The sequence below is a fragment of the Sorex araneus genome, chromosome X, assembly GCF_027595985.1.
Source record: "Sorex araneus isolate mSorAra2 chromosome X, mSorAra2.pri, whole genome shotgun sequence".
NCBI classification, from domain to species: domain Eukaryota; kingdom Metazoa; phylum Chordata; class Mammalia; order Eulipotyphla; family Soricidae; genus Sorex; species Sorex araneus.
In genome coordinates, this window is record NC_073313.1 from 328,204,643 (window position 1) to 328,276,731 (window position 72,089).

The 72,089-nt window shown below is 41.1% G+C and overlaps 1 pseudogene; it reads right to left on the reverse strand.

Moving 5' to 3' along the window:
• Positions 1-21,415: 21,415 nt before the first annotated feature.
• LOC129399636 (uncharacterized) lies at positions 21,416-52,223 on the reverse strand (annotated as a pseudogene).
• Between the last annotated feature and the right edge of the window lie 19,866 nt (positions 52,224-72,089).

A 72,089-nucleotide genomic window follows, 5' to 3' on the forward strand; every position in this document is an offset into this window, starting at 1 on the left:
GTCTACATAGCTAGTTCACGTGGCCACCCTGCCAGCCTCTATATGACTTGACTTTGGTTTGCTGGAGCAGCCTGGGTATCCTTTTGGCTTAGGGTGGGGATCAGATGCATTTAGTCAGCTACCACCCCCTGGGTCCATATGCTTTTCTGCCCACAGGTAGGTCCCTTGCCCTATTGTATTTCAGACCATTACCTGCCCTGTGGGTCTAGGCAAATGGAAGTGACAGAGGCTGAAGACCATTTGCACCCTGGAGCTGGGGTGGTATTTGGTTCCCCCTATATTATGAGTGAAAGAGCAATGTCTTGGAATCCTGGCTTGGTTAGTCAGGGGAATACAGTGGATTCTATGGAGGCATCCTCTAACCATTTGGACGTTCAGACTTTTAATTTTTTTTAATTTTCAGTTTCAAACCCCACAAAAATGGAGGGACAAGGTAGAAGGGACGAGGAAGAGGTGGTCTATTCCCCCCAGCTTCCTCCTGAGACTGTGCTGAGTTGTGTATTTCTAACCTTCCCTAAGCCTATCTCTCAGAGAATCCAGAAATAATCCACTTATTGCTACTACTTTTTCATTAAAAAAAAAATTCCTGTTTGCCCTCAGTTTACCAGATGCGATTTGACTGCTTTCCCCCTGACCCATGCTGGGATTTCTGAGGGAACCCAGTCTGTTCCAGCCTGCTTCCCTGTCAGTGTCCAGGGAAACCAGAAATATGGCTGAGAATATAAATAGAAGCTGGGGCAGCAGAATCACTGATAATGGAAATGTCAGAGATGTGATTTAGTGTGAGAGTCACCTGAGGCTGCAAACAGGACCCCAGAGTTAGATGCAGCCAACCAGGAACAAATGACTGTGGATAGGGTGAGACTCCTGGCCCAGGGGGCAGCAGAGACCGTGGGTTCACGCTCATTAGACACCAGAGGAGCCTGTCTGGGGAGTGGCAAGGTAAGTAGACCTCGGTTCCTCTTCCCATGTTTACCCACTAGGTAAGTCACTCTCCTCTGGTGGAGTGAATTAATGTGCAGGGTGAGACCAGGAGAGTTTACCAATAATTCCTCCTCAAAGAAACATGCAGTAGAGGAGAGGAATTCTTTTCTTAGGGATGTTACGCTTCCTAATTATTCTTAAAATATCCCATCTGCCCACCTACCAACCTCATCCATCTACCCGCTCCCCCCTTCCACTGTCTGTCTATCTATCTATCTATCTATCTATCTATCTATCTATCTATCTATCTATCTATCTATCTATCTATCTATCTATCTATCTATCTATCCATTTCTATTTATACACACATACATTTATTTCACAATAAAAGATTAATACTGGGGCTGGAGCAATAACACAGCGGGTAGGACGTTTGCCTTGCACGTGGCTGACCCCAGTTTGATTCCCAGCATCCCATATGGTTCCCAGAGCACCGCCAGGAGTAATTTCTTAGTGCATGAGCCAGGAGCAACCCTTGTACATTGCCGGGTGTAACCCAAAAAGCAAAAATAAATAAATAAATAAAGTAAAAATTTCTGGTTCTATTAAATTCATATAGAAAAGATCTTTAAATAAATATTATTATTAAAAAAAGGTTAATACTGTATTTCCTATTTCATAAACACTCCATAAATATATTGTCACCATGTTTATATGACATTCCATGATCTGGTTTATTAAAATTGTGTCAAATAATTTCTCTCTTTTATTTAACTATTTTCTAATTTTCAACATTAAAAATGCTCTCCTCTCCCCTCCTCTTCCTCCTCTTCCTCCTCTTCCCTCTTCTCCCTTCTTCTCCCCTCCTCTCTCCTCTCTCCCCTCCTCTTCCCTCCCCTGTCACTTTCCCCTTCTTTCCCCTTTTCTCCCCTCCCTTGTCCAACTTCCCCATCTCTCCCCATTCCTCCTCTCTCCTCCCCTCCCCTCCCATCCTCTTCTGTTCTTTTGTTTTTGGAACACACCCTGCTCCAAATGTGCAGAACACATTAGAGATCACTCCTTGCAGGGAGAGGGGTGTGAAGGGTGGAGGAGATGGGGGGCGGTTTGGGGAACCATATGGGGGTGCAGTGGATCAAACAGGTTGGCTGCATGCAAGACAAGTTCCCCGGCTGCTGTACTATCTCTGGCTTCTAGATGCTGTTCTTCGAACATAATCACAGAATCAAGAGATTAGTTTTAGAGTGGTAATTGAGTCAAAAGTGATGAATGTGCATTTTAAGATTTTTAATAAATTTCCAAAATTTCTTTGCAGTCATTGTGTTGATTTTTATTTTTTTATTTTTATTTTTTAATTAAATTTTATTGAATCGCCATGTGGAGGGTTACATAGTTCTCAGGATTATGTCAATTATACAATACTCACACACCCTTCCCTTCACCAGTGCTCCTATTCCATCACCAACCACCCCAGTATACCTCCCGCCCCCCGCCCTTGTAATTGATAAGTTTCACTTAGTTTACGCTTTATCTTGGTTACATTCTATGTTTCGACACATAACTCACTATTGTTGCTGGGGTTTCAAGCAAGTCCCATTGTTTGTTACATAACTTTTCTATTTTTTTTCCCCCCTCGACCCGCGCCACCAAGTTCACGCCTGTTTAGTATTCACCCCGCTGCCTGACAAAGGAAAAAAAAAACGGAAAAGATGGTTATTTCCTGTCATCAGCTGGCGTGGGGCTCTGGCTTAGTTGATAGTCAGGTGAAAGTCTGCAGTTTCTGGAACCAAAAGTAGTGTGCTGGTATCGGCCCTGGCTCGAGATTCCACCAGCATCTCGCTGTTCCATGTACATAATACTTTATTCCCTTGTATCCCATTCCCATGCCACCAGGTCCATGTCAACTTAATGGATATCATACTATGGTTAACGCCACGCCGCGTTTCTTCCCAAGAAAGAAGGATATTTCTTCTCAGCCGGCGTGGGGATATGGCTTAGTTCAATCTAAAGAGATGGCTACCATTTTGGTTGCCTTCAATATTTCAACAAAAAACTTACTATTCTTGTTAGGGTTTCCCACCAAAGTCCAACCCGTTAAAAGGGAACCATTTCATATTGCTGATGATTAGATGACATTAGGTCGCGGCCGCGCGGTTTTGGGTTTCTGTATAAAGTCCAGGGAAAATTCTGCCTGAAATTCTATCACTACAATCTTTTACCCTTTTATGGTGCTCATAAGATGGGAAAACCTAGAGAAATACCGGGCCCCGCACGGGCGGAAGTGGGAAAGCTCCCTTGTCCTCCTCAGTCATACTGGAGCTGCGGGCGCGGCGAAGTGGGAAAGCCCACGTGGCTGCACTCTCTTTAAGTGTCCAGTGTCCGAGGTGGGCGGAGACCGGTACTTCCCCGCCCTCGACCTCCCGCCAGCCGCGCCGCGCATTTGGGTGCGTGTCTCCATTTTGTGCTCAGAGAAGTGGGGTGGAGGCTGTGCTGTGCCCAGGAGAGGTTGAGGGAGAGAGAGAGAGATTAAAAAAAAAAAAGAGAAACGCTGGGCCCCCGCATGGGGGGCCTGGCGGAAACGCTCAAATCACATACTGCAGGTTGCTGGTGGGCTGCTGGTGTCCAAAGCAGCTCCCTTGTCCTCCTCAGTCATACTGGAGCTGCGGGCGCGGCGAAGTGGGCATTGTGTTGATTTTTAAAAGGCAGTTTTCATTTTATTCAAAAATTCATGAGAGATTTTATATATTTATTATAATAAATTTATGAATGAAAGATTCAAAAAACATCTTAAAACTTTTTTTTTTTTGGCTTTTTGGATCACACCTGGCAATGCTCAGGGATTACTCCTGCCTCTGCACTCAGGAATTTCTCCTGCCAGTGCTCGGGGGACCACATAGGATGCCAAGGATTGAACACAGGTTGGTCGCATGCAAGGCAAACACCCTACCCACTATTGTACTATTGCTCCAGCCCTGTTTTAAAACTTCAAAAAACTTTTTAGTTTTACTAAACTTTTAAAATTATTTTTCTTTTCTGATACAGTTTATATCAGATACTGGGGACTGCATACTTTGAGGGCAGTGCTCACATGACCTGTTTCAGGATTCTAGAACATTTTTGCCAGTGGAGTTCCCATAAGCAGTTATGTTGATTACACCGGGGCTCTCACTTCTTCAGGACTGGTGGCTTTTGTTACTGAGATACCCAGCGGGGCCAGAACCCCATGACTCTTGGTTTTATCTTTTATGGTTCTTATCTTTGATAGTGTGTGCAGAATATTTGCCTTTATAAAAGAGTATATCAGATCTTTAGGAAGTTCTGAGTATTGGGCCATATGTTTTTCCTAAATATTTTGTACTGATGCCAAATAATTTTTCTTCCGGGACTTGCTCAAACATTTTTATTTCTCTTTGGCAATGAAAAGGAATCCTTAAAATCCATAAATTAGCACCAACTACATCCACACTGTTTGCCCAATTCTCTTCATTTTCTAAATTCCTGTGTTACAGTTGATCAGTTGAGGCAGTAATAAGAAGCTTAAATGTTCTCAAATGAGGCTTTAACTGAGGCATCCTACAACTAAGGCAGTTGATAATTCAATTGTTCAACTACATAAGGAATAGATTCCATGATCCTTGCTCAAGGGAGAAATACATGGCCAGATCCCAAACTGGAAATTGCCAGGAGGAGAGTTCTCCTTTCCCTAGCAATTGCTGACACTAATCACAGAGAGATCAATGGGAACCCGGTGGTGGGAAGGGCCAGTGGGCGCTAGGCTGAGGCTAATCGCCCAGAGCCCTCACGATTAACTCCAGTGATCCTGTAAATTAGTTATTACATTATCACTGAGGCTTTCAAAGAGGGCCTTTGGAAATATTCTTGAGATTTCCATTGCCTTGGTGTAGCTTTATGTCTATAGACTTCAGAGATGGCTACCTTATCCAGAATATTCTGTATGGATATTTCTGCCCTCATCAAGTATTTTGTACTCTTGGTGTCTCCTACAAGCAGAGGGTACAGTTCTGACCAGAAATGTCCCCTGACCTTTTTCTAATTCCATTTTTTCAGAGACTTTTCAAAAAAAAAAGCTTAGAAAACTCCTAGGGGTGTTCTACTTTTTTTTTTTTTTTTTTTTGGGTTTTGTGCCACACCCACCGTTGCTCAGGGGTTACTTCTTGTTATTCACTCAGGAATTATTCTGGTAGTGTTCAGGGGACCATATGGAATGTGGGAGATCAAACCAGGGTCAGTCGCATGCAAGACAAATTCCCCACCCACTGTGCTATATCTCTTGGCCCCCTCAGTATACTTTTTTCTTTTTTTGGGTCACACTCAGTGATGTTCAGGGGTTACTCCTGGCTCTGCACTCAGGAATTACTCCTGGAGTTTCTCAGGGGACCATATGGGATGCCAAAGATTGGCTATGTGCAAGGCAAATGCCCTACCTGCTGTGCTATCGCTCTGATCCCTCAATCTACTTTTATATAAACTTTCCCTGCATATTTTCTTGGAGGAAGTTAATATTTATTTTTTGTGTATTTATTTTTATTTGTTTACTTTTTTCTTCCCATGCTTTTTAATGAAAGCACTGTAATTTACAAAGGTACCCATAATTGGATTTTAGACATGTAGTTTTGTAGCACTGATCCCACAACCAGTGTCAACTTCCCTTCATCAATATTCCAAGCTTCTATCCCTTGATAGGCACCTTTCTAAGTTTGGTTGTTAAAGTTTGGGTCTCTTGATTTCAGTGTTGTTGACTCTGTGGTTTGGATATTTCTTGTTTTAAAAAATTTTTAAAAAATTGAATCACCGTGAGATACAGTTACAAAGCTGTTCATAATTGGGTTTCAGTCATACAATGTTCCAACATCCATCCATCCACTAGTGTACATTTCCCATCACCAATATCTTCAGTTTACCTCCACCCCTTACCTCCCCTTCCCCCTAGCCTGCCTACAATAGAACATTTATTTACTGACTTCAGTATTCTTTTTTTTCTTTGCTTTTTGGGTCACACCTGGCGATGCACAAGGGTTACTTCTGGCTCTGCACTCAGGAATACACCCCTGGTGGTGCTCAGGGGACCATATGGGATGCTGGGAATTGAACCCGGATCAGCCGTGTGCAAGGCAAATGCCCTACCCACTGTGCTATTGCTCCAGCCTCATCAGTATTCTTATTTAAGTTTTGTTTTTAAATTTAATTACTGAATATCTTTCAGATAGTATTTTCAGACTTACATAACTAAGCAGTTGCCTCTTCTTTTTGATATTTATTTTTTCGGTTTATTTTCTGTGGGACACTGAGTATAAATGAAACGCCCTACCTGTTGTATTATTTCTCTGGCCCCTTTCCTTTTAAAACTTTTCTTCCCTTTTGAATATTGCTTCCTGGATGCTGTGAACTTATAAATCTTGTTTTTTTGTTTTTGTTTATTTGTTTTGGGGCCATACCAGGTGGTGTTGAAGGCTTACTTCTGGCTCTGCACTCAGGGATCACTCCTGGCAGGCTCACAAGATCATCTGGGGTGCCAAGGATCAAACCTGGGTCTGCCGCATGCAAGGCAGATGTCCTACCCACTATACTATTGCTCTGGTTCCCAACTTCCAAAGTTTTAAGTTGCTTCTTTTTGCGTTTACCACCATATTTGTAGATAACATGCTTCTTAAGTTTATTTTTAATTAAGTTTTTTTGTTTATTTTCTTTCTTTCTTTTTTTTAAATTTTATTGATTCACCATGAAATATAGTTACAAGCTTTCATGTCTGAGTTACAATCACACAATGTTCAAACACCCATCCCTCCACCAGTGCACATTCCCCACCACCAACCCTCACCTTTCCAACCCTCCCACTGCCTCCAGGGCAGACAATATTCTCCATAGTCTCTCTCTGCTTTTGGGAATTATGGTTTTCAATGCAGATACTGAGAGGTTATCATGTTTGGTCCTTTATCTACTTTTGGCACACATCTCCCATCCCGACCAATTCCTCCAACCATCATTTTCTTAGTGATCCCTTCTCTATTTCTGCTGTCCTCTCCCCGCCCGCTCATGAGGCAGACTTTCAATTATGGAGCAATCTTCTTGACCCTTCTATCTACTGTCCTTAATCTTTCACCAAGGAGCAAGAATAGTGAAGTGGAACAAGGAAAACCTCTTCAACAATTGGTGCTGGGAAAACTGGATAGTTACCTGCAAAAAAATGAACTCTGACTTCTGTCTAGTGCCAGGCACAAAAGTCAGATCAAAGTGGGTTAAAGACCTCAATATCAGACATGAATCCATAAGCTACATAGAGGAAAATGTAGGCAGAACGCTCCATTCCCTCATCCAGTTATTCTAAATACCACATATGAGTGATATCATCTTGTACTTATCCTTTTCTTCTGGCTAACTTTATTTAACATGATATCTTCCAGCTCTATCCATGTTGCTTAGAATTGTATGATTTCATCATTCCTAACAGCTGTGTAATATTCCATTTATGGCATTTTCATGGTCCACTTATTGCCATTGGACATCTAGTTTGATTCTAAATCTTAGCTATGGTACTGAGTGCTGCATGAATAATGGTGTTATTTTAAAGGATCTATGCTATTTCTTAGTCTTAGTATAGTGTGCTTTACTTCTGCATAAAGATCCCTCTTGTGATCCTCTCCTCCGAAGTTTAGGGAAGTATGACCTTTAGATTGTTTGATAAAAAATTTGTCTCTGCTGATGGGTGAATCAGAGTCAGATTGCTGAGGATTCCACTCAAAATGGGATCCAAGAACTTGTGTTTCTACCACATTTCTAGGTTGTGATTTTGCTGTTCCTGGACTGGGCTCTTTATTTTTTTCCTTTTGGGTCACACCCGTAGATGCTCAGGGGTTACTCCTGGCGGTGCTCGGGGAACCATATGGGATGCTGGGAATCAAACCTGAACCCGGGTTGGCTGCGTGTAAGGCAAACACCCTGCCCGATGTACTATCACTCCACCCCCCGGGCTCACTCTTAAGTGAAGTTGTTTCATAGTAAGTTACCTGAGGACTTTTAAAAGCTATGCATGCTCATATCTTATTCATAAAGTGGCCCGGTTTCATTGTTCTGTGCTCTCTAGGTGACTGCAGACTTTAAGATCATTATTTCAAAATCTGGTAAAGTATGACCACATATTTTTTAAAAAATATTTTTCCTTTAACAGAGTAAAATTGAATTTTAAAATATTTGGTACAGTGAGTTTGGACAAGTGCAGGTTCACATAACCACCATGTTCACTATTTTCCTTTTAGGTTTTAGGCCACATCTGATGGTGCTCGGTGATCACTCCTGGTGGTAGTCAGGGGATTATATGTGGTGCTAGGGATTCAACCCCTGTCAGCTGCATGCAAGATAAATGCCTTAACCTTGGTACTCTCTTTCTAGCCCTAGTTTTTTCTTTTTTTTCTTTTTTTTTTTTTGATGATGTTTCAGGCACTCCTGGTAGGGTTCAGGGGCCTGGTCACTCCTTGTGGAGACCAGAGCTATTCCCAGTGGTGCTTGTGGGGGAAGGGGTTATATAATTCCAGGACTCTAACCCAGGACTCACGCATAGCACATGCAAGACCCATGCTTGAGCATTGAAGCACATCTCTGGCATGGCTTATTGTGTTCTTATCTGTTTTTCTCCTTTAACTTTAATTTTTTTTACCTTCTAAACTTAATGTTTTACTTGTTATATGTACTGAAGAAAGAGGAAGAATAGACTGCTTCTTCCTATCATGTATGCTGTACAGTCTGTTATATTTACCAAAAGATTTGCCATTTCTGCTGTATTACCCCTACCTCTATTTGTGTTTTTTTTCAGATTCCTCTGCTGTCACTTTTTGCTAACTTTTCAGTTTCTGGTAACTTTTCCCCTTTCATTCCTTAAGGATGGTGTCCATTGTTTATTTGCCCTCTGCTTTTCTGAGAAGAAATCTGTAAATTTTTTTTTAAAAAATGTAATCTGTTGATTTTCCTTTGAAACTCTTGATTTTTATTTTTCAACTATTTGAATATGTGACCCAGTTATTTTTTTCTGAGTTTATCAGTTTATTTTGATGTGGTTTAAGTGGGTTTTGTCTGAGATCCTTGAATTTATTATTTTTTTATGAACTTGGAATTTCTGAATCATTATTTATTCTTTTTCCTCCTGCATTAATATTTTTCTCCTTTTTTTCTGGGAGTTCATTGTGTTGAATGTTAGCTTTTTGATATTATCCCATGGTTCCTGAGACTTTGTTTATTAAAATTTCTCAGTCTGTTTTCTTTCTGTTCTTCTTACTGGATAATTTCTCTTGATGTATCTAAAAGTTCATTAACTCTTTTTTGTCATTTACACTCTGCTTTTAAGTCTATCCAGAATTAGTTTTTACTTCATATATTTTATTTTTCAGATCTAAAGTTTCTACTTGGTTAATTTTATCTTTTTTTGCACTGTCTGCACTGTCGTCCCTGTTGCTCATTGATTTGCTCGAGCAGCACCAGTAACGTCTCCATTGTGAGACTTGTTACTGTTTTTAGCATATCGAATATGCCATGGGTAGCTTGCCAGGCTCTGCTGTGCAGGCAGGATAATCTCGGTAGCTTGCCGGACTCTCCAAGAGGGATGAAGGAATCAAACCCAGGTCAGCTGCCTGCTAGGCAAATGCCTTACCCGCTGTGTTATTGCTCCAGTCCTTTATTTTTTATTTTTTTAACTTAATTTTTTTAAGTCAAGGAACTATAATTTACAAAGTTATTGCTAGTTGAGTTTTAGGCATATAAAACTTCAACATCTTAATAAAACTTTTGGTTTCTTATGAAGGACGTGTCTATATTATTTTAATAATATTTTGGAACATGATTATGGTAGTTTTTTTCTTTTTGTTTTTGGGTGACCCCGTGTGGTGTTCAGGGCTACTCCTACCTACCATGGTGTTCAGCAGCACTCTTGGCAGTGCTGGGGGCCCATGTAATGCTGGAGATTGAAACTCAGCTTCTTTTATGCAAAGTATGCATACCAGCTCTTTGAGCAATCTCTTCAGCCCTATAGTAATTATTTTAAAGTCATTATCTGTTAATTCCAGATCTTGTGTCATCTTGGGACTGGCATCTGACTATTGCCATTTTCCTTGAGAACTAGTCATCTTTTCTTGATTTTATCATTCGAGCAATTATGGATTATAGTCTGGATATTTTGAATATTATATGGCATGGCGTTGAATCTGTTGAAACTTCTGGGGAATCTTAATTACTTTTTTCATTGTAGGAATCAACCAGTTCAATTAGATTCAGACTGGGAGTTATGGTGCACGTTCTGTCGCCTGTGAATCCAGTATCAGTTCAGTTTTAAACACTGGATATGTTGTTTGGGTCTTCTCTGCACATGCATCACTTAAGGATTAGTCTGAGTCTTGGCCAGGCCTCAACGCTTTGGTATGTTTCTTTGGGTCTATTCCACATGCATGTAAATAAGACTTGTATTGGTTCAGATTTAGAATTAGGCTACAGATTTCTAATCCTTGTCTCTCTGTCTCTGTTTCTCACTTTTTCTTTCTTATAGTACTGGTAATCGAACCCAGTGCAAGGCATGTCCTTTACCACTTAAACACACACATTTCTCTGAGGTTGCCATATACACAACAGCTAGAAAGATGGATTTCCCTCAGAGCTAACCCATCACCCCATTCTCCTATATAATTTTGGGTATCTGGGAAGACATAGTGCAGGGCTTAAGGTTTCAATCCTCTCATGTTCAAAATTGTGACAGAAAAAATATGAAGTGTATTAGCAGCTTCCATGTTGGAATCCTTTATCCTTTTACAGAGAAACAGGGTTCTCTTGGGGTTTTAGGTATCTGTATAGTGCAAAACCTGGGGCGGCCCTAGTCACTTTTAAAGGGAAATGAGACTGGGGTGGGGGGAGAGAGAGAGAGAGAGACAGACAGACAGAGACAGAGAGACAGAGAGAGAGATGCATTTTTTCCACACTCTGATTTTACAAGTATCTTTTTGAACTCCTCTGGCCAGAAAATAGCAGCTTCTTTTGGAGTTTTGTTGTTTATGTTTGCTTCGGAAAATAACTTTGGTTATGTCCTGTGAAAGCTGGAAAATAATGAAGGAAAACCAAACAAACTAAACAAACTAACATACTCAAACGCAGGAAACTCATTGTTCTTTAACCTTTAACTTTCTGCTTTCATCTGCAGCCCCTGGCTTTTAAGTTTCTAGTAGTTGGTTTTTGTATTCTATGCAGGATTTTACCTTATGGGCAAAAGAGACCTTGATGTAGTACTCCCCCGCCTTTTTGGTCTTTTTGTATTTTATTTTATTTTTCATAAAGTTGTTCACAATAATTGATTACATTCAATATTTCAACACCAATTCCACCACCATTACACCTTCCCACCACCATTAGTTCAAATTTTCCCACCACCACTCAAACCTGCCCCACAGGCAGATGCTAGATAATTTATTTTGTTGTGGCAGGCATGAGTGGTGATGGGAAAATTCGAACTAATGGTGGTGGGAAGGTGTAATGGTGGTGGAATTGGTGTTGAAATGTCATGAAGAGTTCTGCCTACATTTTCCTCTATGTACCTTATAGATTCATGTCTGATATTGAGGTCTTTAATCCACTTTGTTTTGACTTTTAAAAAACCAATCCCGTTCACAATAGTACCTCAGAAAATCAACTACCTTGGAATCAGCTTAACCAAAGAGGTGAAGGACCTATACAAGGAAAATTACAAAACACTACTTCAAGAAATAAAAGAGGACCCTAGGAAATGGAGACACATCCCCCGCTCATGGGTAGGGAAAATTAGCATGATCAAAATGGCAATACTGCCCAAAACACTATATAAATTTAATGAGGTCCCTATCAGAATACCTATGACATTTTTCAAAGAAATAGACAAAACACTCCTGAAATTCATATGGAAAAATAAAAACCCCCACGAATAGCTAAAGCAATCCTTGGGAAAAAGAAGATGGTGGCTTCACCTTCCCCAACTTCAAACTCTACTACAAGCAATAGTAATTAAAACAACATGGTATTGGGCTAGCAACTGACATGCAGACCAGTGGAACAGAGTTGGATATCCTGTCACAGATGTTCAAATGTATGGCCGCTTAATCTTTGACAAAAGAGCAAAAAATGTGAAGTGGAACAAGGAAAGCCCCTTCAACAAGTGGTGCTGGGAAAACTGGATAGCTACATGCAAAAAAATGAATTCTGATCTCTGTCTATTTGAGAGCTTTCTTTTCCCTAATTTATCACTAAACCTTTCCTTTTAGATCTGCTTTAAGAAGTACCCTATACATTTCTGCATGTTGTGTTTCCATCTTAATTTGGTTCGAAATACAGTTTGATGTCCCTTTTCATTTCTTCTTCAGGTGGTTGATTGGTTGTGAATATGCTATTTGATTTTTACGTATCTGTAAATTTTTAATTTTACTCCTGCTAGTGAGTTCTATTTTTATTTGGTCAAATAGAAAGGTGCTACATTCACAGACTTCTAAATTAAGATTTGTTCTGTGATCTATCACATGATCTACAATGGACAATATTTCAGGTGAACTTGAGAAGCGTGTGTATTCTGTTGCTGTTGGCTGGAATGTTCAATATGGCTGTTTGGTCCATTTGGTCTAAAGGATAGCATAGGCCTAATTTTCCTATATTTTAGATTTTATGCCTGGATGATATCTATTTTTAAAAATTGTGCATAAAGTCTCCTAAAACTATTCTATTGTTATATAGTTATCCTTCCAATCTATTAGTATTGACTTAGCCTCTTAGGTGCCATGATGTTTGGTGTGCATACATATTTATTATATTTTCTTAATACACTTAGTCATTTATGATTATATACTGAATTTATTTGTCATTTGTTGAGCGATAGCACAGCAGGCAGAGCATTTGCCTTGCACGCAGCCGACTTGGGTTCAATTCCTCTGGCCATCTCGGTGAGCCTGGCAAGCTACCAAGAGTATCCCACCCACACGGCAGAGCCTGGCAAGCCACCTGTGGCATATTTGATATGCCAAAAACAGTAACAACAAGTCTCACAATGGAGACGTTACTGGTGCCTGCTCGAGCAAATCGATGAGCAACAGGATGACAGTGATACAGTAATACAATGATAGATTTGTCTTGAGGTTTCTTTATTTGATATGGTTCTCTTTGATTTTCGATTTTTTTTCTTTTGCTTGAGATACTTTTTCCATTCCTTTGTTTTAGTCTGGAGGTGTCCTTAAAGGTACAGAGAGTCTTTTGAAGGAAACATATAGTTTCTATTTTTCAATCCAGTGATGGTGATTTCAGTTTACCTTAGATAGTCTGACCCTTCCAGTTTGGCTCTCTCTCCTCTGATGAAAGCATCCTTTAAAGAGATGTCTTTGCATGCTCATGGCCAGTCTTTCTAGGCTCGGACATCCATAAGTGAATCTGCTGAAAAACCCAGGTATGTGGGACTTGTGACTGAAGTCGCCAGGCTCGCATGGAGTCAGGAATGGGTGACCTCCCCCCAACTCCTGTGCTTCTGGTAGCCTGGCAGTCATGCCCAGGAACTGCCTCTGGCATCATTTGAGCTCATTAATGGCCATGATCCAGACACTCTCAAGTAAAGGTCTCAGGAGAGAGCAACACAGAAAAATATGCCGTAGAGATGCCTCTGGATCCCAAAATCACCATCCAGTTGAAAAAAAATTAAATTAACCATATTTAAAATTTTAGAATTCCTGGAGTGCACAGCCACATTTGTGGCTCTGTGACATTTTATATGTTGGTAATCTCTTATATGGGGCTTTTTTTTTTTTTTTTTTTGCTTTTTGGGTCACACCCAGCAACGCCCAGGGGCTACTCCTGGATTTGCACTCAGGAAATCTCCTGGTAGTTTTTGGGGGACCATATGGGATGCTGGGGATCGAATCTAGGCTGGCCCTGTGCAAGGCAAAGCCCTACCTGCCGTGCTATCACTCCAGCTCCTCTTATACAAGGGCTTAATGACTCCAGGGTGAGATACAATAATCTTCACATTCTTTCCTTTAAGGAAATTTTTTGGATAATTTTTAGCAGATGCCCAGCAAGCTACCAAGAGTATCTCGCCTGCACGGCAGAGCCTGGCAAACTACCCGTAGAGCATTTGATATGCCAAAAACAGGAACAACAAGTCTCACAATGGAGGCATTACTGGTGCTCACTTGAGCAAATAGATGAGCAACGGGATGACAGTGACAGCAACAGTGATTCATAACATGCAATACAGAATAAATTATTTTGGTCCTGCTTTGGGGGCAGGGTTTGGGGGTTGGGGTGGAAATATTTGAAATATGGTGGTGGGTAGGTGTAATGGTGGTGGGATCGGTGTTGGAATATTAAATGTAACAAATTATTGTGAACAACTTTTAAAAATAAAATAAAATAAATAACAAAAAAAGAGAGAAGTCTTTGCTAGGAACTTCTTAGGAATTGGCAGCAAACTTTGTCCCACACTTAGCTCCCTGTTTTATTACTTACACAGGATATATGACCCAAAGCGGGTCTTAGATTCTGGGGTAAATTTCAGATCTCTCTATGGTGGCCTTGTCAACTATTTCTGTCTATATATGTATTATATATACTGTACAAATTCTGTGTGTGTATGGTGTCCTGATTTCAATGTTCAGTTCTTGATTACTATATATTCAAGTCACCTAGAGCTTCTTCAACTGCGGGTTGTGGCTCCATGTGAAGTTATGCAACTGAATGTGTAGGCTGTGAAAAAATTGGCAGCCGTGAAAGATTTCTGAACATCTAATGATCAAACTTAATTCAAAATCAACTATAATGAATCTGAGGTGTTGCTGGCAGCACTATCCTGTGCTGCATTTTTTGGGCAAAGAAAGTTTTGAGTAGGGAAAGTTTAAGAAATCCCACTCGGGTTCCTATTTTATGTACTAGGATATCCTTCTAGTTTCTGAGGTGGGTGTGCTGGGGCGGCCTGAGTATAATCTTATGATCCATAAGTTTTGGATTGCAGTATGGAGTTTTATTTTCCATTTCCCCCCTGGAACTGCTTGCAAATGTTCCTTTTTGGTGTGCTTTATCATAATGTTCACAGGATGTGGAGTACTTTTTACGTGGATATTTTTAAATCCATATGGAAAGGGTGCCCTGAGTATATCCCACTGTGTAAATGACAGTTTGAGTCAAGAAGTAAGTTTATCTCCCTTAACATTCTCCTTCATTCCAGTGCCTGTGAATTGTGAATCACGATCAAGAGAGAAGTGTGGGGACTATGGGCAAGCCCAGTGAGGAGCCATTTCAACTCTCCTTCTCACTGGCTTTTGTTGGCAGCTCTGCCATTGGCTACTCCCTGTGATGGGGAGGTTTTTGTTCAGAAAGGAGAAAATCAGTATCAAAGAACTTCCCTTTTTTACTGTTTAAGCCTTAAGCTACAAGCGAGGAGCATTTGTATGCTGGTCACAGGCCAGGCAGATGGTAACTTTCTGAGGCACCTGTTTTCCAGCTGTTTGCACCCCCTATGGAGGCCAGAATAGATGCAAGTAGATATAAAAATTTCCACAAACTTTGTTTAGGTTGTTAATAAGTAGCCAAATAGAATACTTATTTAAGCAGAACCAGTGCCCAGGGATATCTTTATATATGTCATCTTTTTCCCAGTATACATGTGTTAATCTTGTAGTTGAAGGAGTGAATTGTTATTAACCTGATAGGAGGCTATCCTCAGAGTTCCCTGGGACTATTTTCTACTTGGAGTGAAATCATGAAGATTAGGACACGAGTCCTGATCCTTTTATTTTTGTCTTGTATCTTAGAAAAGACAAAACCCTGGTGTTTTAGGGATGATGTCATTTTCTTTTTTGGGAAAGGGTATGAGATTAGTATTTGTCCCTCACCTTTAAGCCTGGCTTTTTATTTAATTGCCCTGTAGAAGTAATCTTTTAGAGGGATAGTCTATCATAGCTTTAATGCCATTTCTGATTTTCCTTATGTGGACAGGGCCTGAGTCTCCTCCAAGAGTTCAATTAGGATGACTTACGAGAACAAAGTGGGGGAAGTGGCATTGGATATCATACCAAAGCCATTTGTGCTATCAAATAATGACGTCTCTTTTCTAGAAACACATAATTATATTTGGAATTCATGATAACATTCTCCTGTATTTCAAAATCCAGACCACAAACAGATAAAGTATCAGAGGAAAGAAAATGCTTTTGATGTGTCAGAATTCATTTATTTTCCAACTTGTAATGCTTTGTCTTACGTATGTGAATGAACACTTATCAAAACATAAGAAGGTTATTATTCAAATATTCCATTCTGAACATTTGTCCAAGTTCAGTTTAATATGCCCTATTAACATGAAGAATGTTGAGAAAGGAGCCCAAATAGACTTCAAGAGGCAATTGGAAAACTAAATTAGGCTTTGTTCTAAATATTTAAAATATTTATTCAAGTTATAAATGTAATACATGAACTAATACTTAATTAAAAAAATAAAATAGTACATTCTGAAATACTTAACAGCATTGGATAAAAATTCCTTTTTTGTGAAAATTTGGGAATCTATCTTTTTATGACTAAAAATAATTAACATTTTCATAATAAAATGATTTTGTAGCTTCTCATTAAAATACATAATATATTATTTGGTATTCTATTTAGAATATATTACATTGTGGTTTTTCTCTCTAGTCAGAGGGAGATTTATAATGCAGTCTTCTAATATAAAGTGCTTCTTTTCTTTTTTTTAAGTTTTATTTTATTTTTAAAAAGTAGTTCACTATATTTGATTATGTTTTATATTCGAACACCAATCCCACCACCATTACACCTTCCCACCACCATATTTTGGATGTTCCATCTTGAACCCCAACCCCTGCCCCAAAGCAGAAATGAAATCATTTATTTTGTATTGTTTATTATGAATAAACCACTAAAAATGCTCCAAAAAAAACTTTTCTTAGAGGAGTGTGTGTGAAGATTGTTGTATTTTATCCAGGGGCCATTAAGCCCTTCTATAAGAAATTACTAATATGCTGTTAAGAATTGACCTTGTGTGCATATATATATATATATATGTATATATGCACCACCAGGATCTCATTGTTCTACAAGGAAGTCATCATTGATGTAAAGAGAGGGGTTCAGCAGGGTGATGCCATTTCACTGAAACTTTTCAGTGCCACCCTCGAGAATGTCATGCAACCACTAGAATGGGAAGGAATGGGAGTGAAGATAGATGGTCGGCAACTACACTACCTCCGCTTTGCTGATGACATTGTTTTAATAACACCAAATATTAGCCAAGCAGCACGAATGCTGGCCGACTTCTACTAAGTGTGGAAAGGTGGGACTGCCGCTGACTCATGAAGACAATGTTCATGAGAAATGGACGAGTTCCTGATATTCCATTTGCTCTCAACGGAATAAATATCTCCGAATGTGGCAGTTATGTGTACCTAGGTCAAGAATTCAATATGAAGAACGACCTAGAACCTGAGCTGTGCAGAAGGAAGAGAGCGGCGTGGAACTCCTTCAAGAGCATCAAAGGAGTTGCTAAGAGAACAAAGAACCTCCGGCTCCAGGCACATCTTTTTGACTCCGCTGTTCTTCCTACACTAACATACACCTCTGAGACCCGGGCCCTACGAAAACAGGATGAGAACCCTATTTGGGTCTCCCAAAGAGGAATTAAAAGCTATGCTTGGAGTATCATGTTTCACTCAAGTGAGAGAAGAAATCTGGAGTTCAGACCTCCATAGACGATTGAAAATCAGGGATGCTGTCTCGTTTACCAAGGCTTTGAAAATCAGATGGGCTTACATGTAATGAGATTTGGAGATGACTGCTGGACTAGAGTTGTTACTGACTGGATTCCACAGGATGTTAAAAGAATGCCTGGCTTCCCACCTACAAGATGGTCAGACTATATTATATATATATATATGTATATGTATATATGTGTATATATGTATGTATATATACATATATAGAGTATATATATACACATATAATATATATAGAGAGAGCACTGTAGCACTGAAGCACTGTCGTCCCATTGTTCATCAATTTGCTCAAGTGGGCACCAGTAATACCTCCATTGTGAGATTTTTTTGTGAGATTTGTTGTTACTGTTTTTGGCATATTGGATACACCATAGGTAGCTTGCCAGGCTCTGACGTGTGGGCGGGATACTCTTGGTAGCTTGCTGGGACGGAGGAATCGAACCCAGGTTGACCACATGTAAGGCAAACACCCTACCCGCTGTTATTGCTCCATATTTGTAAAAATATATTTCCCTCCAAGATTGGTTGCCTTCTATAAAGCTCGACTTTTCTTCCCATTAGCTTGTCTAATTTGATGCTCTTTTAATGTCTTGTTGGAATTTTTGTGGTGTGTTCTTATTTTCACGTCTTATCTTCCTAGCTAAATTTTAAGTTCCTTGAGTAGTGTAAATCTTATCCTGTATTTTTGTGTTCTATATCACCTAAAATTCCAGACCATATACTAGGTGCTTAATAGGTAATTTACTTATTAGAAATGCAGGTTACCAGGAGATTGGTTTGAAGTTGCTACAAAAGGACACAGTTCTAAAAATTGTTTTGGTGGAGAAATGTGCTGTTATAAACATTGTTATTTCCAGGACCGTTTGTGGTTTGACATCTTTTTTTTCTTTCCTTTTCCTTTTCTTTCTTTTCTGCTGAAAGTCTCCCAGGTGGGTGTCGAGGGGCCTCTTGTAGTAATACTCAGCTCAGCACAATGGGGCTGATAGTTCAGTCCTCAGCCTGACAGTTCTGCATTACTCCAGCCCAGCTGTTCTGGGGGCCAGTAGATCCACTTCAATGATGGATGGTGACCAGAGAACTGTACTCAGCAATGCTGGGGAGTGGGGGCATATGGTACCCAGAATTGAACTAGGGGCCTCATGTGCCTCATACATTTGCTTTAGCCCTTTGAGCTATCTGCCTGGCCCTTGTGTTGGCAATTATTATTATCATTTTTTTAAATGGGGACTCAGTGATAGTATATTGGTTAAGGCATTTGCCTTGCACGTGGCCCACCTGGGTTTGAGTGCTCATATTTCATATGGTCCCTCAAGCAGTGACAAGAGTAATCCTGTGTGCAGAGCCAGGAGAAATCCCTGAGCATCGGTGAGTGTGACCCAAAAACAAACAAAAAAGGAAAAAAAGGAAAAAATGTTATATCTTGGTTAATTGATTATACTTATTTGCACTTTCTGTTCAAGTTTTTGTCTTATAAAGATTCATTTTGAGAATGAAAACTATCAAGGCAGAGTGAGAAGAATATGTAAGAATTTCCCTATTTGTTCTTCTAACAAGCATGTACTGCTCACGAATATTTGACAGGACTTATATAGTCCTAGAATTATGGGGTCGACAACACATACATATTCTGGTTCTCAGGACTTGATTGTTGGACCTTGTCAAGTTTCTAAGAACACTCCTTTGTAGAGAGGATGTGAAATACTTGAAGTCTGGTGGTGTCAGAGGAAAAATTAGACTCCTTCACTGATTAGCAGTGTAATTGTTTGTTCTTCAGTTTACTTACTGAGACTTAATTCAGATTATATAAATATAAAATCAAATAGAGTTTTCCATTTTACAGGGGGAAATGCTTTAATGTTATTAAAAATAAATTCTAACAGACAATTACATTTAGATTATATGCCCACATGAAGGTTTCTTGTAAAGAATTATAGCTCACCCCAAATACTAAATAACCTACAGAAAGCTATGCTTTTCCCCCTTTCTTTAATGGAAGTTGACACTGTGTTTAGGGAAACATGTAGAATAATGAATAAAACAGGGAACATTTGACTTGTTAGAAACAGAAGAAAATGTGACCATGATTTCAAGGATGATCCAATATAGCTTGGCAGCCATCCTTTATAGCTCTCCTGCTGTGTTTTTTTGGGTAACACAAATGAAGAAAACAATGAAGATGAAATTTCCAGGAAATAACCCAATCAGGTGTTGCTTAATGGAGTCTACGATCATTAAAATCCAATTCGATTCATTTGGGGAGTGAAATATCACAATTGCAACTACACCATAATAGCTTTTGGAAAATGGAATTTGTATAAGCTGGGTTAATTCCTTGATCACCAATTCAAATAAAAATAGATAAAACATGAGGAGGTTGGCAAGGGTGAGGGACTGGGAATAACAACGGTGGTGCCAGAAGGCGTCTTTCCTGCCAAAGGGAATTGGCATAGGGAACAGTTGCTGGGCCCAAATCCTGGAAACCACAAGCTGGTGGAGACAGAAGACAGATTGCCCGTGTCCAGCCAGGGAGCGGGAGCTGCAGAGGCCCAGACAGATTGTGAGGGAGTGGCCTGTTAACCTACACATGTGGCAGTGTATGTACACATCTGCATTTTTTTCCCATTTTAAGTCTGTCTGTCTGGTAGCCTGCAAAAATTAATGACTTGTGGTGAACAAATTCTATCTTTGGAAAGCATAACAGAGACAGTCTCTCTGTAGGGTATAGATGTCTTATAGAAGAGTCTGCTCCAATGTTGTAATTAGAGAAATACTCAGTGAATTTCAATTTGATCCCTCAAAATTGCCCCAGGAATTCTGAAAAGACTAAGAGCCACTACAAGGTCCTACTAAGAGTCCATGATAGAAACTTGTATACACAGGCTAGGTCAATATTACGGTGGTGGAATGTTTGATGCTGTCTGAATTATTCTAGCTTGCTTGAAATACTTTGACAATCCACAATAATGATCAGAAATTGGGATGAAATTTGTTTGGGTTTAGGAAATTCTTCTAAGATACTCAAAGTGAAACAGAATTTCAAGGGTCAAAGAGAAGGCCTAATTGTTTGCATGTGGAAGGCCCAGGTTTGATCCAAAACACCACAAAATTTCTCTCACATCTTAGCAGAGAGTCAGGAATAGCCCCTGAGTATCATGAAGTATGGCCTGAACATCAAAATCAAACCAAAACAGAATTATTCTTTTTTAAAATGGAATCACTATGAGACAGACCCTTACAAAGCTGTTCATGATTAGGTTTCAGTCATACAGTGTTCCAACACCCATCCCTCCACCACTGTAGTTTCGCTCCCATCACCTCCCCACCCCCTTCATGGCAGGTGCTTTTCTTCTCTCTTCCTCCTTCTCCCTCTGTCTCTCTCTCTTCCTCTCTCTCTATTTCTCTTTTGGGCTTTGTGGTTTGCAATACAGATACTGAAAGGTTATTAGGAACATCCCTTTACCTACTTTTAACACTCGTTATTATCCAACGTGATCATTTCCAGCTATTATTGTCATACTGTTCCCTTCTCTATCTAACCACACACATTTGTGGTTGATTCCAACAATTGACCAGTTCTCATAGACCCTGTTTCCCCTGGCCATGGATATTAGTCTTCTAATATATATTATATGTATGCATATATACACATATGCATATATGAACATACACATATGTACATATATATTATAAAAATATGTGTAGTTTTATATCACTTGTCACTTGTCATCCCATTCATCAATTTGTTTGAGCAGGCACCAGTAACGTCTCCATTCGTCCCTGTTGCGTGCTAGTGTAGCCCAATGGAATTTGCTTGTTCCAGGAACACAAAGGGCCTCAAACTGTTCATTCAGGATCTTGATGAAAAAGTCTGACCATCTTGTAGGTGGGCAGCCACGCGGTCTTTTGACATCACATGGAATCTGGTTGGTAACAGCTCTAGTCCAGAGGTTGTCTCTAAATTGCGTTACCTGTCTGGCCCATATGATTTTCAATGTCTCGGTAAATGAGACGGCGTCCTGATTCTTGATCGTCAATGGAGGAACTCCAGATTCCTTCTCTCACTTGAGTGAAATGTGATACTCCAAGCATAGCTCTTTTAATTTCTCTTTGGGAGACCCGAATAGCATTCTCATCCTGTTTTTTCTAGGGCCCAGGTCTCTGAGGCGTATGTTAGTGCAGGAAGAATGGTGGAGTTGAAAAGATGTGCCCAGAGCTGGAGGTTCTTCGTCCTCTTAAACACTTCTTTGATGCTCTTGAAGGCATTCCACATGGCTCTCTTCCTCCTGCGCAGTTCAGGTGCCAAGTTGTTTCTCATGTTTAGTTCTCAACCTAGGTACACATAACTGCTGCATTCAGAGATGTTCGTTCCATTAAGGGCAAATGGAACATCAGGAACTAGTCCATTTCTCATGAATATTGTCTTGGTGAGATTCAGTTGCAGTCTGACCTTTCCAAACTTGTGGTTGAAGTCGGCCAGCATTCGTGCCGCTTGGCTGATATTTGGTGTTATGAGAATGATTGTCATCAGCGAAGCAGAGGTGGTGTAGTTGCTGACCGTCTATCTTCACTCCCATTCCTTCCCATTCCAGTCGTCGCATGATGTTCTCGAGGGTGGCACTGAAGAGTTTTGGTGAAATGGTGTCCCCCTGTCGAACGCCTCTCTTTATGTCGATGATATGTCGATGATCACTTCTTTGTAGAATTGTGAGATCCTGGTGGTGAATCCGTAATACAGCTCATGGAGGATCCTGATGTACTGAGTTTGAACACCCTGTTTGGCTAGGGCTTTGATGACCACTTTAGTCTCAACAGAATCAAAGGTCTTCTTTGAATCAAGAATGTTAGACAGTGGCATCTTGAGCTCTTGCGAAACCTCAATGAGCTTGGTCACTGTGTGGATATGGTCAATCATGCTGAATCCTTCCAGTGGACAGTTCCACAATGAAATTGACCACATCATATTAAATTGACGATTTTGCCTGACCGATGTTGCTGTTGTCTCCAAATTCCAAACAGGATCAGACCACTGTTTCCTTCATGCGAAATTCTACTTCATGAAGTGGGGAGAAAGAGTTGCTAAGTTTAAGAAGAGAACTCCCAGAACAACTACCAACTGGGAACTCTTTGTCACTATTGCAGCAGTATAGGAAGATGCCTTCATTGACAACATCGACGAAAAATATGATTGACTGGTTCAGTATCTTCATGATTGTGGGAGGAATGAAGAGAGAGAGAAAGTCACAAAGAGTCGCCTGTCTTCGGAAACTCTCGAGCTCTTTCACCAACGTGGTCTGGTGTGAGCCTCAGGCAATCACAAGCTAACATCTGAGCTTGCAAAGCTGTGCAGAGAAGCGATAAAGGAAGACCTCAAAGAGAGAAGACCAGCAGTGTTGGCCGATGCGGCAGAAGCTGGGAAAAGTATTTGCAACACCTCCTGTCCTTTGCCAACTATAAGACCAAGATGACTGCCCTCCGACTTCCTGATGGATATATCACATCTTCCAGAAGGGCAATGGAAAAGGTTATCCATGACTTCTACTCAGATATCTTTGATAGCTACGTCCACCTGCCCACACACCGCAGGATGGATGTGTCATTCCCAGCATTCTCTCTTCTGAAATACGATATGCCATTTTGTCGGTAAAGAAGCGTAAAGCACCTGTTGTACAAGAAGGGAGACATCCATGACATTGGCAACTATTGCCTGATCTGCCTGTTATCCGCCGACTACAAGTTATTCACTCGAGTCATCATAAATAGGATTGGCAGAACACTGGATGAAGGACAACCATGTAAGCAAGCTGGGTTTCGAAAAGGATTCAGCACAATTGACCATAGTTTTATATACCATAAATAAATTCAAAAAATAAATTATATACCACAAATGAATTCTGTTTTGGAGACAGATATAGAATGACTGCATCCAAAAGAGAATTTTAATACTTATTAAATGTTTATATTTAAAAAAAGAAAGGACCTATATTCAGCCATGCTTTGTGTGGAAGTGTGGACCTGTAACCACTCCTGGCAATGTCAGACCTGGTGGTTTGGTGCATGGGGGCCACCAGGAATACCACCAGTGGTCCGGGAGTGGCATATGGTGCCATATATTTAGCTCAGTGCCTCACAATGGCTAGGGTTGTGTTCCATTATTTGAGTTATCTCCCTAGTACTGCTCTGGATAAAAAAAATTAAAAACCTTTCAATGAGCTTACATATGAAAAATTGGCATGTTATTCACAATTTTTAATTTGGTCATGTTATTTCCCCTCTCACCCCCATACATCATAGGCTACAACTGCCACACATGGATCATCCTAATACCCCACAGGGCAGATTATTATCTACTGTGGGAAAAATATCATTTGTATCACTTGTGGTCCCGTTGAACTTCGATTTGCTCGAGCAGGCGCCAGTAACGTCTTTATTTGTCCCTGTCGCGTGCTAGTGCAGCTCAATGATATCTGCTTGCTCCAGGAACAGAAAGAGTCTCAAATCGTTCATTCAGGGATTTGACGAAGAAATCTGACCATCTAGTTGGTGGGCGGCCACGAGGTCTTTTGACGTTCCGTGGAATCCAGTCGGTAACAGCTCTAGTCCAGCGGTCATCTCTGAATCGCATTACATGACCGGCCATCTGATTTTTGATGCCTTGGCAAACGAGACAGCATCCCTGATTTTTGACCGTCGACAGAGGTCAGAACTCCAGATTCCTTCTCTCACTTGAGTGAGACATGATATTCCCAGCATAGCTTTTTTGATTCCTTTTTGGGATACCCAAATAGCATTCTCATCCTGTTTGCGTAGGGCCCAGGTCTCTGAGGTATATGTTAGTGCAGGAAGAACGGTGGAATTGAAAAGATGTGCCCAGAATCAGAGGTTCTTCATTCTCTTAACCACCTCTTCGACACTCTTGAATGCATTCCATGCTGCTCTCTTCCTCCTGCACAGTTCTGGCACCACGTCGTTCCTCATGTTGATTTCTCGACCCAGGTACACATAGCTGCTGCATTCGGAGATGTTCGTTCTATTGAGAGCAAATGGAGCTTCAGGGACTAGTTCGTTTTTCATGAACATCGTCTTGTTGAGATTCAGCTGTAATCCGACCTTTCCACACTCGTGGTCGAAGTCGGCCAGCATTTGTGCTGCTTGGCTAATGTTTGGTGCTATGAGAATGATGTCATCAGTGAAGCAGAGGTGATGTAATTGCCAACCGTCTGTCTTCACTTCCATTCCTTCCCATTCCAGTCGTCGCATGATGTTCTCAAGGGCAGCACTGAAGAGTTTCCGTGAAATGGTATTACCCTGCTGCACCCCTCTCTTTACATCAATGATCACTTCCTTGTAGAATGGTGAGATCCTGGTGGTGAATCCACAATACAGCTCGCAGGGGATTTTGATATACTGAGTTTGAACACCCTGTTTGGCCAGGCTTCGATGACCGCCTCAGTCTCAACAGAATCAAAGGCCTTCTTTAAGTCGATGAATGTTAGACAGAGCGGCATCTTAAACTCTCGTGAAACTTCAATGAGTTTGGTCACTGTGTGGATATGGTCTGTCATGATGAATCCCCTTCGGAACCCAGCTTACTTGCATGGTTGTCCTTCGTCTAGTGTTCTGCCTATTCTATTCAGGATGACACGAGTGAACAACTTGTAGACAACAGACAGCAGGCAGATTGGGCGATAGTTGCCGATGTCGTGGATATCTCCCTTCTTGTACAACAGAATGGTCCTGCTGGTTTTCCACTGGGATGGAACCTTGCATTCAGACAGGTAGCGTGTGAATAGTCGAACCAGTATATTGATGAGTACTGGCGGCAGATTCTTGAGGTGTTTGGGTCTGACCTTGTCCAGACCAGGTGCTGTTCGTTCGTGTCTTTACCAGTGAAATGGTGTGTCAGATTTCAGAAGGGAGAACGTTGGGAACGACATATCCATCCTGCGGAATTTGGTATGTCGGTGGACATGACAGCTGTCAAAGAGATCCGAGTAGAAGTCGTGAATAATTTTCTCCATTGCCTTTCTGGAGGATGTGATAGATCCATCGGGACGTCGGAGGGCAGTCATCTTGGTCTTGTAGTTGGCGAAGGACAGGCGAGCATTGCAGAAGGCCGAATCTAAATGCTGGACATGGGAATCTCCTGATGGACAGTTCCACTATGAAATTGACCACATCATATTCAATCGAAGGTTTTGCCTGACCGATGTCTCTGTTGTCCCAAAATTCCAAACAGGATCAGACCACCGTCTCCTTTGTGCGAAATTCTACTTCACAGAGCGGGGAGAAAAGTCTGCAAAATTTAAGTCTAAGAAGGCAACTCTTAGAATGACCACCAACTGGGAGCTCTTTGGCACTATTGCAGCAATGTGGGAAGATGCTGTCCTTGACAACATCGACGAAGAATATGATCGACTCGTTCAGCACTTCCATGTCTGTGCGAAGAATGCCGAGAGTGAGAAAGCCACAAACAGACGCCTATCTTTGGAAACTCTCGAGCTCATTTGTCAACGTGGTTTAGCGTGAGCCACAGGCAACCACAAGCTAACGTCTGAGCTCACAAAGCTGTGCAGAGATGCAATAAAGGAAGACCTCAAAGAGAGAAGAGCAGCAGTGTTGGCCAGTGCAGCAGAAGCTGGGAAAAATATATGTGTAATTAATTTGTCATCTTGTGTAACAAGACAAAGTAGGGGTAGGGAAAGTTTAGGATTTTTTTTAATGTTTACTTGTATTTTTTGAGCGGCAGTGTTCAGGGGTTACTTCTGGCTCTATGCTCAGGATGACTCAGTGTGGTGTGGGGAAACATATGGGGTCCCAGGAGCAAAGTCCCAGTACTACCTTTTTTTGGTCCCTCTGGCCCAAACTTCAAGATTATTTCTAAAATTGGCAACTCAAAACATGACCTGAATCTCACATTCTTTCTCATTTGTCCTTCTCAATGAACCTGGCACCTTTTTCTAGTGCCAAGATGTTTTGCCAGAGTTCTGGCATTGGAATAAGCACAGTTATGCTTTGCAGAAGAAAATTCCCACTTATTATAACTGAGGAAACACTTTCTGGAGACTCTCAGAAGATTTAGTCACATCTCATCAGCCAGGTATTGGGTCACACTCCCTTCCTAAATCAGTAGAAGTGAATGGGATCAAGCTGACAACTTAGAGTTGCAGACCAATCTAGATTTATTCTTGGATCAAGTTGGTGAGAGATGGATTTCTTAAAATCTCACACAATACACATGTGTGTGACTATCCAATAACAGCCAGCTATAGAAGTAGATGCTGAGACATAGTTTTGGTGTACAATACGTGATTAGGACTTAGTTTTGTGATGGAAAGGAGAAGGAAGCAGGATTAAGAACACTTAGAAGCTGAACTGTCATGTAAATCTGATAAAGCCTTTGTCCATCTCAGTGGAAAATGCTGAAGCAAATATTGCCCAAGAAGATGCATTAGGTTGAAATGGTCAAGCCTCCCCATCATCACTCACAGGTTGTAGGCTGCTGAGTAAGGCAGTGCTCTGTAGCTCAGATAGACCCGGGAGGGTGCTCTGCCACCTACCTGAACAGAGGTCTTTCCTACAGGGGATCTGGGTTGAGCGTCCCTGTGAATATCACACGTTATTGTCTGTTCTAGCCTTGTGTACATAATTGCAAAAACATGAAAACAGTACAAATACATTTCTGTAAAAGGATCCCATGGTTTCTTCTGTTCCTCTTTCTCTTTCCCCAGTCTCATTATTCTGCAATTCTTTTTTTTTTTTTTTTGTAGAGAATTGGGGCCACACCCGGAAGTGCTCAGGATTTACTCCTGGCTCTGAGCTTAGTGATCATTTCTGGCAGTGTTCAGGGGACCAGATGTGGTGCTGAGATTTGAACCCCAGTTGGGTTGACCGTGTAAAGCAAGCACCTTCAGTCTTGTACTATCTCTCTGGCCTCCAGTCTCATTATTCTGAACCTGCAGGAGCAACAAGTCTATATGGTTACCGGGCATAGATCATAGACAGAGTTCAAACAACTCTTGGGGCTCACCTGTTTGATGAGAACCCAATATATTGGATTAAATAAAGGAGTTGAGGTCAGCATGACTTCAAGGGATTGACCTTGAGACCACACACATTGCTCTTCAATGGATGGTGGTTGAATTGCATCACTCCAGGCAACAGACTGAGGATTAGTCCTCATTCTCCCAACTTCTAGTTCAGAGTTTTTCCTCTGAAGCCGGCTACCCTGTGCGAGGGGAGTTGGAGAGAGCGGACGGGGAAGGAGAGAGAGAGAGAGAGAGAGAGAGAGAGAGAGAGAGAGAGAGAGAGAGAGAGAGAGAGAGAGAGAGAAGCAGTCGGGGCATCTGGGATATTATGTTATCATGTATACTTGTAGGAGAAGTCAGGGGAATGAAAATGATTTCATTTGAAAAATTGAAGGAAGCTTTATCTAGCACTCTAATAGGTTTTGCTTTATGGGCTGAATTAAGGTCACAGATTCAAACTTGAGGTGGGGTAGTAGCTCCTCAATACAGCATTATTGTCCTGGGCGATGCAGTCAGACCAAGGGGATTTGATCCTCTGCTTTAGAGAAACTAAAAATCTGGATGTTTCAGGTGCTACTTCCAACATGTTTATGTTTATCTTATAATTATTTCCAACACTTTTGTGATAATTATTAGGTTTAAGAATTCTAGTTATCAAGTCTGAATTGAGTGTTTCTTAACCAGGGGAAAAATTCATTTCTTTCAACAATGACACAACATAAAACAAAATCTAGTTTCCATTGTGTGTGTTCTTTTTCCTTTTTGGGTCACACCTGGCACTGCACAGGGGTTACTCCTGGCTCTGCACTCAGGAACCACCCCTGGCGGTGCTCAGGGGACCATATGGGATGCTGGTAATTGAACCCGAGTCGGCCACGTGCAAGGCAAACGCCCTGCCCGCTGTGCTATCGGCTCCAGCCCCTTCATTGTGTGTTTAAAAATCTATTTCGAAGTTTGTCACTTTTTTTGTCTTAAATTACCTAAGTCTCTTTGTAAATAGGGCATGTTTCCATGTGAGGATCATCCTGATAGCCCAAGGCAAGGGGAGAAGAGTGGAGGATGGAGGGAGGGCGAACCTTAACCTTCTCCTAACCCTCGGTTTACCGTTTTTGGCTCTGGTTTGAGCTTCTTGAGGGTGGGGTCTGTGTTTTCTTTTTATGTTCCTCAGGTTTGGCTGGCACAACTGGTGCTCCGAAGCAAGAGTTTGAATCATGGTAGGAATGAATGAATAAGACATCACTTATGAAACACGATTAACAGTGTTTAGAGGTGACCACAAGTAGAACTGTGTCCTAACTTTTTGTCCGTTTCCCATTTTTTATTACTCACCTCCTATCCCCAATTAAAAACTGCTCTGGGGGCTGAAGAGAGAATTCAGCCCTGAATTTGATCCCTGGCATGGCATTGTGCCCCAAACACCACTTGGAGCAGTTCCTAAGCACAGAGTTGAAGTAGCACCTGAGCACCACTGAGGCCCTCTAAACAAAAATCAGAACAGCCCCACTTCTGGAAAGGCCTGTCTGTGAAGTTGTCCTTCCTTGAAATATTTTGCCAGTGGCTTCTGACTCCTCTGGCTTTATCTGTGTGGTGAAATAGAAGGCCATTTTTTGTGAGAAGGATTTTTAGGTGCTGTAGGTTGGGAGGGACTCTCTGAGGTGTCCAGTCCCTGCCAGGGCCCCCAGACTGACTGAGTACATAATCTGCTTTGCTTCAGGAGGGGCAGGCTCTGCTAATCCCCGCTCCACCTGCATCACCAGGCTGTCAGAAGGATCAAGTGGAATGATGGATAGAGGACTACTTTGAAAAGTTAAAAGCTCCTCACAAATGTGAGTTGTTATTGTTATTAATCCACAGCATCAGAGGGGCACACCTCTTGAAGAGCGTCACCTGTAAGGAGCGGGGGCATGCAGAAGGGGGCATCAGTCACTGGTTTCTAGTTCTCAGAGCAACCAGCCCAGATGCACTTTGAGTGGATAGGATGAAAAGTGAAACTCAGCAGAAATCAGCACCTTCCCCCCCCAACCCTCCCACAACCCACTCTCCCCCACACCTCCTGAAACTTTTGTTTTTGTAGGTTCACTGCCAAACGGCAGGAAACCAATAACTTTCCTTTTCTTTTCCACATCCACATCTCTTTCTCCACCCTGTCATCCTCCTCGGCTACTCTAGAACAAGTCTCAGCTTGGAGTGGACCCCCCTTCAGGAGAACTGAAATGGTTTCTAGGCACTCAGGGAGGTCGAGGGCTGGGGAAGAAGGGGTGAAAGGGTTTGTTGCTGCAGGGAAAGATAGTGGGCTGTGTGCTAGGGAGGATCAAGAGACCTTAGTCCCATTGGCTGGCACTTGTGTGTTCCACTTAGGGGTCTGTCAGCCCAGCACTGGGGGTGGTGCTGGGAGTTGGTGGGATAGGGGTGGGGAGGTGGTTCTGGGGTGGTGGAAGCAGGACCATAGGGAGGAAGGATGGAGAGGCTAAGGCAATCAGATCCTGCGCCTGGTTAGGGTTCTGACTACCAATAAAATTTCTTGGGAAAAATGATCCAGAGAATTAAGAGGTAGATGTTCAGGGTGGTGACTGTGATCTTATCGGGGATCAGCTGTTTTCATTATTCTCTCTTTCTCTACCTCCCTAGCAGGCCACCAGGACTAGACTTGCCGTGCTCAGAGGCTATCTGGGCTACATAAAAAGTGCTTGGGGTCCACACTCAGGGGACAGTGTGGTGCCAGGGATCAAACTCAGGGCTTCTGTTTACAAGATGTGCCTCATGTTCTGTTTCCAGCCCTCCAGTACAATTTTCAAGAGGTGCTGGAACACTGCTGCTATTCCTGTTTGGAGGCCTGTTTTATGCTCTTTGGCTTTGGAGAGGCTTGAACTGGGGGTAGACTTAGCCCAAGGCCTCCTATTGGCTTGCGCCCTTGAGAAGTTGTTGAGCAGTGCAGTGACTCAGCAGGAGATCTTCCTCATCACACTGACCCCTACTGTTCCCTAAAAAGGGCTTCTCTGTGCTTGGTAGGGAAAACCCCGCCTTTTGTGCTCTAGCACCTTATGGACTTCAGGACTTCGCAGGGCGTGTCTTCTTTCCCCTTGCCCTCCCCAGGGAGGATAAGATTCTTCCTTTCTTGCTCTTCCCAAGCAAATTCAACTGACCCTTCAGGGCTCCTGTCAAATTCTCACCTCCTAGTTTTCTACCACAGTCATCTCTTAGCTTCATGAGTGGGTTCTTGATGACCCAACAGTCTATACACGTTGGCATTTTTCTTTCTTTCTTTCTTTTTTTTTTTTTTTGGTTTTTGCTTTTTGAGTTACACCTGGCAATGCACAGGGGTTACTCCTGGCTCATGCACTCAGGAACTACTCCTGGAGGTGCATAGGGTACCATATGGAATGCTGGGAATCGAACCTGGGTAGGCCGCATGTAAGGCAAACGCCCTACCCGCTGTGCTAGCACTCCAGCCCCACACGTTGGCATTTTTATTTGGTGCTGGAGGTTGACCCCAGTACTCGAGTATGTCTGGCCTGTGTTTTTGCTGCTGAGCCACATCCTAGCTTGCACAAATTAATTTTTTGCCTACACTTTATTCTGTATGTTAAAATTAAAATTTAAAATTTTATTTTTAATGAACAATTAAGGGCTGGAGTGATAGCACAGCAGTAAGGCATTTGCCTTGCATGCAGCTGACCCGGGTTTGATTCCTCTGCCCCTCTCAGAGAGCCCAGCAAGCTACCGAGAGTATCTCGCCCGCATGGCAGAGCCTGGCAAGCTACCCGTGGTGTATTCAATATGCCAAAAACAATAACAACAAGTCTCAAAATGGAGATGTTACTGGTGCCTGCTCGAGCAAATCGATGAGCAACCGGATGACAGTATTGATTGACAGTATTGATAATGAACAATTAAATGTTTAATTATAAATGGCTCACCACCTGTATGCCTTGAAATGGTTCTTCAGGAAAATGAGATGTCCTTCTCTTTTCTTTTTTCTTTAATAAATTCTATTCCAAATTTTATACTGACCATTATTAACATTCTACCACCCACTTTTTTTTTTTCTATTGTTTCTTTGCACCTGCTTTTCTTTGGAGTCAGATTTATGTGAAACATGGAGGATGCATCCTGGAGGGAAGGTGAGCTCCCCAGAGGGGAGGCTTATGCAGTCTCCAGCACTGACACGCCTCCATTTCTACTTCCTGCCAGACCTCTAGTTCCTCTTCCTGCACCATCAAGCGTCTGTTGAAGATTCTTCATGCTCCTCTCATCCACTTCTGTTAGCCACCAGAAATTAATTAGAGTTGGATTATTCTCTGAAGCATTTGTAGGGAGCTGGTGGCATTTTTGCAATTTCTAGCCTTGCTTTCTCTGCCTTCCCTGACATGACCAAGCATATTGTCATGGGGCAGACTAGTCTGGTGGCCGGAGGAGATCTCGAGTACCAGGGAAGGAAGCCCCTTTATATTTGAGTTTTGGGGACTCACCCATAGTGCTCAGGGACTCCTCCCTTCTTGGCTCTGTGTTCAGGGGTAGCTCCCAGGTTTGCTCAAGGCTCCATGCCTTGCAGGATATCAAACCTGGGCCTCCTGAATGCAGTGTGTACTTGGCCTCTTGTGTTATCTATCTGGTTGTTTGTTTTTTGACCCTCCTAGTGGTGGTGTTCAGGGATTATTCCTGGCTTTTCACTCAGCGATTACTCCTGTCAGTCCTTGGGGATCATATGGGGTGTTGGGGATCAAATCTGGGTCAGCTTGTGTGTAAGACAAGCTCCTTAGCTGCTGTATAATCTCTCTGGCTCCTCACCCCAGAATTCTTATTTAGTTTTTTTCCCCTCTCACCCCTTTCCTTTTGATTGCTGCTGTTGTGATGGGCTCACACACTTAAATTGTCATTGACTCGGGGGTTGTGGAGCTCTCACACATTCAGGCTGAACTGTGCACAAATGGAAGCTGTGGTACTTTCTGGAGCTCACACTCTTGGCTGTGGCATTAGTACATTAAAAAATGTTTGTTTTGTTTTTGGGTTACACCTTATGGGGCTCAGGGCTTACTCTTGGCCTTATACTTAGGAATCATTCCTGGTGGTGCTTGGGAAACCATATGGTTTATATATGGTGGATAGGAACAAGGCAAATGCTTTACCTACTGTACTATATCTCTGGCCCTATTAGCATGCATATATATGTATATAGATGTGTGTATGTATACACACACAAACTTATTTGGTTTTGGACCATACCTAGTGATGCTCAGGGGTTACTCCTGACTCTGCACTCATAAATCTCAGGAATCACTCATGGTGGTGCTCGGGGGATCTTATTGGATGCTGGGATCGAACCTGGGTTGGCCAAATGCAAAGCAAGCTCCCTGCCCGCTAATAGTCTTGCTCTGGCTCCCACCATTAGCATGTTTTACATTTTAGTCTGAGTACACGCTCCTGGCTGTGTTCCAGAGACCTCATAATCTGTTGCAGGTTGGGAGTTCCAGACAGCGGAGCCACGGGATGTGCTCAGCACATGTGCACAGCACCAGACAGCAAACTCATGATCTCATGCATGCAAGGCAGGTGGTCTTCGCTATTGAGCCATGCTTCAGGTCTTTTCCCTTAAGAGTTTAGCACACGAGGACAGGAGGGTTGAATAACATACTTGGATAAGTGGTCATGCAGGAAGTGAATAAAGTGGCACTCTCAGTATTGGAGTAAAATACACAGGGAATGAGAGTCTTACTTCTTTTTTTCTAGTTTAGGTGTGGCGTATTTTCAGTAAACTTTACGGTTCGATGTTTTCCTATAAAGTGGGTACTGATATGATTGTTTTCCCTCTTATTCATTTCAGACCTGGTCTTCTAAGATTTTTTCATATTAAGACTTCCCTTAAGGGGCTGAAGAGGTAGTACAGCAGGTAAGGCTCTGGCCTTGTTCATATCCACCCTCTATAACTCATATAGTCACCCAAGCACCACCAGGAATGATTCCTGAGTATAAAACTTAGAGCACCACAAGGTGTAACCCAAAAACAAAACAAAATTAAAAAAAACGTTCTAATGCAGACTACCTGGATTGATTCCTGGTACACATATGGTCCCCCAGCCCTGCCAGAAGTGATCCCTGATTGTAGAGATAGGAGGAACTCCTGAGCACTGCCAGGTGTGTCCCAGCAACCCCACCCCTCCTTCCCCAAAAAGAATTCTCTTAAAACATTAATGTTAAAACACCACCAGGGTTCACTTCCCTGGGGGGCTTAATAATAATAGACACCGCAGGTGCTCACTTATCAGGTCTCAGGCTTTATTGCACTTTGCTTCCTGGTGGGTCTCCAAGGTGCAAGGCTCCAGGAGTTTCTTGGATCATAGCACAGAGAGCCAGAGTGCCTGGGGCTTCACATCTGACCTGAGGTGGCAAAGCAAAAGCATTGTCTATGGGAGACAGGAAAGCCAGCTCCCTGCCTCATGAGAGAGTTTGTTCTCCAGAACCCCCAATGCAAGCGGCCACGGGGAGACTTGGAATTGCCCCTGCTCAGCTCTTTCCTTGTTCCTGTTCTGCTTCCCTAACTCTCCTGGGAACATTTGTTGATCTATTCCTGGCAAGTGAATCACAATCTGAAGGTCTGGTTCTGGGAACCTGACTTAAGACAAAGAGAGCAGACGGGGGATGGTGGTGGCAGCAGCAAGGAAGTAGAGAAGCTGAAATGTGATTAAACTAAAACTTTAAGTCGTGATCTGGAGGGCAGGTCAATTCTGTAGGAAGCACAGCAGGGCTGCTTGCAGCATCTGTTAACTTGTTTCCCGCAAGGCTCACTGGCCAGGGTCTAGAGAGGTGGATTCCAGAGTAAGGCTGAGAATCTGGGTCTGATTTATGTGTCTTGGGTTAAACCACTTCTGGAAGACAGAGGATTGGCTGCAGATACTTTCTTGTTTCTGAGATGAGAAGCTTGGGTCAGTTACAAGGGCTCTAGTGGGCAGGATGGCGATTCTGTGGGCCTGGCCCCAGATCTGCTGCTTTCCCTGGATATCAAAATGAAGAGAGTCAGTCTTTGAGAGTCAACTTTTCTTCCTTTTAGAAAAATCCAAACTCATTGCTTTGCCTGATATTCATGATGAGAATGTGAAGAAAATCAAGCAGACCTTTTCAGAAGTTCTAGAGGAAAATCTTATCTCCTGATTAAGCACTTTCCCTCTCCTTTGGCTTCTTCCACCAGCCTTCTGGGGATTTTTTTTAACACTATCTTATGAGTCAGAATGGGTGTATCACTTTTAATTATTGTTGATTACCATTCAAGTTGGAACAGCTACCTTGTAACGCCATCTCCTATCAGGAAATAAATGCCAACTTAGTGACCTGCATGAGATAGCTGGTGACCCATCCCACTGGGGAGATGGCAGGCAGCCGCCTGGCGCTTGTTGAATTAAGAAGTGTGACTACAGTAATTAGCAGTGAGTTTCTAGCACAGGATAGAGGAGATTCAGGGCCGAGCACAGTTGTCATATAGGTTGACCCTCGTGCGGGAGAAATGAGGGATTTGGGATTGGAGCCTGAAGGGTTGGAGAAGGGGTCATGAGAAAGAAGGTCAATAGCAGAAACCAATTTGACATCCCAGTGCTCGTAATAGAATTGACTCTGGGCTCATAGACCTCAGAGATATCGCCTATGCAAAAGCCATATAAACAATTCTGCAGCCCTGGACTGTGTGGGACCTGAAGAGTTAAATCTTGACTGCCTTTGCCTCCAGAATATGCTTAATAGAACACAAACAAAAGAGAAGAGACACAGTGTTAAAATAGAACTGAGGCACAGATTGAAATGATACGTGATTACTAGCAGTTGTACAATTTATGAAAAAAATGTGCACGCAGGTCTTTGAGGAAGTGTAAATAAAACAGATGGATTTATGGATGGAGAGGTATGTTTTACACACCCAACTCCTCTATCAACAAATGTTGCCCTTAAGGTAAAAAACAAGAAAAAAAGTTCTAAGCTTGTATTAGTCACACCCATTTCTTTTTGGCATAATTTGTGCACTATTTGAAAGTTGGCAAGAAAGGAAATGTTAGGGCCAACATTTGGTCTTGCTTCAGGAGTTTCTATGAATATGAATGCCTGAAGTTTACATAGGCTTATGCTGTTTCTATAGCAACACATGTTTGTTGTGAAAATCCAGCCTTTTAAAGTCAAGAATCTGTATGTTAACCTCAAATTCAACACACTATTTAATTCTGGTGTTTTAAAAACACTTTTAGTACTACTGCTTGTTTAACATTGGATTGGAGGGTATCTTTGGAACACTGGAACACATACACACACACACACACACACACACACTCTCACTCACTCACATAGATGCATACACTCCATCCCCCTTTTCAAAGTTTTTTCAAGAGAAGCCTTTCCTTATGGAAATTAACTTAATATGCTTCCAAATAGAGCCAGATGTGAAGAACTTTAGATCATGGGTCAGCTGAGAGTCCAGTTTGAAGATCCTAAAAAGAAAATGGATGTTGGATTATAATTTTTTTCCACTGGGTACTTAGAATTTGAGGACACATCTTGGGACACATCAAGTTGGCTCTAATTCTAGGTGCCTGGAGAGCAGAAAGGTGGCTATCTGGGTGCTGGCACAAATGACGTGGAGCAGCCCAGATGCCTTTGTCAGAGTTGGAACTCTGCAGCTCCATCCCTGGTGTGTGTGTGTGTGTGTGTGTGTGTGTGTGTTTGTGTGTGCCTGTGTGTGTGTCTGTGTGTTTCTTAACCTTAATGGGATTCTTTGGTGGAACTTCAGATACCAGTTGTGGTTAAGAACTTGAGTATAAATTTATTAGAAACTGCAGTCTAGCAGATTATATTTTGGTAAAATCATGGTGTTCCTTACTTTCAATCTCTGAGTGCTGATTTCCCACTTTAATTTGGAGGCAATATATTGAATCTTTAATGTTTCCCAGGGTCCTTATACACTTCTTTCCTGAAACTGACTTCAGGGGAAAATAAGGTCAACTCTGCTGTTTTGTTGTCAAGTCCTTGAAAGAGAGGACATTTTATTTATTTCTGTTTGTTTTGTTTGTTTTTAGGTCACACTTATCAGTACTCAGTGCTTACTCGTGGCTCTGCACCTAAAAATTACTCCTTGGTGAGGCTCAGGGGACCATTAAGGGGTGTCAGGAATCAAACCTGAGTCAGCCGTATGCAAGGCAAGCACCCTACCTAATGTACTATCTCTTTGGCCCAAAGATAGGGCTTTTTAGAAGCAGACATGGACCTGGTGGAACGATTGTTCGGGGTCCATGTAAGAATCATTAAGCAGCATGCCCATGAACCAAATATAAAAACTTTCTTTTTGGCTTCCCAAGTAGTATTCAGAAGTCCTAGAGACTATCTGGACAATTCTCAATCTATGTGGTGGCCTGAGGATATATTAATGTTTTGGTGATGATGGCAGGGGACCTTGTCTTACCAGGAATTGAACGGGGGTTTGCCACATTCAAGGCCTTAACTCTACTCTACTCTACTCTACTCTACTCTACTCTACTCTACTCTACTCTACTCTACTCTACTCTACTCTACTCTACTCTACTCTACTCCTATACTCTCAGCCTCTGTGAGAACTCTTAAGTCTTCTATTTTGTCTTAAAGGAAAAGAATGATGTTTACTTGGGGCCAGAAAGGTAATATAGGGTTAAGAGGCTTGTCTTGCACTGGACTGGTCCTGGTTAAGCTGATCCCTGGCACCAAAAATGGTTTTCTAAGCACTGTCAGAAGTGATTCCTGAGCACTATGAGGCATGCCCCCTTGCCTAAATCTTTGCTTGAATCAGATAACTGATGTGATGGAGATTTATAAAATTCTCAATTTTTATTCAAACACAAGCTTATTAGTAAAATTTAATAAGGGATTTGACTAGGATTTTATCCACATCCCAACTTGGTTGAACTGGTAGTAGATGCTTGGAGTGAAACGATTGAAAAGATCTCACAGAAATCAATGCAGATATTGATAAGTGATGTCAGACACTGGCATAGGGAGGTGGTAAGGTGTAGATGTCAGTTCTCCAAAGTTCAGTTGCTTTTCAAGAGAGACTGAGAAAAAATTAAGTAAGAAAACAGTAAAATTTAAGGTATTGAAGCATGGAGACAATGTTTTGAGGAAGGAGATTTTCTGCTGCTTATCAAGCACGTGTATAGTCCCAACTCTGTTGAATAGAATTGTGATGTTATTTCCTAAGACATTCTCCTAGTTGTTGGTCAAAGGATTTCTTTTAATTAGGACCAGTACTGCATCTTTTTTCCCCCTGTTGTCTCACTGACCACATTGTCTCTTCCATACACTTCGATTTTTGATGAAACTTTGTCCTTGACTCTTTTTTTTAATTCTGTAATAATCTCTAATAATTTTGAATGCATCATCATCATCATCATCATCATTATCATCATCATCATCATCATCATCATCATCATCCTGTTGATGGTCGAATTTCTCGAGTGGTCTCAGTAATGTCTCCATTTGTCCTAGCCCTGAGATTTTAGAAGCCTTTTTTCCTTTTTTTAAAATTTTTTTTTAATTTATTGAATCACCATGTGGAAACTTACAAAGTTCTCAGGCTTATGTCTCAGTTATACAATGCTCAAACACCCATCCCTTCACCAGTGCCCATATTCCACCACCAAAAACCCTGGTATACCTCCCACCCCCCACTCCTCCACCTCCACCTGCGTAACTGATAAATTTCACTTCATTTTCTCTTTACCTTGATTACATTCCATATTTCAACACAAAACTCACTATTGTTGGAGTTTCCCCCCCAAAAAAATAGCCCTACTGACAAGGAAGCATTTGATAATTAGTTTTCCATTGCTGAGAATGAAGAGATATGCAGGTTTAGGATTTCTGTATTTTAGTATTTTAGTAATTAAGTCCAGGGAGATTTATATTAGAAATTGCATCATTTCCCTTCCTGGGGCAGCATGGGGTAATGGCTTAGTTCACAGTCTAGAGACATGGCTGCAAGTAGTTGCTGGGACCAAAAGTAGTCTAGCTGGCCTCTGGATCTTGGTTGATCAGCAGCAAAGTGGCTGCACAAAAGTGTGGCCACCTGGGTCGAATCTCGGCGGAGTGTGAGCTGGTAATAGCCCCAGCCCAAGTGCTCAAGCATTCTGCTGTTTCAAGTTCATAACACTTTTTTTTTTCTCCTTTCCGCACCACCAAGTTCATACCTGCTTAATAGTCTTCATAATATGGCGGACGCCACGCCGCTTCTCCCCAAAAAGGGAATAGGAAACTGAGAAAGAAGGATGTTTCCCCTCCTTGGCCGGCATGGGGATATGGTTTAGTTCACAGTCTAGAGACATCAGAAGCCTTTCTTTATTCGTCCTTCCCAACAATGCCCCATTGGAGGCTCTTTCAGGGTTAGGGGAATGAGACCCAGCATTGTTACTGGTTTTGGCATATGAATATGCCATGGGGAGTTTGTGAGGTTCTCCCATGTGGGCAGGAAACTCTTGGTAGCTAACCAGGTTCTCCAAGAGGCAGAACTAGGCTTTAAGATATCGCATGGCCACAAAGTGGCCGAGCGCTCCGGGAGCTTGGTTTTAAGTCTCTGGATGTTGGCCGTTGATGAAATTACACGGCGCTTGGGGCAGTCCCTGAGTGTGACCTAGCTACTGGAGAATGGGAAATCTGGGGGAAGAGGCCCAGTCCCAATCTGAGGAAGCTTGGAGGTCTCAGCCCCGGGTCCCACACACCTGGATTCCTCTGCCGGTACCTTCATATGTAAGGCTCGTCCAAATGTGTGGAGAGGGGCCTTGAGCACCGCTGTGGTTAGGCTCTGGAGGTCTTCGGATGAGGGAGCTCTGCTCAGGGTAGGGAGGGAAGTTGGAGCCCACCCATTCCGAGAGGCCCTGGGGGGAAGACAGCCAGGTGCGTAGGCAAGAGACTCTGCGTCGCTCTCTTCCAGGAGCTTGGTTTTAAGTCTCTGGGTGTGGGCCATTGTGGGGTTGCAGGGCACCGGGGGCAGTCCCTGGGTGTGACCGCCTATTTGCTTCTCGGCCTTTTGGCTAAGATCAAGTGTAGTGTAATTTTGAATTATATGTAAATATAAATTTGTGAATTTTTTTGATTCCCACATGTGAATTTTTTGGTTCCCACATGTAAATATAATTTTTTTGTGAGATTATGTCTCAGATTTTCTCTCATCTTGACTGGACCAGGAGGCCCAGTCTAGATATAGAGTAATTTAAATAGAAGATTTCAAACTGATCATAGTTGTTACTGTAACATTAAATTATAAATATAAAATTAATATAACTTTCATTTTAGAAAATTTGAAGAAAATCAAGTTAAAACAGGTTATAATATTCTAGCGAGAAGTAAATAACGTGGCAATTTTAGTGAATTTCCTGCATTTTTTTCTGTGGGCATATTGAGATATGTAATTTTTTAAATAATTAAAAGCCAGCAGAGAAGCCTCCACACCCACATCAGGCTAAGTTCATCTGGGGTACCCTGAGGGGTGGGGGGGAATGTGAACCTACCACCTACCCTAGCAGAGCCCTGGCAACTGAAAGCCTCCAGAACCCAATCGCCACCATGTTCATCATCCATCTCCACAGGCTCAAGCCCCCCGCCGCCCCATGCATGAGAATGAATCTGTTGAACAACTCAGGTTTTTGTAAGTGAAATCTCCAATCTTGCGTGGAGAATTGAGAACGGGAGATCTCCCTTCTTCTCCCCGTTCGTCTGGGACCCTGGACAGTCATGTCCACAAACTGCAAACCACAACACCCAAAGGGAGAGCGAGCGAGCAAAAGGGAATGCCCTGCCACATAGGTGGGGTTGGGTGGAGAGAGGACGGGTGGTGGTGGTGGGAGGGATGCTGGGACCATTGGTGGTGGAAAATGGGCATTGGTGGAGGGATGGGCACTCGATCATTGTATGACTGAAACACAAGCATGAAAGTTCATAAGTCTATAACTACCTCACGGTGATTCACTAATTAAAAATTAAAAAAATTTAACTCCAACTGTATCACCCTATTTAAAATTTTAGAATTTCTGGAGATTGTGGCCTCATCTGCGACCATGAGATATCTCATAATCTATACCACTGATGTACTAAGAGTAGCATACCACATTTGATGGGGTGTAAAGTAGAAATTAACCAAGGCTCAAACTGCAACATGTTTGTACTCTTTTGTATAAGGGCTCACTGGCTGCAAAGTGAGATACAACAATGTTCATGCACTTTCCTCTAAGGAAATCCTTTTGGATCATTTTTAGTGTATTGCTCTTAACAAATAATGCAAAATAAGTTATTTAGGATCTGCCTTTGGAACAGGCTTGTGTGGTGATGGGAAAATTCAAATAATGGTGATGTAATGGTGAGATTGGTGTTAGAATAGAAGACTGAATTTTATAAATTATTTTGAATAGCAACAACAAAAACCTACTCTTTAATAACTTAATCTCATTTTTCTTTTATATTATATTATTATTCTCTTTTGGATCTTAAAAGAGACTTGATAAATATTAAAATGTTTAAGTTAAGAAGTTTTAAATTTCAGAATTTGTAATTGAGATATAAATACTAATTCTTTGTCCAAAAAACCTGAAAAGTAGAGAAATACATGGAAAAAAGGTTTCTTTTTTCTCTCCTCCCTACCTGGCAGCATCAGTTTTCAATTCTGTTGGCAAATCTCAGCGAGAATGTGAGCACTTTCTGGAAGAGCTTGAGAAGTATGGGTTGTCGGTCTTTGAGTTTTGGAAGACCTCACTGGAAGAACTTGCTGGACCAAGAAATTTTAGGGGGGAGAGTGTTAGCTGTCTCAATTTCTGTGATAGTACAGGTTTTATACTTCCTTCTAATTGAGTGTTGGGAATTTATAAAATTATAAAAAATTACCTGTTTATTCCACATTCTTCAATTTAGTGCATAAAATTATTTGTGGTAACATATTTATATAAAAATGAAAAAATAAATTAATTTTTTTGGGGGTATGTTTGGGCCACACCCAGTGGTGCTCAGGGCTGACTTTTGTCTCTGTGCTCAGGAATATCTCCTATATGGCTCAGTGGATCATATGAGGAGCCAGGGATAAAACCTGGGTCAGATGTGTGCAAGGCAAGTGCTCTACCCACTGTACCATTGCTCCTGTCCCCTCTCTTTGTATTTTTGAGTTATCTGTTGTTATTTCTCCCCTTTTACTTATGAAAAGATTTATAAGTGACTTCTTTCTTTGTGCCTTTGTTTTGGATTTGTCAATATTTATTAAAACAATACAAGACAAAAGTAAAAACACCAGTTATTGGCTCACTGATCTTTTGTATTGTATCTTTATTTCTATATTTTTTAATTTTTTCTATGAATTTTATTATTTACTTACTTCTACTTACTTTGAACTTTGTTGTTCTTTTACTAGTTCCTTGAGCTGTATAGCTAGGGTATTTACTTGCATCTTTTCTTTCTTTTCCCCTGATAAACACCTGTGTTACTATGAAAAATTCCTTAATACAGCTTTTTGCTATATCTCATATCTTCTGTTAGTGAATATGTTTTGTTAATGAATGTATCCATTATTATTTATAACATCATGCGACAACTGGAATGGGAAGGAATGGGAGTAAAGATAGATGGTCGGCAACTACACCACCTCCACTTCGCTGATGACATCATTCTAATAACACCAAACATTAGCCAAGCAGGGCAAATGCTGGCCAACTTCGACCTCGAGTGTGGAGAGGTCGGACTGCAGCTGAATCTCACCAAAACAATGTTCATGAGAAACGGACTAGTTCCTGATTTTCCATTTGTCCTTGATGGAATGAACATCTCTGAATGCAGCAGTTATGTGTACCTAGGCTGAGAACTCAACATGACAAACGACCTGGCACTTGAACTGTGCAGGAGGAAGAGAGCAGCGTGGAATGCCTTCAAGAAGTGGTTAAGAGGACGAAGAACCTTCAGCTCTTGGCACATCTTTTCGACTCCACCATTCTTCCTGCACTAACATATGCCTCAGAGACCTGGGCCCTATGAAAACAGGATGAGAACGCTATTTGGGTATCCCAAAGAGGAATCGAAAGAGCTCTGCTTGGAATATCACATTTCACTCAAGTGAGAGAAGGAATCCAGAGTCCCGACCTCCATCGACGATCAAGAATCAGGGATGCTGTCTTGTTTGCCAAGGCGTTGAAAATCAGATGGGCTGGACACATAATGAGATTTAGAGACGACTGCTGGGCTAGAGCTGTTACTGACTGGATTCTACAGGATGTCTAAAGACTGCATGGTCACCCACCTACAAGATGATCAGAGTTCTTCGTTGAAACCCTGAACAAACAGTTTGAGGCTCTCCCTGCTCCTGGAGCGAGCAGATGCAATTGGGTTACACTAGCAAGCGACAGGGAGCCTGGTTGTGCTCAGAGATTACTCCTGATAGGGCTTGGGGGACTATATGGAGTGCTGGTAATTGAACCTGGATCTGCTGTGTACAAGGCAAGTGCCCTACACATTGTACTATCTCTCCAGCCCCTCTTTTATTAATTTTTTTAGTATGAAAACCATGTTGTTTGATATAACTGTGGCTATCTCACCAATTTTTAGGCAACTTTTTGGTATGATTTGTTTTCCAACCTTTACTCTGAACTTGTGTTTATCATGACAGTTAAAGTGTTTCTTTTATAAGCAGTAGAAGATCAGGTTCAGTTTTCTGATCCATCTGACTGCTCTGCTTTTTAATTTCGAGTTCAGGCATTGGCATTAAAAGATGATTGATGTGAATGAATCTATTACTGTATATTTTTTAAAATATGGATTTTGAGTGTTTTTGTAATTAGTTTTTGTTTCATCAGACTTATTTTGTTTAATTCCCCTGTATTTTGAGATCTGCTTTTACCAAAATAGTCAGGTTCCATTTGTCTTTTTTTGTTTGTACTTTGTAAGTGTGTTTGTCCTCAGAATACCACGTGGTTTACCCTTCTAGTTTCAGGTTTATCTTTTCTCTTAATTTAAAAGCACATGAACCTTAATATATTATACTAGACCTCTTATTGCTTTCCTCTTTTCTTGCATTTTGCATTTTAAGCATTTTCTTTTTCCAAGCAATATTACTTTACTATTTATAGAAGACAATTTAATGTGTCTCGTAGCACTGATTTGGTGCTTATGAACTTTTGTTTCGTTTTGGAGATACACCTGACTGTGCTCAGAGCTAATCCTGGCTATGCACTGAGGGATCACACCTGGTGGTGGTCCCATACACTCCTCAGGGACTGTATGGGACTGAACTTACGTTGACCAGGTGCAAGGCAAACACTCTGTCACCATACTATTTCATTGGTCCCCTTGTTCATAAACTCTTTAAGTAGATGTTTGGATAAAGCTTTGTGTCACTTCTTTGAATCTGAATAATAACCTAGTTGGATAGAGTATTCTTAGTTGGATGCTGTTTTAATCAACGTTTGCTACTCTTTATTTCCTTAGAAGGGATTCATTTCCGTTATCAGGAAGTTGAATATAAAGCGTTTACCTCAGAGAATGGGCTGGAGCTGTAGCACAGTGGGTAGGGCATTTGCCTTGCACTAAGCCAGTCCGGGTTCGATTCCCAGCATCCCAGATGGTCTTCTGAGCACTGCCAGGAATAATTCCTGAGTGCAGAACCAAGAATAACCCCTGTGGGCTGGAGCGATAGCAGAGTGGGTAGGGTGTTTGCCTTGCACACAGCCGAACAGGGTTGTATTCCTCCATCCCTCTTGGAGAGGCTGGCAAGCTACTGAGAATATCCTGCCCGCATGGCAAAGCCTGGCAAGCTACCCGTGGCGTATTCGATATGCCAAAAACAGTAACAACAAGTCTCAGAATGGAGACATTACTGGTGCCTGCTCGAGCAAATCGATGAATAACGGGATGACAGTGCTACAATGCTATTGACAATATTGCGTTCTATCCTATAGGGTTTCATTTGGTAGATCTGCTGTGAATCTTTGTTTTTCTTGCTGCTTTACTGCTTTTCACCTGCACCCTCCCCGAATCTTCTGCAAGTTTTACAGCAATTTTTTTCCTTTATACTTACTGTTCCTAGGATTCTATGACTTTTGGAATTAAATTACTATGTCTTTTGGTGTCTTTTGTTTAGAAATCATCAAGTTTCTTGGATCTGGGTGTGGGTCAATCCTAAAATTGGGGAAGTTATCAGCTGTAATTTTTCTCACCAAAACTTCTTCCCTATTCTCTCTTTCCTTCTGGGATAACTATAACTTGGATATTGTTTCTGTTAAGGCTATTTTCAAAGGCCTATGACTTTTTTGATTAAAAATTATTTTTTCCTTGGTTTCCTAGATCTTTCCTTGAGCACTTGGATCCATTCTTCTGCTACTCCAACTTTTCTGCTTAATTCCACCCTTGTGTTTTGAAATTACCCTGTTATGTTCTTCATTTTTCTTCATGGTTTCTAAGTGAACTTTTGGAGTTATCCTCTATATGGGATTTTACTCAATTTGATGAACAACCTTATCACCAATCACCCTATACTCCAAGCAGAATTTATATCCACCAAGGTACCTGCATTTGGTCACTCGTGACTCTTTGTCAGGTACTAGTTGGACCTGAGAAGTGTTCACTGCTTGATATCCCTGTGTCTGACTGGTCTGATCTTTTGCCAATATTCAATGGGAATAGAACATGTACAGGGCATTCAGATGTGAAGGGGATAGGACTACCTCATTGACCCTCAAGATGCAGCTGTCTTTCAGCTCCTTACTACTCTACCATTCCAGGAACAGGGAATGTTGTCTCACCCCTGCCCCAACCAATCTGGTAGCACCTGAATCTGCAGCTTCACTCAGCTTAGGATGCTAGCTTCAGGCTCCCCACCACAGACAGAGGGTTCCTGATGTACTAGCACTTGTACCCTGGACCTTTGTTCAAGCAGTTTGTGGTGCCTGTGGGTTTGGTGCCTCACCTGGTACAAAATTCCAACCCCGGGGGACCTTGTGTTCCTCTCTCCCTCCTAGGAATGTGCACCAAAGCTATGTTCTTGGTGACTTATAGTTCACGTTTAGTGGTTGGTGATGACCGCTGGTTTCTGTGGCTTATTTTCATAGTAGGGGGCCATGCAAGAGTCAATGTTCAAATTTGTTTTGTCTTCCTTTCTGTGATTTGGTGTGGGGAGTTATTTCAGATAATTTGGTGCTGGGATGGAAGCCAGGTAGGACATGTGCAAAACAAACACCTGCTGTACTATTGCTGTGTCCCTAGATCTTCTCTTTCTCCTTCCTGTACTTTTTCCAGGCAGGAGTGGGGGTTCTTCTCACTCTTTATTATGAATGGAAATATAGAACAGCAAATTTTCAGGTTTTGGAAATTTTAAGCATCATTTCTGACATCTAAAATGGAGCGTATTTTTTTTCGCTTTTTTTGGTTCACAACCAGCGATGCTCAGGGATTACTCCTGGCTCTACACTCAGGAGTTACTTCTGTCAGTGCTGGGGGACCATATAGGATGCCGGGGATTGAACCCAGGTGGGTCAGATGCAAGGCAAGTGCCCTACTCACTGTACTATTTCTCTGGCCCCAGAGAGTAATTTTTTTGTCTGTTTTTAGGGCCATACTTCGCAGTGATCAGAGTTTACTCCTGACTCTGTGCTCAGGGATCACTTATGGCAAACTTGGGAACTATATGGGGTACCAGGAATTGAACCCAGGTTGACTACATGCAAGGAAGCACCCTACCAGCTGTACCATTGTTCGAGCCCCCTGAAGAGTAAATTTTGAGAGGCCCCTTTCCATTTTTTTCTTTTATAAAAATGATCTAATATCAGGCAAAAGCAAATAAGAACCATCCTTTCTGAAAAACACCTTCACAAAATGGCAAAGACCCTCCAAATGGCCCAGAGTAACAGGATTATGCTGGGCTTAAGAGAAAGCTTCCAGATTTTGTCCCTTAAATCGTTCTCTGGATAGATTCTTAAATTTTCTTCTTGTTATTTAGTAAAATATGTCACTCGGATTTCTCAAATTTAGAGCCCAGATGTACTTATTTATATAAACAAATGCCAAATTTGCAAGGAAAGCCCAAGATGGACAGCAGAACAGCCCCCCTTATTAATACCTCTCAGCTTTGGGGGTTATTATTCACTCCTGTGTACACTGGCAGATGCTAAGCCTGGGAATCAGACACTTAAAATACTTTCCTTCCAACTGAAACCCCTTTTGTGCTACCACCTTGCCACGGAGTCTGTTCCATCTGGATTGTTTTGTGGGTTGGGTTGTGCTTTTATGGAGTGCTGTTTTTCAAGGAGAATCTATAAGACTTTCAGGATATTTTAATTGGGATGGTGTAATTGTAGAATGCTATAAGGGTCCAGGCTAGGGATACTTTATAAATCAGATTTTTATGCTTAGCTGTGTTAATGGGCAGTTATAAAGTCTAAATTCTCTACACAGGAATGGGATAACAGCTTTTAAGGCCATAGTTACTATTTTGGGGTTGGGTTCACTTGTAAAACAGGATCTGTTTTTTTTTTTTTTTTTTTTTTTTTTTAGTGTGAAGCTGTTTTCAGTTAAAGGAGTACATAAGACCCTTTGAAAAACAATTCCAATTTTGTGGTTGCTATCTTATATAGTTTAAATTGTAAAATCACTACATGTAGGTATTTCCCGCCTGCATGGCAAGGCCTGGCAAGCTACCCATGGCGTATTGGATATGCCAAAAACAGTAACAACAGGTCTCACAATGGAGACGTTACTGGTGCCTGCTCGAGCAAATTGATGAGTAACGGGATGACAGTGATACAGTGATAGGTATTTATGTGTATGTATTAGAGCTTATAACCAAACGGTTAAAATCTAACTTCTGAAGTAGGGCCTTCTAACCTTAGTAGAGTTTGGTCAAGGTACCTACATACATCCTTTGACCAGTCATAATTTTCAAGTTTTGGGAGATAGATTCATTTTGGTTTTGTAATATTTGTCTCTCAGAGATTGTAAGTACCCAAGGAAGATTTGGACCCTGTGTTCCAGTGGTGGGTGATGGTGTGGAGGACACAGGTGTCTGGGTCCTGATGGCAACATAAACATATGGGGTGAGATCTTGAGGTCTGAGAAGTGAGCTGGTGGAAACCTACAGCGTGAGGAAGACAGAGTGTCCCAGGCCTGCCATGAAGAACTGAGCCCTCTGAAGTTTGGCATTCTTGATTGGTGACTCCCAGGAGGCACAATGAATGGGCTGTGGCAGCTGGTCTCCCGAGCCTGTCATGTGTAGCTAAGGCTAGAATGGGATAAGACTGAAACTGCATGACAGGGAGATGGATCTTTTGCCAGAAAGCGACAGTTCAGCACAGCCGGAAGATCATGCCTAAATGCAGCTCCACACATGCATCCCTGCCCCCAGTTCACTCTGCCCGAGTCCTTTCTTTCTTTTACTCACAGCAAGAGGGTTGTTTCTGTCTTTCAGAAGCACACACCTGTTTTGAGGGCAGCAACTTCCCAGAAAGTTTTTCTGAGGATGGTAAATTTGCCCCAGATTCCTGAATAATCAGATGATGGGACCAATTTCCAATCCTTTCCTTTATTCTAATGGCAGTGAATCTGGTCATCTCTGGTTCTTTCCTCTGTTCCTCTTTGCCACTTATCTTTTGCTTTTGGGGGCTAAGTGTGTGTGTTGAAGGATCCACTGTCAATATAGTGATTTCCACTGTAGCATACGCTGATTTGATCTCCCCCTTCCCTATATGATTTTTTAGTTTTGGCTTTTCGCTGTAGTTTGTTTTGTTTTTGGAAGTACTTAGGGCTTACTCCTCGCTGCTTAGGATTTATAACTGGCTGTGCTCAGGAGATTGTGGCTCTGGAGATGGAACCAGGGTCAGCTAAATGCAAGGCAAATGCCTAATCTCCTGTAATATCTCTCTGCCTCACCCCCTGTTTTCTACACAAACCTCATCAGACTGGTTCCCACATTGACTCCCAATATTTCCCCTGCATGTGACACCAGAACCTCCTGTCCCCTTTTCTCTTTTTATAGGTTTACAGCAAACTATGTCTTCTCTGAATCTTTCTCTTATTTTTGGGATTAGCAAACATATTAGTTATATGATCCTTTGAAGTTTAGATCTATTCCTCCCAAACTTTCCCAATTTATAAAGCAAAGGGGTAGTAAATTAAGTAGTCAATAACTTGAATTCTGCATTGTTGGTGGGAATGTTGACTGGTCTAGTCTTTTATGAAAACAATATGGACATTCCTCTAAAAACTAGAAATTGAGCTCCCATATGACTCAGAAATACCACTTCTAGGAATATATCCCAGAGATAAAAAAAAACGTAGAAATGACATCTGCATTTGTATGCTTATTGCAACACTGTCTACAGTAGCCAGAATCTGGAAAAAACCTGAGTGCTCAAGAACAGACGAACAAACTGTTAAACAGTTTCTTTAACAGACTGGTTAAAAAACTTTGGGTACATCATCTACACAATGTACCCAAATAACGCAGCTATTAGAAAGGAAGAAATCATGAAATTTGCATGCAAGTGGATGGACATGCAGACTATCATGCTAAGTGAAGTCAGTCAGGAAGAGGGGGACAGACAGAGAATGACTGCACTTATTTGTGGAATATAAAGTAACATAATAGGAAACTAATACCTACAGACAGTAGAAATAAGGGCCAACAGGATTGCACTATGGCTTGAAAGCCAGCTTCACATGCTGGGGGAAAAGGCAGCTGGGATAGAGAAGAGGCCGGTAAGTAAACAATGGTTAGAGGGATCACTTGGGATAGGAGATATGTGCTGGAAGTAGACTATGGACCAAACACAATGGCCTCTTAATGCCTGTATTGCAAACCTTAATACCCAAAAGGAAAGAGTAAGAGGGAGTGCTCGCTCCAGGAACAGGAAGAGCCTCAAATCATTCATTCATGGTTTTGACGAAGAAGTCTGACCATCCTGTCACGCGGTCTTTTGACATCTCATGGTATCCGGTCAGTAACAGCTCTAGTCCAGCAGTTGTCTCTGAATTGCATTACGTGTATGGTCCATCTGATTTTTGACGCCTTGGCAAACGAGACAGCATCCCGATTCTTTTTTTTTTTATTAATTTATTCTTTTATTGAATCACCATGTGGAATGTTACAAGCACCCCGATTCTTGATCGTAGACGGAGGTCAGAACTCCAGATTCCTTCTCTCACTTGAGTGAAACGTGATACTCCAAGCATAGCTCTTTAGATTCCTCTTTGGGAAACCTGAATAGCGTTCTCATCCTGTTTTCATAGGGCCCAGGCCTCTGAAGCATATGTTAGGGCAGGAAGAATGGTGGATTCGAAAAGATGTGTCGAGAGCCGGAGGTTCTTTGTCCTCTTAACCATTTCTTCAACTCTCTTGAAGGTGTTCCACACTGCTTCTTTCTCCTGTGCAGTTCTGGCACCAAGTCGTTCCTCATGTTGAGTTCTCAACCCAGGTACACATAGCTGCTGCATTGGAGATGTTTGTTCCGTTGAGAGCAAATGGAATATAAGGGACTAGTTTGTTTTTCATGAACATTGTTTTGGTGAGATTCAGCTGCAGTCTGGCCTTTCCACACTCGTGGTCGAAGTTGGCCAGCATTTGTGCCGCTTGGCTAACGTTTGGTGTTATTAGAATGATGTCATCAGAGAAGCAGAGGTGGTGTAGTTGCTTACCTTCTGTCTTCACTCCCATTCCTTCCCATTCTGGTCATTGCATGACATTCTCGAGGGTGGCACTGAAGAATTTCAGTGAAATGCTATCACCCTGCCGAACCCCTCTCTTTATGTCAGTGATCACTTCCTTGTAGAACGGTGAGATACTGGTGGTGAATCTATAATACAGTTCATGGAGGATCTTGATGTACTGAGTTTGAATGTCTATTTAGTTAGGACTTCACTTCAGTCTCAACAGAATCAAAGGCCTTCTTTAAATCGATGAACGTTAGACAGAGTGGCATCTTGAACTCTGTGAAACTTCAATGAGATTGGTCACTGTGTGGATATGGTTGATCATGCTGAATCCTTTTCGGAACCCAGCTTGCTCGCATGGTTGTCCTTTGTCTAGTGTTCTGCCTATTCTATTCAGGATGACTCGGGTGAACAACTTGTAGATGATGGACAATAGGCAGTTTGGACGATAGTTGCCAATGCCGTGGATGTCTCCCTTCTTGTACAACAGAATGGTCTACGTGTCTTTACCAACAAAATGGCCTGTTGGATTTCAGAATGGAGGACATTGGGAACTACATATCCATCCTGCAGAATTTGGTATGTGGGCAGGTGGATGTGGTTGTCAAAGAGATCCAAGTAGAAGTCATGAATAATCCTCTCCATTGCCCTTCTGGAATATGTAATAGATCCATCAGGACGTTGGAGGGCAGTCATCTTGGTCTTGTAGTTGGCGAAGGACAGGTGAGCATTGCAAATACTTTTTCTGGCTTCTGCTGCATCGGCCAACACTGCTACTCTTCTCTTTTTGAGGTCTTCCTTTATTGCTTCTCTGCACAGCTTTGCAAGCTCAGACGTTAGCTTGTGGTTGCCTAAGACTTATGCCAAACCACGTTGGTGAATGAACTTGAGAGTTTCTGAAGACAGGCATCTGTTTGTGGCTTTCTCATTCTCGGCATTCTTCGAGCAGTCATGGAGGTGCAGAACCAGTCGATTGTATTCCTCGTCGATGTTGTCAATGACGGCATCTTCCCATGTTGCCACAATAATGCCAAAGAGCTCCCAGTGGTGGTCATTCTAGGAGTTCTCTTCTTAAGCTTAAACTTTGCAGACCTTTACCCCTGCTCTGTGAAGTAGAATTTTGCACGAAGGAGACGGTGGTTCAATCCTGTTTGGAATTTTGGGACAACAGCGACATCGGTCAGGCAAAACCTTTGATTGAATATGATGTGGTCAATTTTGTTGTGGAATCGTCCACCGGGAGACTCCCATATCCAATGTTTAGATTCGGTCTTCTGGAACTGTGAGTTACCATGGATGGTTTGGTTGACATGATGATTTAGACAGTCTCTCACCCTGATTGTTCCATTCTAGGCCATGGGTCCCAATGTGGAGTTCTTTGGGCAACCTTCTCGGTCTTATCTTGCCATTAAAATTACCAACAATGATCTTGTAGAAGGTGTGGTCTTCTTTATAGAACTTCTCCAGCTCCATGTAGAACTTCTCAATTTCTTCTTCATCGTACTTGGATGTTGGTGTAGGCGATGAAGATAGGAACTGCCGGCAATGAGCCACATCTATTAAAGTGTAATAATCTGATTCGGGTTGTTAGGCATTGAAATGAATCAATGTTCATGGCCAAGTTTGTGTTGACAAGGACACCAACACCATCAATGCCTCTGTTGTCACATGTTCTGAGAAACAGTTCTTCTCCAGTCTCAAAAATGGCTTGATGTGATCGATGCCTTCTTGTTTCAGTCAGACCAATGATGTCGTACTTGATCTTCTGTGCTTGCACCATCAGGTCCCTGAGAGATGCTTCTGATGCCAGAGTATATGTGTAGAATGTACAGACAGTCATTTTTGTCTTTCTTCATTTTGGCAGTCTAGTTTGTCCCTGAGATTTTATCAGCCTCTTCTTGCTCATCCTTCCTAATGCTGCCATATTGGGGGCTCTTTCGGAGTCAGGCAAATAAGGCCCACTGTTGTTACTGTTTTTGGCATATCAAATACGCCACGAGTAGCTTTCCAGGCTCTACCATGCGGATGAGGTACTCTTGGTAGCTTGCCGGGCTCTCCATTGGGCTACACTAGCACGTGACAGGGATGAATGGAGATGTTACTGGCATCCGCTCAAGCAAATCAAAGATCAAAGGAATGACAAGTGACAAGTGATACAAGTGATATCACAAGTGATACAAGTGATACAAGAGGGAATGTGCCAGCCACAGAGGAAGGGATGTGGGAAGGGGTGGGGATGATGGAAGGGTTACTGGGAACATTGGTTTTGGAGAATGAGTTATTGGGAACATTGGTGGTGGAGAATGGGTACTGGTGGAGGGATGGGTGCTCGATCATTGTATGACTGAAACATAATCATAAAAAGTTTGTCAGTCAGTCTGTAACTGTATCTCATGGTGATTCAATAAAATTAATTTGAATTCTGGGGGCTGAAGAGATAGTATAGAGGATAGGGCATTTTCCTTACACTCAGCTGACATGGGTTCAATCCTTGGCACCACATATGTTCCTCTAAGCCTGCCAGGAGTAAGCCCTTAGCACTGCCAAGTGTGGCCCCAAATCAAACCAAAACAAACAAAGAGTTTGACTTCTGGGCCAAAAATATAGCTCAATAGCAATAGGTTGAGCATATGTTATCTATCTATCTATCTATCTATCTATCTATCTATCTATCTATCTATCTATCTATCTCTCTCTCTCTCTCTATCCATCTATCTCTATATACATATATGTATACATATATACATATATATAGAGAAAGGGAGAGATCTATATATCTCTACATATCTCTACATATCTGACTGGATGATATCCCTGAGTACCCTGAGTACCACTGGGTGTAGCCTCTGAACATTGCTAGTTGTGATCCCCAAAACAAAACAAGAGTTTAGCTTCTAGAATCAATTAGACCTGATTTGAATCCTGTTAGTGTCCTCTGATGGATGTATAAACCTGGATATGACAGTTCACCACTATGAGCTTCAGTTTCTTGGATGACTGGAAACTAACCCCTCCCAACCAAAACCAACAAATATAAATTTTATTCTGAGTGCTGGGTGAAGTATCAGAGGGATTAAGTGAAAATGACGTAGTTGGATGGAAAGTGTATGGATTAGAGAAGTTTTTGGGATGTTGAATGTATCATCTATTCTTGGACACTTGGATTATTCCTAGGTTTTGGCTATTATGAATAGGTGTAATGAAGATAGAAGTGAAAATGTCTACATATGTATATATGTATATATACATATATGTATATACATTAGCACAGCGGGTAGGGTGTTTGCCTTGCACATGACTGACCGGGGTTTGATTCCTCCATCCCTTCTGAGAGCCCAGCAAGCTATTGGGAGTATCCCACCCACAAGGCAGAGCCTGGCAAGCTACCCATGGCGTATTCGATATGCCAAAAACAGTAACAAGTCTCACAACGGAGACATTACTGGTGCCCGCTCGAGCAAATCGATGAACAATGGGATGACAGTGCTACAGTCTTTATATGTATATATACACATATGTAAGTGTTTGTGTATATTATATAATAAAATGCAAGTATATATACTATATATAAACCTACTATATATACACATACATATATTTTTTTGTATATTACATAATAAAATACTACTTGGCTATAAGAAAAGACAAAAATCATGCAATTTGGTGCTATGTAGATATATCTGGAAAGTGTGCTGAGTGAAGTTAATCAGAAGGAGGAAGACAGATACAGAATGATTTCTCTCATATGTGGGATACAAAGAAACATAGTAAGAGAATAGCAAATGGCCAGAAGTAACAGAAACTAAGAACTGGCTTTCAGCAGGAAACTTACTATAGTGGAGAGTGCGGGAGAAAAAATGAGGGGTGGTGGTGCTGGGACAATGGTGGAAGGAAGCAAACACTGCTGGAGGCTGTAGTGCTATTTTAAGCATGAAACCCCACCATTAACAGTATTATAAATTTTGGTGCCTAAAAAGGATGTATCCAAAGGGCTAGGAGGTAAACTAGGAAGTTTAAATAAAGAAAGTGGTCTTTCACAGGCTATGAGAGGTCATGTGTGGGGAAATTTAAACTTAGTTGTGTGAAAGTCACTAGAGACTTGTCACAGATCTAGTGGAGACACAAATGTGGTGGTGAGATTGGAACAGGCCAAAGAGCAGGTGGGAGAAGGAAGAGGAGAGAAAGGGCAGATGAGTTTGTGAAGGAAAGAAGAGTAGCCAAGAGGAAGGTGGGCCTAGGGCTTAGGAAGGGTGAAAGGTGGAAGAGAGTTGGATAGCTCCAGTGGAGACAAAGAAGTCAAAGATATTCACAAAGCAGGTAAGTGTTTGTTACTCCCTACCTTCTGCCCCACGTTCTGGGGGAGCTCAGAAGTAGTGGGATTAATTATCCAAGGCAGCAGTAGTACCAGATAGGAAAAGGTATCCCTGTGGAAACAGGAAGGAAGCAGGAGATAAAGAGAATTCAGGAGTGTCTGTTAGCTTGGTGGTGGGATGCTGTTAGCATTTCTTTTGTATGGATTCTATTAACTATGTGGTATAAGAGGTTACGTTATCTGCCTTGAAGCAAGAAGAAAAGGTAAGATTTATTGATGCACCAGCAACCAGATGACGTTTAGGAAGAAGATTGTAAAAAGAACAAAGGAATGAAAGGAATCACTAACATCCTTATAGCACTTTATAATTTACAAATTACTTTCACAGATTTCATTTCATTTTATCTTTATTCCAACCACATGAGTTGAGTAATTTCATCCTTTATCTTTCAGTTTTGAGTAAGGCTTATATTGGGTTCAAATTGTTCTGGGATTCATGTCCTCTCATGGGACCCTGGGGAGGCCAGTCCACACTCCACTCTCACCAGCTTACTGTTATTATTATTCTGAAAATTTTTCTTAGGTATAGACTGAGCTCTTTCCTACATTTGCAGAATTTCAGACCGTGTGATACTAGGTTTCAGTCTGGAAATCTACAAAGCCAGGAAAACTGTCCCTCTAAGCCCTCATGTTGATCATGCAGCTGAATGTCTGGTGTTCTGAAAAGAGAGCTGGTGAAGCCAGGAGGCAGGGACAGTGGAGACCATCAGGGGCAATGCCAGCAATATCAGACTTCTAGAGATTATGTCACAGCAATTATATAGACTGAGGTTGATTTTCTAAATGGTGTCAAATGGGAGGTTGGACTGTGTTTTTTCAAGTACTCTTATTCTTGAGCACTTGTTTTCTGCCTGTTCTCTCAACGTTTTTCTTTTGTTTCTTTTTTAAAAAAATATGTTTTCTATTTCTCCTTGTGCTCTTAGTAAACTGTGGTTTTTAAATAATTGATTAACTTAATTCTACTTATTCAACTTCTTAGCCATACGTTATTCTGCTAAAATTCATTATCCTTTAAGTTGTATAGCATCTATAATAATATATCCATTTGTATTACTTTATCCCTTTTGCAACTATAACGTCACCCCTCCTTTTTAGAGAAATTTCTATTGAGACACCATGATTTACAAAGTCATTCATAATAGAGTTGTTTCAGGCATATATACAACATTCCAACACCAGTCCTATCACCAATGTCCCCTTCCCTCCAACAATATCCCCAGGTTCCTTTAAACTCCCCAGCTTATCCCTTTGTTAGGAATATAACAATGTATTTCACATTACTTGGTGCAATAAAATTTAAAAGAATAGCATATAGAATTAATGGAAAATAATTTGACAGAAGTCAATTTGTGGTGATGAATTGCAGTGTGTTTTTAACCATTTTTAGTCTAGTAGAGTAATGCACCATTAGTGAGTGCCATAATCAATATCACGTGGTTGGAAGTTTCCCCCGTCATTTAAAGGAGCTTGTTTAATTCCTTTTGCAGAACTAGTTTCGAAGCTATGATTCCCTGAACTGTTGCCGGTCCATGAAGCTCTATATAGTTCCTCCAAATCTAAATGATAATCCAGCTGGATAGAATATGCTTGGAGAAGTGTTCAGTTAGTTGAGTTTTTGATACTACATCCTTTCATATTCTCCTGGTTCCTAGAATCTCACTTGATAGATCTGCTGTGCATTTAATGTTTTTTCTTTGTAAATAAGTTTCTTTCTTTAACTTGCTGCATTCGATATTCCATCTTTGGATTTTGTAGTTTTAAGTATAATGTGTCTTAGAGTTTTCCTAACTGGGTGTGTTTTCAAAAGTACCCATTGAGTCTCTTGGATGTCAGTGCCTGTAATCTTCAACTCTGGGATGTTCTGATCGATGATTGCTTTAACTGATGTTTGTTCATCACCTTTGCCTTTCTGTCCTTCAGGAACTCTGATGATTCTTATATTGTAACTCTTAAATTCATTCCATAGTTCTCTGGCATGCTATTTATTTATTTTTTTAAGGCTATTTCCTACCTCCTGCTGTTTCCTAGTGGTCTCCTCCTCATCTTGGAGCTCCTCATTTTTTTTTATCATCTTCTGCTACTTTCTGTTCAGAGCTTTTATTGACGTTTTTAAAAAAATTACTTACCACGTTGTTCATTTCTGTGATTTCTGACTAGCTTTTGCATTTCAACTCTCATACTTTCTTGTGTTTTGTTAACTACCTGTGCAATTGTTTCTTTGAACTCATTGAATGTTCTCATCATAGTGTCACTAAAGACACTGTTTGAGGACACTCTGGTTTATTGATGTTTTCAGAGATATTGTTTTTATACATTGAGCTTGGTGGGCTTCTACATATTTCCCACATTGGTGTTCTTACTGTGTTGGGAGTGAGTCTTTGTAGTTGCCCCCTGGAAAATACTGAGGGATTAAGCTGAGGATTGCTCTCTGGCCATTCTCACAGAATGACAGGAAGAATAACTGTGAGCAGCATGTAATTTGTTGAGCTTTAGAAGTGGTGGTGTGGGCCCTTAATATGGCACAGGTGCGGTGTGGAGGCTTCTGGGACCCACCCAGTGGAAAGCAGTTCTGCCTCCCATTCTGGAATAGGCCCAGTAATATAAGCTGCAGGCAAGCCTCACTGGGATGGTGAGCAACCAGAAGGTCAACTTGGAACCTTCTCTATAATCATTTTGGGGAGTCTGTTTGCTGCCTGGAATCCTCTCTGTTCAGTTTAGTCAGAGCCATTTCTGTTGTACATGACCAACAACCTTCCCTTGTATGCTGCTTACACTACAAAGCTTAACTATGTCAAAGAAGAGAGCTCGTTGAACCCAGTTCCTGTGGGAGCTGGAGAATGGCTCCCTTAGCTGAAAGTCCCCGAGGAATTCCCTATAGGTTAAACCAGAGGACTTTTTGGCTTCAACCCACCGGTACTGGCCCCAGCTCCTGTGCTTGGCCTGAATACTCCAAACACTGAACTGTGTGATGAGCTGTGTGATTTCATAGGCAGCCACAGGACAACTCTACTCTACCCATTATTCACCCACATTCGATCTCCTTTTGGAAACTATCAAGGACTCATCCTATTACCACAACTTTTCACTGTTAAAACATGGGACCTTGGCACATCTGCTGTTGTAGCATAGGTCCCAGGCCCTGCTAGACACTGCTCATTCCCAGCACCAGTCCAGGAGTAGCCTCTGGACATAAACAGACAACTGACCCAGTCCAATTCCAGTCACTGATGAACATAGCAACAGTGGGAAAATTAAAGAACACAGAGGTGTCAACAGAGGTGTTGACAAAATTCCAGGAGGCTCCCCTAAAACGTCAAACCTATGTAATGCATCCCAAGAGTAAACCCAAACAAAACAATAAAGATATTTTTAAATATAAATGCCAGACTATAAATATAAGAACCAATGACAGACTCTTAAGCTGCAAGAGAAGCAAAATCTCAGAAATAAGGGAAAAAGCAATTTATTCACAGCAGATTTATTGATGCATATCAATAACAAAAATATAACAGAACAACACAAAGTATTTAATGAAAAGGAACTCCAACCACAAATCCTTTATTCAGTAGGACTGTCATTCAGAGAGAAAAGAGGGATAAAACTCTAAAATAAACAGAAACTGAGGACATATTTGGAATATAATACAGCACTGATAAAGACATAGAAAGGTCATATAAAAAAATATCAAATAGCACAATAGCCAAACTCTTCTTATAGATATGGCAATAAATCCCTTCATATCAATAATTTCTTTAAATGTTGATGTCACCAAACTGTCACATAAAATGACAAAGTAGCATGATAGATCAGAAAAATCTAACCTGTTTCTTACAGAAGACACACTTAAGCTGACAATATTATAGGCTCAGAGTGAGTGGCTTATAGCAATAATATAGGTTAGTAGAAGACTAAAAAAGCAGGAATGGCCATTAGGTTTCAGAACAAGTAGCCTTTAGACTAAAGAAAATAGTAGTTCTCAAGATTGAAGCAAGAGGAAATTGAAAACCTGAACAGACTAATCACAAGGAAATTGAAGCTGCAATTAAAAGTCTGGGGGGGCAGCTAGAGAGATAATAATATAGTGGCATTTTACACCTCTAGGAGTGATTTCAGAACTCATAGTGAGAAGTAATCCTAGAGCGTAGGCAGGTATGGCACTCAAACAAGACAAACCAAAAAATTTCTTGAAGAACAAAATACCTGGTTCAGATGGATTCAATGGTGAAGTCTACCAAAACTTCCAAGACTTAAAGCCCATACTCATCAATCTCTTCCAAACTATTGAAGAAACAGAAATTCTTCCCAACAGATTTTCGATGCAAGGGTAGCTTATAGATTGTCCCTTTTTGATGCCTGGGTAGCTTACAGCTTGCCCTGGGTCCATCCAAGTCCCTTGTCAGGACCCTCCTTTTGTAGTATTAGGAACTAAGGGCAACTGAGGCATAAGTCAAGTAAATATGACAGATGCCCAGAAGTAAATATTATTCAGAGTCAATTAACTCCCAAGTTGTAAAAGCATAGCATTAACTCTTTCTGTGTCCATACAAAAAGGACATTGTCCTGAAGTAAACTATGCAAAGGACATAAAGGAAAGAGAAAAGTAATATTTCACTTGCATATGCAAAATCCAGAGTCCTCAGAAGAATCTAACTTTACAGGTCACAGAATCTTAGTTTACAGGTCTGGTTTGGGGATATAAAGTGATTAACAGGGGAAGCAGAGCCTAAAGGAGAAGTTAAAGATAAACATAGGAATGGGAGTATCTCGGTACCATTGTGATGGGTGTTACTCAATAAACCTAAATTTGCAGCTGAGGAGAAGGACAAACCAACGTTATCCAACACTTAGGCCTGTGATTTCCATTGCAGGACTAAAAGATTAGTCTTCTGCCCAAAATCTCTAGTAGGATCTTTTCTGCATAGATGTGTGTTTTCCCTAATAGGATGTTTCCTGTTTAGGCCAGTGTTTTCCCTTAAGCTTGCTTAACCCAGGATACTGCCCATATCTTAGGGCCTGATTTTATGGGGTGATTTCCCACAGATTTCCACTTTCATGACTCATATTCATCATAGATTTGGAAATCTTTGACAATCAGACAAGAAAATCATGTCAAAGGGATCCAAATTGGAAAAAAATTCAATTATCACTATTTGCTGATTACTTTATAAAGTACTTTGAAAACACTAAAGAATTTAATTTAAGAACTATTAAAAGAATAAAACATACAGCAAGGTAGTAGGCTACAAAATTAACACATAAAAATCAGTGACATTAATGTATGCGAATAATGAAATAGAAGAAAAAGAAAAAAATGTAGCCTTTCACTTAATAGTGTCCAAAATATCAAATACCTAGGAATCAACTTAACAAAGGAGGTGAGAGACTTAAACAGTGGAAACTATAAATCTATGTGAAAGAAATAGAAGACAGGAAATGGAAAAATATTTTCTTTTCATGGGTTGGAAGAATCAACACTGTCAAAATAATCTTTCTACCCAAAGTGCTATACAGATACAATGTAATCCCATTAAAATTCCAATGATGATCTTCAAGGACTTGGAACAAACTCTACTAACATTTGTATGGGACTATAAAACTCACTGAGTAGCCAAAGCAACTATAAGGGAAAAAATAAGATGGGGATTATTGCATTTCCTAACTTTGAATTGTATTATGAAGTTATAATAATTGAAATTGCATGGTACTGGAATAAAGATAGACTCACATACCAATATTGAGAAGCATTTAATAATTGAAGAAGATGTGACTCAGTAATAGTTATTTAAAAAAAAGCATTGAACAAAAATTACAGACTGAAGAGGGAGATAGAGCTATGCATATATATAAAATAAGAACATTAAATTATAAATAATTGAATGATTAAATTTGAAAAATCTATATGAAGTGAAAAATTTTAGAGAGCATTATTAAATGCTTAGATCTGTAAAATTAAAACCAAAAAACCCAAATAAGATAATAAGCAGCAAAAATGCTCGGTGAAGACCTACTCTTAAATAAGGCCCAGACAATTTTACAGTTAAATTCTTCTTTTTTTTTAATTGAAGCACCTTGAGGTACAGAGTTACAATACTGTTCATGATTGGGTTTCAGTCAGACGATGTTCCAACACCCATCCCTCCACCAGTGTACTTTTCTTTCCAAACCACCTCCCTACTTCTAGCCACTCCAGCCTGTCTTATGGCAGGCACTCTCTGTCTCTGTCTCTGTCTCTTCTTTTCTCTCTCTCCTTTTGGGCTTTATGGTTTGCAATACAGATACTGGACAGTTATGTATGTTCATTTGCATACTTTCAGCATGCAGTTCTTATCCAGAGTGATCATTTCAACTATCTTTGTCATAGTGGTCCCTTCTCTATTCCAACTGCCTTTTCCCCAAGCACTTGAAATAGGCTTCCAAGCATGAATCAATATTCCTGGCCCTTATTTATACTGTCCTTGGGCTCCTTCTGACTCATTTCACTCCACATGATGCTCTCCATGTCCATCAATTTATAAGCAAATTTATTATTTCATTTTTAACAGGTGCATAGTACTCCATTGTGTAGATGTACCATAGTTTCTTTAAAGCAGTCATTGTGTTCAGGCACTCGGGTTATTTCCAGATTCTGGCTATTGTGAATAGTGATGCAATGAACATAGAAGTGCAGATTCTGCTGTTGGTTTTGGGCCCCTGGGGTATATTTCCAGAAGTGATATTGCTGGGTCACACGGAAGCTCAATTTCTAGCTTTTTGAGGAATTACCATGTTTTCCAATGTGCTGGACTAGTTGGCTTTCCCACCAACAATGAAGGAGAGTCCCTTGATCCCCACATCCACACCAGCACTGGCTGCTCTTGTTCTTTCTTTTTTTTTTTTGTTTTGTTTTTGGGTCACACCCGGCGATACACAGGGGTTACTCCTGGCTCTTCACTCAGGAATTACCCCTGGCGGTGCTCAGGGGACCATATGGGATGCTGGGATTAGAACCCGGGTCGGCCGCGTGCAAGGCAAACGCCCTACCCGCTGTGCTATTGCTCCAGCCCTCTTGTTCTTTCTGATGTGTGCCAATCTCTGTGGTGTGAGATGATATTTCATTGTTGTTTTGATTTGCATCTCCCTTATGATTAGTGATGTAGAGCAGTTTTTCATGTACCTTTTAGTTATTTCTGTTTCTTCTTTGAGGAAGTTTCTGTCCATTTTTTTTTTCATTTTTTGATGGGGTTGGATAATTTTTTTTTCTTGTAGAGTTCTATTAGTGTCTATATATATCTTGGAAACTAACCTCTTATCAGGTAAGTATTGGGTAAATATATTTTCCCATTCTTTTGAGGTGCAGAAGCCTGTAAGTTTAATATAGTCCAATTTGTTTATCTTGGCTTCCACTTACTTGGTCAGTGGTATTTCATCTTTGAAGATGCTTTTAGCTTCAATGACATGGAGGGTTCTGCCCACATTTTCCTCCATGTACCTTGTGGTTTCAGGTCTCATATTGAGGTCTTTAATCCATTTTGATCTGAATTTTGTGCCTGGCATTAGAAAGAGGTCTGAGTTATTTTTTTTTTCCCACATGTAGCTGCCCAGTTTTCCAGTACAACTTGTTGAAAAGGCTTTCCTTGTTCCACTTCATATTTCTTCTCCTTTATCAAAGGTCAGGTGATACTATATTTCAGGGTTGGTGTCTGAATATTCGACTCTTTCATTTATCTGTGGGTTTGTCTAAACTAAACTAAAACAATACCATACTGTTTTAGTTACTACCACTTTGTAGTACAGTTTAAAGTTGGAAAAGGTGATGCCTCCCATTTTCTTTTTCCCCAAGTATTACTTTAGCCATTCGTGGGGGGTATCTCATTCCATATGAATTTCAGGAGTGTTTAAGCTTTTTCTTTGAAAAACTGTCATGAGTATCCTACAGGGACTGCATTGAATCTGTACAGTGCTTTGGGGAGTATTGATATTTTGACAGTGTTAATCCTCCCAATCCATGAGCAGGGGATTTATTTCCATTTCCTGTGTCCTCTTGTATCTCTTGAAGTAGTGTTTTGTAGTTTTCTTTGTATAGGTCCTTCACATATTTAGTTAAACTGATCCTGAGGTACTTTAAATTCTAAGGCACGATTGTGAATGGGATTGTTTTTCTAATATCTCTATCTTCTCTTTCATTTTGTGTATATAGGAAAGATACGGACTTTTAGGTATTGATTTTGTAATCTGCCACTTTACTGTACAAATCTATTGTTTCTAGGAGCATTTTTGGGGATTTTCTAAGTACAGTTTTTTTTTGGATTTTCTAAGTACAGTATCATGTCATTGGCAAACAGTGAAAGCTCAACTTCTTCCTTTCCTATCAGGATGCACTTGATATCTTTTTCTTGCCTAAATGCTTCGGCAAATACTTCCAGTAGTATACTGAATAGGAGTGGTGAGAGCAGGCAACCTTATCTTATGCCTGATCTTAGGGAAAAAGCCTTTAGTTTTTCCCCATTGAAAATAATGCTTGCTGTGGGCTTGTGGTAGATGGCTTTGGCTATATTGAGGAAGATTCCTTCAACTCCCATTTTATTGAGAGTTTTTTTTTTTAATCATGAATGGGTATTGGATTTTGTCAAATGCTTTTACTGCCTCTATTGATATGATCATATGGTTTTAATCTTTTATTGATATGGTGTCCTATGTTAATTGACTTGCGAATGCTAAACCATCCCTGCATCCTGGGGGTAAATCCTGCTTAGTCATGGTGTATGATCTTTTTGATGAATTGTTGGATAGAGACAATATAAGAAAATTATTGACTACTTTTGCTTAAGACCACAGATATAAAAGCCCTAAATAAAATATTATGGTAGTTGAGCTAGAGCGATAGCCCTGCAGGTAGGGCGTTTGCCTTGCATGCGGCCAACCTGGGTGTGATTCCCAGCATCACATATGCTCCCTCAGAGCACTGCCAGGAGTAATTCCTGAGCTCGTGAGCCAGGAGTAACCCCTGTGCATCACTGGGTGTGACACAAAAACAAAAAATATAAATACATAAATAAAATATTATGGTAGCTTATCTTATGTTAACAGTTAAGATTATATTTTATTTTAACTAATTCATAATTTGATAGTTTTTTCAGAATAAAAAATGATTAAACATGATAATATAATTCACCACATTAATAGACTAAGGGAGAGAAAACTACATGATTTTTAGATAGTCAGAAAAACATTTAATAAAGTTCTATATATAGTTGTTATGAAAAATTCAAAGTACAAATAATCGAGAAATATGCATTTTACTCAAGATTAGGACTAAGACAATTATCTCTATTATCTCTTACAAGTGTCAACACAGCCAAATTATCAATATGGAAAATAAAATGAGATTTGTTAATTTGACAGTCTTAAAGTGATCTTGTTCAAAAGACTGAAAAATGATGCTGTTTGAGAAATTGATGATCCTAATAGCAAAAACTAGCTTAATAAATTAAACTATTAGAATTAATCAAGGTTTCCAGGTGCTAGCTCAGTTTATGAATATCAATACAACTTTTTAATACAAACAAAAATTTAAAAAATTAATTAAAATGCGGGGCTGGAGCGATAGCACAGCGGTTGGGCGTTTGCCTTTCACGCGGCCGACCTGAGTTCGATTCCTCCGCCCCTCTCGGAGAGCCCGGCAAGCTACCGAGAGTATCGAGCCCAGGCAGCAGAGCCTGGCAAGCTACCCATGCATATTGGATATGCCAAAAACAGTAACAATAAGTCTCTCAATGAGAGACATTACTGGTGCCCGCTCGAACAAATCGATGAGCAGTGACAGTGACAGAATTAAAATGGAGTATTGATGACAGTGTCTAAAATGTTTAGGGATTAACAAAAATACACAAGACCTTTATAAAAAATGGTAATTTCTAAAGGCTATGAAAAGAAATCTGATAAAATTTCCAGAATAACTTCTATGTGCTTGAGTAGGATGACAATATAAAATCCTGTTCTTACCAAATTAACTTACAAAACAGGGCAACCCAGCAAAAATTTCAGTAGGATTTGAGGAGTTTGATAGATGAATAAATTCATGATTAACAAGTTTCAAAAGGAGACTGAAGAAAAGGAACATTATTAGATAGTGAGACATATTATTTGCCTTATTGTGGCAAAAAACTAGACAAGTAGAACAGTGTAGCAGAATAGAGAACTCAGTGACAGAGCACATAAAAAAGCAATTTAAGAACAATAAAGACAGTCTACCAATAAAATGGAATCTTGTGGGAGATTCTCTTCCCAAAGATGATTGCAACATTATCTCCCCTCCCACAAGTGCTTTTGACAATGTGACTTTGACACTTTTCCCATTGAGAGATGAAGTGTACACTCCCCACCCTAGATTCTGGGCAGGTTTTGACTACAGGGAAAGAAATGTTAAAATGTTAAGTGATTTCTGAAGCTAAGTTGTATAAAGTGGTACACTCTTCGCCTTATTTATTTTTTTCTTGGAATCAGCTATTATAATGTGGGAGAGCTCAAACATTCTTTGGGGAGGTGCAAGAGGAAAGGAACTGTGACCCTCAGTTAGCTTTAGCAGAACTCCATAGTCAGTATGAACTTGCCTGACATAGAAGCTGATTCTCACTGCCCAGAGATGTACAATTTTGATGGGTTGTTATCAACAATACAGATATGTGAGCAAAAAAACCAGTTTTCATAGTAAACCACTACTATGTGTGGTTTACTATGAAACACAGTTACACAATATTTTACACAGTTACACAGTTTCACAACATTGTCTACACAGTTACACAATATTTTTTCCACCTTCTTCCTTTCTGCTGTTCATTGTGATAGCTGGGTGTGTTATACCTGTGGTTCTAGGGATCACAATGGTAGCAGGACTAGGATTGTACTCTTGGCCCTACCTATGCAAGAAAAGTATTCCTGAGTCACATCTTGGACTTCTATGTACAGTGTTTTCTCAAAGAGATTCTCTAAACCACACTGTATACATATATTGACTCTACCTGTCAAAGAGCAGAGAATACAGTTCATAGAATGTTATGAAAAGAATATCTTTGTAACTTACGGGCAAGGAAGTATTTCTTTAGCAAAACCCCAACTGCATAACTTTTAAATGAAAAGTTAATGAATATGATTAAATAGAAATGAAGTAGTTCTTAACAATGAAGAATTAATAAAGTTAACACAAAGATGATGGTTTGAGAGAAAATGTTCATAAAATATCAAACTCAAAGGGCCAAATGTTTGAAATTAATCTTGAGCTGTTGCAAATCAATAAAAATGTATATTAAAATGATCAGAATGATATAATTTACTATCTATAAGGAAACCCACATGATAAAAAGCTCATAAAGATGTTCAAACCGACTAATGATTGGAGAAGTAAAAGAAAAAGATGTTAATATATCCATCAGACTGGCATATTGAGGAGAGACAAGTGTATTAGTTTCCTAGGTTGCTATGTGAAAAGCAAAAGCTAGGAAGTTTACCTAATGAGTCATTTTCGTCTCATTTTCTGGAAGCTAGAAGTCTCAAATCAAGCCATGGGTCAGGGTGATCCAGCTCTCCCAGTTTCTGCTGATTTGCTGGCCGCCTTTGGCTTGTAAATGTGTCACTTCAATCTCTTCCTTCTATTTCACACAGTGTTCTTCCCATGTCCGATTCTTCATGATGCCACCCTCTGTGTATGGCTGTAACTGTGTCCAAGTTTCTCCTTTTAATGAGAATACCAGTCATAATGGGTTAGGGCTCATCCTATTGACCCTCTCATGAACCAGCTGCATCTGCAAGAACTCTAGTTCCAAATAGAGGCACTTCTGGGATTAGAAATTTACAGTATCTTATTTTCTTTGTTTTTGGGCCACTACTAGTGGTGCGCAGGGGTTACTTCAGGCTTTGCACTCAGGCTCTGCACTCAGGAATTACTCTTGGCAGTACTCAGGGGACCATATGGGATGTTAGGGATCGAACCTGGTTTGCCATGCAAAGCAAATACCCTACCCACTTTACTATAAATCCAGCATCTACATATTTTTAGAGTGAGGTTATGGAGACATAGCTCAATCATTAACACTGAGTTTTGCTCAGTATTGACTAGGATATGAATCTCATGAATTCTCAAATGTAGCTGATAGAAGAGAGACTTCAGAGTCAGTACCTGGCTACACTTATGAAAGAACCAGGCACATCGTGGCACAGGATGCAGCTTTGTTCCTGGCACATATCCCTTAGGATTTCCTGCCTACATTTATGGGGGACATGCATGTGGAATGACCATCACTACACCGTAGAAGTGGGGAGTTGGAAGTATCCTAATTATTTATCTTTGAGGACCGGCCATGCAAAATCCAATGGGTATAAATCTATGGAAAAGTATGCAGCACTGAGGAGAAATGGGCTAGATGCTTGCTTGGCTGTATAAATAGATACTAAAACATGCTGAATGAATAAAAAAGGTAGTCAGAATTATATCTGAAATGTAAGAACAGGTTATTTTTAATAGATACAAATACCTGTACCTAAGATTTATGCCAAAGAATACTTACACATAAATATAGTAAGATAGCTGTTGACTGCAGAGAGGGAAATTGATCTAGTGTCTAGAGATAAGAGGGAGAGGGGTTGTTTATAGACTTGAAGCAACAATGTTTTGTGTACTGTGGAAACTGATCAACTCAACGTTAAGTCCAGAAACATCCTCTTACTAAGTTCACTTGCATGACCTCAGTGCTTGCCTCAGGAGATGTTCCATTAAATTACTGCTGTTCTCCTGCATGAGAATACTTTCCTCCTATGGGAAGTCTTAGATGCTTTGGTTTGGAAGAGATCTTGCCTTCCATAGCACTACCTTGCCCTGTGCTGCTTGTTGAGGGGAATACAAGAGAAGTGCTTCCAGATGGGGAGAAAAAAAATACTCAAGAAACAATTAGCTAAGGACACAAGACAGTGTGTAATTAAGTGTTAAATTGCACGGGGCAAGCCTGTGCTACTCAGCAAAGGCAGAGGAGCTGGGGAAGAACAGGATATCTGTGAAATATAAAAATAGAAGGAATTTTAGCGACCAGAAGATTTGTTTAAGTAGAGTCATTACAGAAGGATTCCCCAGCCTCTGAACCTTCAGCCAATTGCCAGGAGCTCTGGATTTCCAACTGTGATGTTGGGGGACCCAGAGGTTGCCCCACCGGCTCGGGGTGAAAAGAGCAGGAGGGAGGGTCCCTGGATAAACCACCCTGATTAATTTTGCACAGAGCTTTGCAGTTTTATCTGAGGAAAGATTTCTGTATTGAAGAGATTGAAAACCAGACCCAAGATAAAAGCTGCATGTCGTAGAAGAGCGTCTTTAGCCAGCAGTCCGCGGGTGTGGAAAGGTTGGTTAAAACTGCCAGTCTGTGGAGCAGGGTGATGGACAGCTGTCCACGTGCAGGTGTGAAAGGCTGAAGGACACTGTCTTAGAGAATGGGTTTTCCTTCCCTGATCTTACTTGAGCCGACATCCTGGGCCCCGAAACTGCAGTTTTCTGGACCCTTCCTTGCTCTTTTATAACTTCTGTGTGTCCAGTGAGTCCCTGAGTCCTTCAAACATGTTGCTCAAATGTCTTTTTTCCTTTGGGCCCTCTCTCTTGCTCTACCCGCTCCTACCCAAAGTGGCCATGCTCTATGCTGGGGTGGCCTAGCCTCTGAGCTCTGTGACTCTCCAGGCCCAGAAGACACATCCTCATCTCTGCAGCCTCAATTCCCAGTGTGACAGCTGGCACATAGTAAGTGATTAGCAAGCCCTTGCTGAGGGAATGTGTGACTGATGGGCATGTCTGGATGAAAGTTTTCAGTACTTGGTTACATAAAAAATACAGGACCTAGGAGATAGGGCTTCTTCTCTCTTGGCCTAGCCTGAAAGTTAGCTGACATGTCAGGGATCAGACCTGTGAACCAATGTAAGACTGTAGCATCTTCTAGTCCAAGAGCTAAAACTTATACTATTAGGAAACGAGGAGGGCCTCCCTGGGGTGTTTGAGGTCACCAGGGCTATCTATAGCTGTTAGTTCTGTTGGGAGAGGGCTATATAGTGAGTGGATAGAACTTAGGTCTTGGAGCACGCCAGGTAAACATTTTACCTCTCTGAGGTATTTCTCCAGCTTGATTTTTACATTTAAAAATGTCTTAAAAACCCCTAAAAGATAATATAATAAAAAACACATGTTGCCTGAAAAATCTAACATTTTCCTAGGGGCCAGAGTGAAAGTATAAGGGTTTAAGCACTTGCGTTGCACAGAGCAAACTCCAGTTTAGTTCTTGGCACCGTATGTAGTCCCCTGAGTGAAGAGCCAAGACTTAACCCTGAGTACTGCCAGGTGTGCCCCCCCAAAACAAAAGAAAACGGAACAGAAAAGAATTTTCCAGCTCTGGGTTTCTCACAGAAAACACTAAGAAAAAGTCATTGAACTCCGTCGGCTTTGTGCAGTGAATTAGTATTAGTGAACTTGCTAATTGATACTTAACATAGCAGGTACACTTCAAACACTTTATCAGATTAATCTGTTTAATTTTTCTCCACAGTTTATTAGGACCTAATAGACAAGTATTATTATTAATCCCATTTTATAGATAAGGCAACTGAAACACAAATATTTTGCCTTGGCACAGCTTCAAGAGTGATTTCTTTTACAGATGGGTCTAGGAGTTAGCAACTTGGTGTTAGGAGCAAAGGTACTTGTGCCATTCAACTGAGTTTGCCTCCTGGCTTTATAACTGAAATGATTTTCTATATGTGAAGTGTTCCGGCTTAGAGCTCTATAGATAGCACAGAAACAGGATAAGCATTCTCCATTATTCCTGTTGATATGACAGCAGTCATGTTGACCAGAATCTTGGTGTTACTGCAATGTCTTGTGACAGCAGAGTTGGAGACTTTTCAGAAGCAGTTCTTAATAAATAGGTAGGTATATAATAGAGTCGGGGAGAACGGTGCTTCCCTGGATACAGGGGTGTTAGGGGCCGTGATGGTTAGTGCATGGGGTGTGTAAGTAAAGGCAGAGCAAATTGAAAGGAGGATCAGTCTACTCTGGTGACTGGGATCCATGTGTGGAGATGAGAATGTGCATGTTTATGCCTCTGACAAGAGGAAAGGGAGAGTGTGGGAGAGAGTGAGTGCGTTCCAGCTGTTAAAATAATGAAAACCTTGGCTACAGAATGAGATGTTCAGGGAAGATGAGTAGGAAAATTTGTTGATGAAACACCTGCATTAAACTTTTAAAATAGTCCAAACTGATACTGCTTTTCTTAAAAAAAAAATTGTGGTGGGGACCACAATGGGTGGCATTCAGGTGCTCAGGGCTGTGTAATCACCAAATGACTAGGAGTTCCTTGGCTCTCTCTCTCACCATTTGCGTTTGGTGGTCTTGTGCCACTTCTCCGTCTGGGATGGCTGATGCCACGTGTGGACGAAGGAGGAAACAAGGGCCACACTGGTTGGTGATCAGTTGCCATTTATTCCATTCTCCCCACACGCCTGTTCCAATCTCATTCCTGTCTCCTCCTGTCTCCCTCACTCATCTCTCCATGCTCCGACTCACCACCATGGTCTCTGTCTAGTCTCCTACACACTCCCAACATTAGGGGTAACAACCACATCTAGGTCTAGTAGCACAACCAATATATCAAAGCCCTTCCTGATTGCCTGCAGCTAGGAGATCTGATTTTTTTAAAAAAATTTTTTACTGGTGAAACACCCTGAGGTACAGTTGTAGACTTACAAACTTTCATTCTTGCATTTCAGTTGTACAATGATCAAGTACCCATCTCTCCACCAGTGCCCATTCTCCACCACCAATGATCCCAGTATCCCTCCCACTACCTCCACCCCATCCACCCCCCCACCCCGCCTCTGTAGCAGGGCATTCCCTTTTGCTCTCTCTCTCCTTTTGGGTGTTGTGGTTTACAATAGAGGTATTGAGTGGCCATCGTGTTCGGTCTATAGTCTACTTTCAGCCCGCATCTCCCATCCTGAGCGGATCCTCCAGACCTCCTTTACTTGGTGTTCCCTTCTCTATTTGGGCTGCCCTTTCCCCCAGTATGTGTGGCTGGCTTCCCAGCCATAGGAAAAATCTCCTGGTACTTATTTCGACTATTCTTGGGTGTTAGTCTAGGAGATCCGACTTGAGGGTGAAATAACACCTAAGGGTTTTTCTCCTTTCCTTAGTCCAATAACCATTTAGATATTCATCTTAATTAATAATATTAGTCATTTTGTATGTAAACAGTAAGAGATACTATAAGCTTGTAGGGTGGATCTCCTGGGGATATCTAGCTATAGATCTCAGACTACAGTGCTCAGGCCAGATTGGTTTTTCCTAATTCTATCAGGGTCCTAATCTAGTTAGTTTTGGATCTTGACAGAATTTGTCCATGACCATGCTCTCAATTTATAGTTAAGTATTATGGCACTTTGGCCTGGCCCATTTCGATGCCAGGGTAGCTCACAGCTTGCCTTGAGTCCTTTGTCAGGACCCTGCTTTTGGGAACTAAGGGCAACTGAGGCATAAGTCAAGAAAACAAATGCCCAGAGGCTGGAGCGATAGCACAGCGGGTAGGGCATTTGCCTTGCACGCAGCCAACCTGGGTTCAAATCCCAGCATCCCATATGGTCCTCTGAGCACTGCCAGGAGTAATTCCTGAGTGTAGAACCAGGAGTAACCCCTGTGCATCGCAGGGTGTGACCCAAAAAGCAAAAAGAACAAAAAAAAACCCAAAAAAACAAACAAACAAAAAAACCAAATACCCAGAAGTGAATATGATTCAGAGTCAATTAACTTCCAAATTACAAAAGCATAGCATTAACTGTTTTCCTGTCTCTATAAAAAAGGACATTGCTCTGACTTTATTATGCAAAGTACATAAGGAGAAGGGAAAAGCAATATTTACAAGTTAACAGAGTCTGATTAGTAGATAAAGGTGATTGACTGGTTGGGGAAGCAGAGCACAAAGAAAGAGATTACAGATAAACACAGAGGAATGGGAGTGCCTTGGGAGCACTGTGATGGGTGCTTAAACCTAAGCTTCCTGTGGCAAGGCAGAAAAGACAAACCAATGTTATCCTACTCCCCCTGAGCAGTGCTCAGAAACTCCCACAGCTATATCCCAGATATTTGTGGTGTCAGGAATTAAAACTGGGGTCATGTTGAAGTAAGATATTTGTTCTGACACTTGAGCCACCCTCACTGAGACTATTTTAGGGAAGCTTTTAGAATCATCTTTGTGTTTTCTCTGGATGTCTGATAATGTTGTGATTGGATTACATGGGACCAAGATTTTAACGGTTATATTTTGTGTCTATTGAACAAGGTAA